This window comes from Diadema antillarum, unplaced genomic scaffold (assembly GCF_040938485.1).
Source record: "Diadema antillarum isolate AM-2024a unplaced genomic scaffold, OU_Dant_1.0 seq00001302_RagTag, whole genome shotgun sequence".
NCBI classification, from domain to species: domain Eukaryota; kingdom Metazoa; phylum Echinodermata; class Echinoidea; order Diadematoida; family Diadematidae; genus Diadema; species Diadema antillarum.
In genome coordinates, this window is record NW_027272080.1 from 300,532 (window position 1) to 372,620 (window position 72,089).

The 72,089-nt window shown below is 37.5% G+C and overlaps 3 protein-coding genes across 3 annotated transcripts; 1 reads left to right on the plus strand and 2 right to left on the minus strand.

Annotated features, from left to right (window-relative positions):
• The first annotated feature begins 599 nt into the window (after window positions 1-599).
• LOC139708113 (endosomal/lysosomal proton channel TMEM175-like) lies at window positions 600-31,840 on the plus strand. The gene is made up of 21 exons (XM_071620090.1): window positions 600-893; window positions 9,454-9,498; window positions 10,995-11,089; window positions 12,626-12,677; window positions 13,053-13,088; window positions 15,886-15,969; window positions 18,436-18,504; window positions 19,294-19,386; window positions 21,117-21,195; window positions 22,335-22,415; window positions 23,127-23,181; window positions 25,494-25,624; window positions 26,172-26,206; window positions 26,712-26,756; window positions 27,964-28,038; window positions 28,582-28,688; window positions 29,187-29,264; window positions 29,751-29,811; window positions 30,123-30,185; window positions 30,975-31,041; window positions 31,698-31,840. Exons 1-21 carry the CDS (start codon window positions 600-602, stop codon window positions 31,838-31,840), a joined length of 1,788 nt encoding a protein of 595 aa, XP_071476191.1.
• Window positions 31,841-36,621: 4,781 nt separating this feature from the next.
• LOC139708114 (RPE-retinal G protein-coupled receptor-like) lies at window positions 36,622-51,539 on the minus strand. The gene is made up of 6 exons (XM_071620091.1): window positions 51,491-51,539; window positions 47,613-47,779; window positions 40,924-41,037; window positions 38,566-38,745; window positions 37,573-37,838; window positions 36,622-36,837 (listed from the first exon to the last, which is right to left on the minus strand). Exons 2-6 carry the CDS (start codon window positions 47,686-47,688, stop codon window positions 36,622-36,624), a joined length of 852 nt encoding a protein of 283 aa, XP_071476192.1. The 5' UTR covers window positions 47,689-47,779; window positions 51,491-51,539.
• Window positions 51,540-62,362: 10,823 nt separating this feature from the next.
• Window positions 62,363-66,333, minus strand: LOC139708109 (uncharacterized). Its single transcript, XM_071620087.1, has 2 exons — window positions 66,229-66,333; window positions 62,363-63,795 (listed from the first exon to the last, which is right to left on the minus strand). The coding sequence occupies exons 1-2, from the start codon at window positions 66,289-66,291 to the stop codon at window positions 62,905-62,907; spliced, it is 954 nt and encodes a 317-aa protein (XP_071476188.1). The 5' UTR covers window positions 66,292-66,333; the 3' UTR covers window positions 62,363-62,904.
• Window positions 66,334-72,089: the final 5,756 nt, after the last annotated feature.

A 72,089-nucleotide genomic window follows, 5' to 3' on the forward strand; every position in this document is an offset into this window, starting at 1 on the left:
TATAAGTATTTAACGAAACATAATAGCTCATAATTACCTTACAAATTTGACGGAACATTTGCAAAACGGCAAGAGAAATTCATGTCAAACACTGTGGAAGCAGGCCTTGGATTTCAGATTTGGATCTATACATAATGATATCATTGCTAACGTGGTTTATCGATTATCGCGCCTTTTTATCTGAGTCTTCATTCTCAACATGGGAATCCTGCTACGTTGATATGCTTGCAAGCTAACTGGTTTCTGCAACCCTTTGTTGTTTAAGTTCAGTCTTACGTCCAAGGCTACAAACGTGGACTTACCAAAGTCGTGTCGGAATCAAATCATCTCATAAAGCCATAGACCAAGAGGGGTATGACTAACTTTATGCGAAACAGGGATTGGGATGTGCCATCACTCTTGGATTCTTAAAACGTTCTGCCCTTGGGCATTGCTTAAATGAGGTCACTCTGTCAAATGATTTATGAGTATGACAGTACTCTTTTGCTCTGATGCCTATACAGTTTTACTCTGACTTCTATTAAAAACACTTGTGTCTGTTGAACATCCCACTAAGGAGACGTTCTTAAACACGCAAACAAACAAATTATAAACAAAGCATGCAGAATAGCACGCGGCGTGATCGTGCTCCGAGCACGTGTAGCGACCAAGTCAACCTCGTGGTGAACAGAGACGATGGCGATGATGACGAGGGAGAGTGTGGAGACGATGTCCGCAAAGACTGCAGAGAAGATATCGAGAACGGGAATCCTATCACAGGTTTACGAGCATTGCACCCACTCAGTACTACAGGCACCTTGCACGAAATCCACCCCCACGACCACGGCTACGTCCCGGTGGAGAAGATCAGCAACTATACCGATGTCGTCTTCGCAATTTGTTTGACATGTCTGGTGAGATCTAGTGTTGTCTTGGCTTAGACTTTGATTTTGTAGCCATTGCACTGCATGGTATAAACAGTTGAACGAATACATTCTTAAATCATTTCAAGACATATAAAATACATGTAGGGCCTATTTGCATAGGCAACACACAGGGCATCATTCACTTAATTCCTGTTGCTTTTTTTTATTGGCTTTGCGATGAACATTTACAGCCTTTCTTTACAGACTGTGCAATCATGAGTATTTATGTTACAGCCCCTCGTTGATATCTAAATACATCTCGAATGTTCTAAGAGGGTTTGTGATGACCTGTTTTTTGTCTTTATGCATCATATCTAGCCATGGTGACATTTAATGTTGGCATACCCTTGTTATTTCACGAATGGTCCTGTAATAAATAGACGGTCGTGTACACATGGTTCTACCAATCTGTCTTCTCTCTCTCACGGGCCGCAAAACGGGGGTGGGGAGGAGGAGGAGGAGAACGAACATATATACACACACACACAACACACACACACACTTACTTTGGACCCTAAAATATAAGGAACATTGAAAAAATACAAGAAAAATTATATACTTCCCACAGTCCCAAGCTTCTTTCCATCAAAGGAGGGGGGGGGGTGCATTAATTCCTTAATTTCTCAGTTCTTTCTTATAAGTTCTTTATTTTGTTGAGTATAAACTAGTAAAGTAGATCGCATCATGTTATATGGATTTTCTTGGTAAATAAGCACATTTTAAAAATTCAACATTCATTTAATATCTATTTTAATCATCTCGAACAGGGAAGCAATGATACTAATGTATTTCTTGTTCATAGCGACATTGATGTCCTTGTACGAAAAGTTAACAGCGAGTTGAAGAAAATAACAAATTGGGTTAGAGCTTATAAGCTCTCGTTGAATGTTCAGAAAACGAAATATATGCTCTTTAGTAATACTGTTGGCACTTTAAGTACTGACATAGTTTTGGATGACACTCCTTTAGAAAGAGTTTCACATTTTGAATTCCTTGGGGTTATTGTAGATGACAAGCTTTCTTGGAAATCGCATATCGACGCTCTAATGAATATCATTTACCTCTTTTTCGTACGATTTTAGCTAAGAACACATTTGTTTATACTGGCCCGAGTTATTGGAATTCCATGCATCCCGATATTAAAAATGCCCCCTCAATATACTCTTTCAAGAGGATATTGAATGTTTCTTTATTGCAACCTTATTCTACTGAATAGAATTAACCACTGTTATAGCTTCTTTTCTAAGAATCTACGTATTCACGTATTGATTGCCAAGTATACTTTAGCTCTTGTATACTATACTCATATAATGCTACGATATGTCTCCGATTATATATGTCTATTACCCTGTTCTTTCTCGCGCCACATTTTTCTCACTCTCTCGACATACTTCTTACGAGATCGCTGTCTCTGTAGAACGTTTTTGTCTGTTCTGTTCTTTTCTATTATGTTAGCTTTGCCTCATGTTGTCTCGTCTCATAGTCAACTCTCCGTTATACTGTTACTCCTACTCCAGTCTCGTTTCATGCTTATTTGTGTGTATATTTGTCTGCTTTTGTTGATCTATCTTTCTAGTGGGCTTCCAGACTTTTACTTTGTTCTCAACTGATGTTTTTCCTCTGAGGGGCCCACATTCTACAAGCTTTGTCTTTTTAGTGGGTCCCTCCATTTTTCGAATTTTGCATACTGTATAATTACTTCTAATCACTTGAGTTATATGATAGTGTATGATTATTATAAGGTGGTACAATCATTGTACATTCTTTCATGTTACATACTTAACGCACCTTATTTTCTGTTACCAAAAAAAAGTGATGTTTATATCTTATTAGTCGAAAAATGAAATAAACATTGAATTGAATTGAAAAGATAAGAAAAAGGAGCCCTTGCAGCGCAAAGTGTGCAAATATCATTTTCTGTGCTCAGCTGATGGTCTACAGTATATTATTATTATTATTGTTATTGTTATTATTATTATCATTATCATTATTATTACTATTATTATTGCTGTTGATGTTGTTGTTATTATCACTATCACTATTATTATTATCAAGGATAATTCTTGACCGAATCACCATGAGCACCGTCCGCCATATTGTACACTAAGTACACACACACACGCACAAGCACACACTGAAAAACGTCCCGCCGCCCCTGTACCCTAGATTAAACATGGACTTTGACTTGTCCTTCACTTTCCATTTCCTTGATATATTGAATTGATCAATACCATGTGGAGGCTGTTCCAAACGTTAATAAGATCACTATTTCAACATTAACTTTTTCGTTGATTTTGCTTCCATGTCGCTTCTGTTTGTCCTGCACATAGCAGGCAAGACACACTTGCAAGATTAAAATTGTATGCATTCGCTATAGATAAAATCGGTGAAGGTCTTCACACGGCGGTAAGAATCACAGGGCACCTTTTTGTGTCAAAAACACATAACAATAATAGTCATTATTACTATCATTTTATTGTCGTCAGAATTATCACTCACTGTGATGGCTCTAATCATTATCTATTTCACATGTTTGAATACAACCGGTAAATGTTAACAATGATAATGCCATTCATAACTAAACTGTGATAATAAATGTGACTTTGACAATGATTAGTGATTAAATCTATGTCTATCTATCTATCTATCTATCTATCTATCTATATACATACATATACATACATACATAATGTATACATGTTTGTTTGTATCTGCTAATCATAATATAAACAGTAACAATAATGATAATGAGAATACTAACAATATTATGATAAGAATGACAATGTGAATTATACTATTATCACCATTACTATATCATACTGTGAATTTTTCTCATTTTCATCCAATTATCATCAGCTTTTACTGGTCATGTAAGTATACGACAAGGTTTTGCTCAGTAGCAATTGCCATCTTCCCACGAGCAAACAGGGTATAAGATCTGACTCTGGAGGAAATGGATTGTAATCAAGACAATTCCGGTCGTTATTGGCCCGCATATTATAAGTTTTAGGCAAGTTTAGATGGGTTGCCAATTTCTCCTTCTGATGCAGATTATATGCGAATTATTTTGATATCTTTGCAGTTTCTATCCTCAACTGAAACTACCGAATGTAAATATTTCCAGATGTGTTGGAATTTCCGACTTCGGGGCCCGACCAGATCTCTCGGTGCGATAATTTTGCGGGAATTGTTCCTCAATCGCCAAACCTAAATTAGCCACATTAACTTGAGGAATGAAAAAAAAAATCGAAAATGAAAAAGAGAAGAAGAAGAAGCAAGCAAATGCCCAAAAAAGTATATAGGAACACCAGCATTTTTGATACGATTTAATGGATTTGAAACTATACCAGTCTTGTGTATCGGTTAGTGTTCTGACCCAAGATGTGTCAGAGGGAAAAAAATAAGATTAAAGTAAAATTGAAACAGCCCTTTTCGTGTCCTTTCCGATTCTATTATATATCTCTCTCACACACAAACCCACACACACATGCAAACTAGCAAGAGGACAAAGTCGTTCTTATCAGAATAAGCCGGTTCACAGTTCCACGTAGAGTACGAGCAGGAGAAGGTCGTTTGTACAATCAGGCATGTCGGTTTTTTTTTCAATTCACGGAGATAAACATACGTGATGTAAGGATTATTCATGTTATTCTTATAAATGGTGCTCGCTATATCGCATCCACCTGACAGCAAGCCTGGTATTTGGCCTATAAATAGAAAAAGGTTGTTAATGCAAAACAATGAAGCGGGTACTTGCTGAATTGTGAATTGACAGGTCATTTTGGTCACCCCTATGGTCTATCCGCAAATTCATTCTTTCTTAGAACGTGACTTTCATAAATCGTGCAATTGCGTCGGGCAAGCTTATGAATTATGCCGCTTTGGAAACAAGTGAAGTGCCTACGGGTGGGATTTCACGGAGCACGCGAACGATTTGCGAAGGACGCGAATGACAAAATCCAACATTCGGAAAAGTTTTTCTCCGAATGTTTTCCGACAATGAAGCCGAAAACTATTCTTGCGCAATTTGTGCGAAGTTCCCACGACGTATGTGCGATTGTCGTGTGTATCATTGCTAAAGTACAGCATGTTACGTACACGAAGAACACGCGACGGAAATGCGAACAACGAAACATTTTCAATAATCATGGGAGAAAATGTAGCAAGGAGAGGTGGAAGCAAGAAAAAAATCAACTCAAAAAGCTTTCTTGAGTTGATTTTTTTTTCTTTCCTGTATTTCTCCTTTCTTTTCTCTCATTTCTCTATCGTGTGTTTGCCTACATTTTTTCCCCCCTAGGACGTATCTCCACTAGTAAAGCATTTGTTCCTTTTTTTTTTTTGCAGTTCCTCCAACACATAATCTCTATAGTTCAAATGAAATTTACATACTTAAAGGGAAGGTAAACCCAAAGAACAATGTGGCGTGAGTGAAAGCAGCAACATTAGTAGAACACATCAGTGAAAGTTTGAGGAAAATCGGACAATCGATGCAAAAGTTATGAATTTTTAAAGTTTTGGTGTTGGAACCGCTGGATGAGGAGACTACTAGAGGATATGACGTATGAGTGGACAACAATACAAAGAAAATATAAAGGAAATTCAACAAAAATTCACTTTTCTAGAATTATGAAAGAGCAATGGACCAACCGCTTTCAGAAATCAGGAAGAATAATTGCTACCCTTAACATATGTCAATATCAATTTGATGGAATTTGTAATTTTCATGAAAAATGGATTTTTGCAGAATTTTCTTTATATTTTCTTGGTATTGTTGTCCACTCATACGTCATAACCTCTAGTAGTCTCCTCATCCAGCAGTTCCAACATAAAAACTTTAAAAATTCATAACTTTTGCATCGATTGTCCGATTTTCCTCAAACTTTCACTGATGTGTTCTACTAATGCTGCTGCTTTCACTCAATCCACATTGCTCTTGGGGTTTACCTTCCCTTTAAGATTGATTTTAAGTGTATTCTGCGATTTTTTTTTTTTGTATATCAAATATTCTTTCTCTTTGCTAGTCTTTAATTTCTTTCGTTACTATAGTTGTTAATATTTAATTGTTTGATGTTTAGATGTATACTACGATTTTTATTTGTAGAAAACGTACAGGGCATACATCCCTCAAACGTGCGCTAAACGTTCGCGAGAATGTCTCAAAAGGTACGCGAACAGTTCGCGATTACGTCGTAAAATGATCGGAAAAACTTCGCAGATTTCGCGTAACATACGCGAGACATTCTCCGAAGTTTCGGAGTCTGTTTGGGGTTTCACGAACATTTTGCGAACATCGCGCGTGTCTTGCGAAGGTCTTGCGCATATGACGAAGCGTTAAAGACACTTTCGAGAACAATTCACGAGCAAATCCCGACTAAGTGTGCGGAAAAGGTTCGCAAAAAATTTCAAACTTTTTTGAAATTATCGCCGAAGTAAAAACGACATTCGCGAACAATTGACGACGCTTCCGAACCCTCACGTTTGTTTGGCGATCTTTTGCAGACTAAAATGCGAATGCTGGATTTTGCCATTCGCGTCATTCGCAAATCGTTCGCGTGCTCCGTGAAATCCCACCCTACCAAATGAGAAAAAAGAAAGGCAATTTGTATCAGTGTGCTCATGCGCTAACTGTAAATTAAACTTCTTTTTTTGAGTAAAAAAAAGGGAAAAATTGCATTGAAAAAAACTTGCAAAGAAAATAGGCAGAATAGATAATAGTCTAGATTCTAGTGGGGGGGGGGAAAGAACTTCACAAAGTAAAGAATAAGCTATGCGGGAAAAATCTACGTAGAATCATGCAGTCAAATATCAGTAAATCTGGATTGTATTTCATTCCTAAACTATTGGGTATATATTGATACCACGTCGTTATGTTTGATTTTTTTTATTTTGCTTTGTTTTGCTTTCTGCATGGTCTTCTTTTTTGTTTTATTATAATCTCACTGAAGAATTTCCTTTCGCCCATTCTTTATAGAACAAATTCGCGTACAAATTAAAAGTATACAAAAAAAAAAACAAATCAATGGTGTTTGATATATTTTTTTGAATTTTGTTTCCCTCTCTTTGACCTATTCCTTTGTGGATAACAATTATATCACTGCTATTTGAACACGCACTCTTTCTGATCTCCTCGCTATTGTTCTACACGAAGGTAATGAAAGGATGATAATACTCCCATCAGGGATCTAATTAGCGGTTTACTATCTGATTGGCAGACCGACATTTTATGCCAAAAACTCACGAATCTACATTGTTCTTGCAAAGACAATCATTGGCAATTGGCAGATGGACCATTCCATTGTCTATTTATGGAATGTGTTTCTGTGTGTTTCTGTGTGTGTGTTTGTGTGTGTGTGTTTTCCTTTCAATTATCACATCACCGTTTCATTCTTCTTTCCAGAAGTTAATTGCATACTTTCGATGACAGAGTATGTATATGGAAATTATAATGTATGAGTCAACATCAAAGCATCGAACCCTTGAATTATTACACAGATTTGTCTAAATATGCACTTTATAACAAACGATTCACGCTATTCTCAGATATCATTTCCAACATGTTCGTAAAGCGTTTTTAGATTGTTGTTTTTATCATTGTTGCTGGCGATCCTTTTTTTTTTCAACAAAAGTTCATGGCAAGTTCTGTCAATTACTGGCAGGATTCTCCAGAGTAAGGTGGAGAGAAATCAGAAACAGTCCGTCTTTCCGAGAGATATCTTAAGTAACAGGAAACAAACGTGACAGTTCTCCATGGTTCATTTCAACTGAATCATTTATGACGCGTTAGTACTTGATTCACTTCTCAATCTTTGTGCAATTTATTGTTCTCTTCTTTGAAACATAAAAAGCACTAAGCGGAACCTGTCAGCCTTGAACATTTCATATAGTCCAATTTTGTTCACACGCGACGCTCAACTAATAATATGAATCTTTATAATATCACATACAACATTATGTATGTATGTATGTATGTATGTATGTATGTATGTATGTGTATGTATGTATATAGATTAATATATATATATATATATATATATATATATATATATATACATATATCCATATGTACCCTTTATGAATATAGAGGCAGCAATGGCAGCATTTGTTGTCAGTATACATATATTATTTTTCGAACTTAGTCATCATCGGCAGTGTTGTGGTACGGTTGAATCAATAAGTCAATGAAGTGATATTTTGATAGTAAAGTGTCCTGTTCAGTCAAAGACGATCCTGTCTTTACTCTGTGTGTACTTTGAGTGACGATTGGCCCTGAAAACTCCAAGCTTTGTACGCACTATCTTGTAGGTCACTTAGGGCCTTGTTGTTGAACTGATCTCCGATACGTTTGCTCTGAGTTTGAGTTTCAGGGTTGCGACTATGGCTAAAGATATTTGCACAATTTTATTCTGTGCATTAGAAGAGATTACACTGAACAAAAAATAAGACATGGCTTAAGCTGTGGTTGACAATGGGAAGTTGATTACAGACAAATAGTATTTGTAATAAAGGACATATTATTTTTGTAATTTTGTGGAGAGGAGGGGGAATAAATCGGAGAGGAGTACAGAAGTTTGGATGTACGGTGAGGAGGAGAACTTTACCATTCCTGGGTTTGCCACAGTCGTGTAGGAAAGAAGGAGAGGTGAGCCTCTGTAGAGATTAGCGAGTCAGTACTCTTCCTTGAGGAGCGGGTGGCATTGAAGAGTGATCTAGGGGATTAATGTCGAATGAAGTTGCCTCTTTTCCTCTTCAAAGGATTTTGTCAAATCATTCAGCGGACGTAATTCTCACAAAATTAGCAGCGATTATGGTGTCGACAATTATTTTTCAAGAAGGGGCGGGCGGGAGGTTTTTTTCAGTATTTAATGATGGAGAAGGTATTGGATTATAACCGATCAATTTGAAAAATTACACAAATAATATAGTGTGCGTTTCGGCACCCGGATTACCGCTCTTAACATTCCGAAATGATGCAGAATAAGCTCAATTGATTCGGTGATAGGGGTACAGCGGAGAAAAGTGCTCTTTAATCATCAAAATATGAGTTATTACCGGTAATATTCGTCTCTTCTCATGTCATAAGCTCCTATTAATTTGCCCTTGAAAGAGAGAGTGCAGACTCACGAATCCAGGGTGCTGGAAATGATGTTCAAATTTGTCATGAGAATTCAAAAAGACACAATGCATTATTTTCTGTGACGGAAATGCGTTCCTTCTTATGATCGCAAAGGTTGGTTCAAATGATAATTCATATACCAGGTTAAATCTTTTATTTGCGAGAATTATGATTTAAATGGCTGGAGGGAGGGGGTAGTACGTTGAAATCAATATAGGTAACTTGCTTAACACCACTCACATAGTTTCCAGCCTGCTAAGAATATATCGATGAGCAGCTTTTAGCTGGTACTTTTGTGAATTCGAGGGCTTTTTCGATGGTTTTGTTTTGTTTTTTCAGTAAACTGTGTGTGTATTTGTCTGTGTCAATGTGCAATGTCTATGTGGCTATGGGTATCATTTTATTTTCATGTGACATTTCTCTTTTTGATTGCAGGTTTTCCCGTTGACGACGTCAACAAATGAATATGACATAGGACAGGTGAGATGGCTTGATTGTCTGCACGAAAACGATAACTTGTGTCATATCACAGTATGTTTGCATGTATATAATCATCTATATCTATATATCTATCTATATACATATATAATGTGTGTGTGTGTGTGTGTGTGTGTGTGTGTGTGTGTGTGGGTGGGTGTGTGTAGACTTTTCTTCAACGTTCTCGAAAGATTCATTTGTAAGAAGCCTGTGGCATTTAAAGCGTCAGCGTCAAGTCAAGAATTTGGGCTTATACTGGTTTGGGAAAGGAAAATCCCTTGAAATGTTAGTCAATATGGCTTTCATTTGAATACAGAACAAGACAAAAACCTTACACATGCCGGCTTCGCAGATCGTGACTTTGCATCTTGAGGTATGTTTCTATTATGATTTGTCATCCTGAAAACGACGCCGCGTCGGTATGAGCAAAGACTTCCGATGGCTCGTAATTGATTGTGAATTTTACCCTCTCTTTTGAAGCACCAAACAAGAGGTGCTAATCGATATGCAACTGAGACAATGAGGTAACAAGTCACGTGCGAGAGAACATTGTGAGCTATTTTTCCTAATCATCGTCTTAACGCACGTGAGTCCATATGAGAGCGCTAGGAAGTTGTGAGTCAAACGCAGAGCGATTGAGTAGCTTTAGCCTTAAGTCGCGGATAATTCTGTTCAGCGTATCTCTTGCGAGAAGAATGTGTCGATTACAGGCTCAACGCAAGCTATTTGTAGTACCTTTTGAGACTTGGTTGAAGTCTTATCTAATTAGCATAAACACAAGAATAACCGAAATTAAGTGGAAATTGCTCATCTGCTCATGCTGGAACACACGGTTATTCAAGGCTGAGTTCTCTACTGTTCCTGTCTAAGGGAGGATGCACAGGTGCATGACAATTCTAAATATTGTTTCTTCGAGAAAATCCTCATGAAAATTAGATAACGTTTATCTTCAGTAGGCTGCTTTCAAGCATATTTCGCCAAACATAATATGCCAAACGTAATATAATGTGATTCTTCCATATAGTTTCCTTGAACAGGGCTATTCATCAAATAGAATCTGGGTGGTACTCTAAAATCTTTAAGTTCGTATGAGTCGACTCTGTAATTCTTTAACTCCAATATTTCAGGTCAGTTCATAATCCGGTCAACGACCGAACTTATTACCCCTGGCTATCTTTGAGCCTTTCAGTTCTCAAAACAGACCTTTACCTTCCCTTGCGTAACTGTGCTGTATGATTAGAGGTTCGTGCAGCAATATTAGAAGCTTGATGACATAGAACAGATCAAACTCTGTTCATAATTTCGCTGCAGGGATGGACTGATGACACTGAGGATTTCCAGAGATCGGGGACTCCGGTATTCCTCAAACACATTACGTCACGTTATCACGGCTTTGAGCGTGTCCATGAAGGAGAGATGCTCTTGCGAACGTTGCTTATCTGGTAGAACCAAGACTAAAATAAATCCTGCAATTACCATTTTAATGTTTTCTTTTTCAGGACTTAAAAACCATTCTGGCTCAAGAATTTGGTAATATCCTCGTCTACGCGGTGTCTTACATCATGATGTTGTCCGTGTGGCAGCAACATTGCTGGTAAGTCACCTCGATATCAACAGTGATGTGTGCCAAACGTTCGCAACTCATGCAGTCCTTTCAAAAGATTTTGATCATTGGCCCATCATTATTATCAACAATTTCAAAGCATGAGCTGTCATTCTGCTTCAAAGTGAAATCATGTTGTTAGAGGTAACACTTGTGGCTGGAAGCCTCTTCCCAACATTGACTCTTGATATCAGAATAATCTTCGACAAATCCAAACTACAGGAGAGGCGATAAGATGAGAACGGCCCTAGGTAGATTGATTACAGCTGTAGTTGATTTAACTCGAAGGGTCATAGTCCTAAGGAAGGCCATAGTTTGTAAACAGCTACAAGAAATGAGATTCGTCGAATAATTTTTTGTTAATGATGATGTTTTGAGATAAATGTGTTTAAAACGTTTGCTCATATCATAACTGCATTATGCATTAAACATTTGATTTATTTAAGGACCAATTTAAAGGGATGGTATAGTTTTGATTGAGACGGGCATTCAGGTTTAACTTTTAAAAAGATAATGTTCAACTTCTTATATAAATTATAAATGAGCATGCAATTTTCTTAAGAAGAGTTTTTATTACATTTGTTTATTTGATGGATATTGGTTTGGAAAATGGCTGTGATATCACAAAAACAAGGTAAAACAAAATTGTCCTATCAAAAGGTGGGACGTACCTTTTATCAGGACCTCTTTGTTTTTGGATATTTCAGCCATTTCAAAGCCATTTGGTCAAAGAGACTTTGAATTCATCTTATAATTATATATATGCTATTTAATATTTCATATAAGAAGTTTGAAATTAGCTTGTAAAAAGTTAAAACCTGGATCCCCATCTCAACCAAAATCATACCATCGCTTTAAAGAATATGTATCCCAACACCAACACTGAATGCTCTCAGACTATTTTAGATTTACTGGAGACAAGCACAAATGAAGAGTGTCATTGCATATTCTAACGAGCAATTAACAACCCTAATCTCTCCTGAACTGAAAAATATTCGCAGCTGTTTGACTCCACTGATTTATACATAATAGCGGAGGAAGAACAGCCCCTTGCAATTTATAGTTCGTGTTGGATATCCTTACTGCATTTGATTAAGTAAAGGAAGTCACCGTGTTACCTTGTGAAAATAACATCGGATGTAGTGACCGTTAACAATCTCCTTAGAAAATGGGATGAAAATCAAGTTAACTTCTTCCAAGCGAGAATTGAAAATGGACTTTGTCACCTGTTTGACACTGCGGAATGAAGAAGATAAAAGAGAAGACAAAAGTTTGCAAGATCACCCTGTTATTTTTATTTTATTTTTTTTTTTTGGGGGGGGAGGGGCTACTCCCAATCAGAGTTAACCTTTGAGGGAAAATTTAGCAACAACAGATTATACCTTCTTTAATTATTTCATTTCTCCTTTAACGAACATAATTAAAAGTGACGGCAATTGCAAGACTAGCCAATGTGCAACGCTGTCTGTTGTCTGTATTTTCTCAGTTCAGTCTTATAATAACAATGACATTGCTTTCTTTGCACAGGGTGTTTGCTGGATTTGAACAAGTTGGAGATACGATCGTTATCCTCAATGTGGTAAGAAGACGAACGTTACGATTAAAACTCATCTTGTCTTTGTTGAATACAGCAAACTTTTTTAAGTTACACATTTCTTTTCTTTTTAGAGCTCTTTTATGTGATTGCTTATTACCCTAATGTGAATTTGGGGTGAATATCCAGGAATTTGCTTTTATATATACTCCTTAATAATGATTTGCAAAATCTATGATTGTTATATTTCCATGTTACCCTCTAGAATGTATTTGTGTCTATAAATCAAACTAATTCTTAGCTCAACACCGAATTCAGATAACAAATATCTTTTAAAAGAAGACCTATCGAGAAAGTACCACAATTAAGAAAATGATTACATGATAATACTCTTTAATGCAATTTCATGATTTTTTATAGGTTTTCCTGCTGTGCCTTACAACAGTGCCATATTTTGTAAGTATAAGACGTGATTAACAAAACAAACACCTTCCAGTCTTAACTTTTATCTTCATTATTTTTACAGATTTCAATTGTTGTCAAAACTTTGTCCTAGCAAATGCATATAATCTTCCACGTGAAGTTGCTATTGTTGCTATTATTTCCGTCTTCAGATATGAAATATACGCATTTTGCATGAAGATGCAGTACGAAGAGACGTGTACAAGGGATTCCCCATACAGCCATATTTGCAAAATATGACTGTTCTTCCACAGGGTCCCAATTAAGTCATGTGGTGTGTTGTCCTTTTGTTGCTGAACATTGGTAGCTCGATATATCTGTCACATTGACATTCGTACCACATCGTGTGAAACAAGATGAGCGATATGTTTATACAATATCGGCGTAAGATGACACTAGCATGACTATGAAATTGAATGCATATACGCAGCACTTGGGATATGGGTATACAGATAGGGACATGGTTTTTGTCGACGAAGGCTTAGGAAAACTGGAATGGGTGCAGGGGTAGATTAGATGCATTATTCAAAGCACACACACTCACTCATACGCACACACACACACACACACACACACACACACACACACGCACACACATACACTAAACAACAAAGAACAAAGAACAACAACAACGACAACACGGTTGTCCCTGATGGTGTTGGGACGTGCAGTGTGCGTAATGAAACCAATATTTCTCGAGTTGTCAGGATGGGGGATAGCGATTGTTTTCAGTTGCGAAGATTATGAAAGAGGTATAATAGGTCGTGCAGAGATTAACAGTATATGAAATGAATAAGGAGAAGAAAACAAAATGATAAGAAGACAAGAACGAAGCAAGAGGAAGAGAAGAAAAAAGAGAGGGAGCAGAGCATAAGAGTGTAACAGAATGCCATGGCAGGAGTTGGATTTTGTCGTCACGTTTTCCAACTCCAGTTCCATTGCTCCTGCCAAGGTTGTGTGGCAGGTTTAACTCAAGAAAACAAAACAGCCGTGAGTGTAGAGTCATATGACATCCATACAAACAGGCACGGTGAGCCTGTTCAGTGATAATAATATTTTTTTACAGCCGTCTCAACATTAATCACGCTGGTTCAATAATGATTCGATTACCTCTCACCGGAAAGTTTCAATGTTGGGATCTCCCGCCGTTAATTACCAGCGAAACTTAGCAGACTGTGCGTCTTCTCCGAGGGTAGCCTAAGCGAGTGTAATGAGGATGACTCATGTCACGTGACAAGAAGATAGAGAACGCTTATTGCGCCATTCAAGTGAAGAGTGTGTGAAAAGAAAGACCCAAACTGATGAAACGTGACTCAACAAACAGTGTCAGCTCTCGGTGATTGAAATAACCATCTGCATGTACACTCGTCCAACAAATGACTTTAACGTTCAAAATATAACTTAATTGACTTTGGCTGGCATAATATGATTTCTCAATTGCAATAAAAAAACTACGATACACACCACTGGGAATTAATAATGTACGCTCTCTCCTTTCAAACGGGAATGATATTGAAAGTGCATGTATAGACGACTAATCTTGCAAAGCTGGAAACAAACGTAAAGAAAGACACCGTCATTACTCCATAACACCTGCAGAATTATCATTACAACGTATGATTGTTACAATTGTACAAGATGAAAAAGGTAGGCTGGTAGGCTTACTGCATATAGTCACCTGGTGAGATATTCCTGCCAGTCAGACTTTGTGGGAAATTACACAGGTTTAAGCGTACATAAGATAAATCAGGACAGTAGGATATATTCTAAAATATCAATTTAACATACAACGTATTATTTAAATGTTTAAAAAAGGGTGTTCAGGGCATTACAAGAGAACAAACGGTATTCGTTCTAGGACGTATCATAGATGCTGAATCTTATTGTTTCACCTGTGCCAGTATCTTCATTGCTGTAATGACACATGTAGGCCTATCTGGTAACTCTACATACTTCTTGAAGTCTCATTTCCCGCAAACGAGAATGAGAGGATTGCGTAATTAACCTACATAATTTATGTCAATCCCCGTAAATTTTCTGTCTCATCTATTTCGGGGACGACGCGCAAAATCCGTGGGATGAGTTATCACGTTTTTTAGGTTAACCCTTATTCCGAGAAGGATGTACTCCATCTTCGGAGCAAAACCTGTCTTCAGGTGTTCTTTCAGTAATACCATCCAATGAGAAGCATTTCCTTTTACATTTTTTTTTCACAAGGTGTTTTTTCTGGTGGCTGTTTCACCTGACATGTGTGACTGTTACGGCCTGATTATGTACATCCTCCTTCTCACGGGATTTTAAACCTTGATCGTTAGGTCCAGAACCTCTGCTTTTCTGGTACCAGTAGTCCTTCGATCTCTTGTGCAGAAAGCAGGCCTTCTAATCCTTAACCAATTCTCTGCTAACACATCATGGAGATGAATGACTCGTAAGATATAAAATTAAAAAAAACTACAACAACCTTAAAAAAACCTAAACGAAAACATGTCAGAATTTCCTCAAGATATGATTATTCATTTTGATGGTTGCTCATGTTTGTTAGCAATGTTTTCATATGTATGTGAGAGCTTGTTCGCTTTCTTCGTTTTTACTGTTTATTCTCATCTATCATCAGTGGCTTCTGCTTTGTGATTATCATGCGAATATCATCACCATTATCTTACAAACAAGTCACAAATAAAACATTTATCTTTATTGAAGCAGAATATCACATTGTATAATGTTCAAATATCTACTTCTGTAGTAATGTGGTTTTAGCATCAATCCTATTTTCTTTTGATTCTCATGCCAGGCATCGTTTATTGCGACCCATCGCAACACTCCTCTTTCCATCCAGCTTCTGGCTTTCACACTCATGGTCATGGGACTGGTCATGGTAAGGCCTTACCTCAAACCACTTCCTTGTGATGTTTCTATCTATTCATGTTGAAGTTGAAGTTGAAGTTGAAGTTTATTATCTATCTCTATTCACAAGTTTACATGGCATAATACATAACAAAAGACACATGCATGAATACATGATAAAAGGTACCAGAAAACAGCATGAATGCTAATCAAATCCGATACCGGTCTGATACAAAGGTTCTAAAAACGTAATAAGTACAGTACAATGAATAGTTCTACAAATTGTAGTTTGAAAATACATGAAACATGAACATATATACAAGTATTTACATCACAAAAGATTTGAGTTGAAAACTTGACATGATAGTTCATCTCCTACTATAAGTGTAAATTTATACATATGAGGGTCATGAGCACTGAAAAGTGGACCTGTGCGCTATACAAGTAGCCACTATCATTATTGTTATCATTATTATTATTATTATTATTATTATTATTATTATTATTATTATTATTATCATTATTATTATCATCATCATCATTATTAATATTATAGGTTTTCCCACCCAATTTCATCAGATTTGCATTCGAATTGATGACAAGGCGTTCAGATTCAAGGGATTTTTGTCACTGCTCTACTCTCACGGTTCATTTTCATTCTTTGAGTATTCAATTTCATTTCATATCATTCCTTTTAGATTTTATTTCATTCAATTTAGAGAGAAATTCTTTCTATTTAACGGCTCAAATTTGGCATTCAATCTCGCACCAGCTGGATAGACGTTGAAATTCGCACCAAATACCAGTTTCAATTTCATTTATAGGCACACAACTTCGACCTTTTAACGTTCAAATTCAATTAGCATAACCAAGTTCTGTAATTCTATGCAGTTCTTACGTTGATGAATGGCAAATTCATCAACGTTCAGTGTTATCATTTCAATTTCAACATTTTCTTTTTTACGTTTTTCTTTTATTCGGGTAGTTTCACTTTATTTCCCCATCAAAATGGATATCACATTATTTTACAAAATGGTTAAATCCAACTTTGCTTAGCATAATGAGAGATCACATGAGAACATGATATGTCAAGTGTGATTATAGTCGTATTACAGATTTCGTTTTCAGTCACGTTTTAGATTTGAAATGTGTGTGAGATACATTTCATTAGGATATTCTTTCTGTTACATAATTATTCGTATTTTCGAATTTCAGTCTCTTCAGCCGTCGATCTGTTGACGCGCCAAGCACCTTGGCGTGTACGTCTGAGAGTGGTTGTACGGTACCATTATTCAAAGAGAGAGCAGCAACGAAAAACACTGCCCAGATGCAGTAAATGTTTGCCTAATCGTTAATTTGAATTCCTTAATGTACATCGCAGCTGTGCTGGTGCGAATTTGAATGCGTTTCACGTGCAATTTTAATTTGAAATCAGGAATTCGAATGCTGATGAAATTAAATTGAATGAACTACTTAGCTTTTTGAATGTTGATCTCGGTGATCATTCAAATTCGCTCGAAAATGAATGCTCGCATCATTAAATCGAATGCAAATCTGATGAAATTGGGCGGGAAAACCTATATCATTATTGTTATTATTATTAACATTATTATCAACATAATGTAACTATAATATGTAAGGAAATATATATATATATATATATATATATATATATATATATATATATATTTGTATATATGAATATGTTACTGTATGATATTCAAACCTTCTTTTAAAAAGCTGGGTAACCTCATTCAGTTTAAAAATAAATTATTGCTCTTCCAGAGTACCCTGCATGTTTATAAAACTTATGAGATTGTTGCAGCATGAAATACATATAGGAGCAAGAAATACAATTCTTAAATGTCAATACGTACAACATGATAGTGATTCAAATAAAGATACAAAACAAAAACATTGAATTCAAATTCATGAAATTCTTCCATCGAGATTCTTTTATCACGGCTACTACTAGAACACTGATCAACTCAGTGCTTTATTTACGTCGATGTAGGGCAATTTGTCAATCAGTTGCAAACACACACACACACACACACACACACACACACTGAATACTTGATAGTGAAAGAACAAGTTTTACATATTTAATGCCTATAGCATGAACAAGATAAACATGAACAAGGACACTGGAAACTATTCTAAAGCAGATATCTTCAGATCTAATGACCAGAAAGTCTTTTTTCTTCTTTAAAGTATAATATCTTGTTTTGTTCTTCTTAGTGTCAGAAGACAGAAAAAGGTAGGATTTGAAAAAAAAAGAGCCTTGATGAGAAAATTGGTATTCTTTTTTTTTACGAATCCTTGTCATGAATTTTACAATTTTACAAAATTGAATAAAAAGGTGTCTGATATAAAGCCTACCGCTATAAATGCTGTTACATGTTACTCGAGATATATATTCATATTTTAAAGAATTTGGCCTTGATTCGGACTTATTAGATTTGATATGTCTATATTTGTTGTCGGTTCCTTGCAGTGCGTGATAGTGGGATGTGCGTACCGAAAGAGGAAAATGCTCATCCGTGAATTTCGGCAGAGGAGATACGTAAGTTTCCATGGATACCAAATTACGTCTGGGGACGAGCGAATTCGTACACATCTGCAAGATGGAAAAATATTCGTTTCCCTCTCATTTACGTACAAGTTATGAGCCCGCGGGATTAGTTTTTGCTAACTTATGAGTATCATGCACACGGTAAAATTGTTGACGTTCTTGTTTAGTTTGGTCAGCCATACTAAAACACCTATGTTCGAAAAAATTATTGAACTAGATAATTTAATTTTCAAAACCACCTTTGAACAAAACTCGAATTCCATGATTGTCATTACCATTTAGTGATAGGGCATAGTATTTGAATTCGGATTTTAAGTGACGTTTTGTGACAAAGATGTGATCAATCTCCAGTGGTATATAAAATATTAATTTTCAAAGAGTGCCTCGGTTTTCAGGCTCTTAATCCATATTGGAGGAATAATAAGCGAATGCATTTTACATAACCTCTTTATGGAAAGACAAATATATGACCATCCAACATTCTCAATATCGTTTTATTTTTTACTTCGATACAATTTATTTCATCATCAACAAAAAAAGTATGATGCATAAAAGTATGCACTTGTTGGCTCATGCTAGCAATCAAAAAGATATCGTTCAAAAATAGTACATAAAAGTATGCATTTGTCGGTTCATATTATATCAAGCAACTTTAAAAAAATATCTTTCTAAAGGATTCCCTAGCATTATCTAGTAATAAGATTTTATTCGTATATTAATCAGTAATGCCATCCTGAATTTGGCAACGTCACTATACCAATGACCATATCCACATTACAGAAACCGTCACTTGTGGAGTATCTGGTGGCCTTCGGACTACACGCATTCTCGTCTGCACTGGCAGTGGCGCTGTCGAGAAAGAGCGTTTTGGCGGTAAGACCACGTGACCACTGGTCAGTTGGCATTGCTCAAAGGTCAATAGTCAGACCAAATATTTATCATATTTCCATGACGATCATATCAAGTATTTTTTCCTCCCACCCCCGGTTTTTCTCTGTATTCTCATACAGATCCTTTGTTTTTTGATAACAAGATTCTGAAAATTAAGGATTTGTTTTTATTACAATTAGGGCAGTTTATGTATACTTATAATAATAATTGCCTCCCGTTTGTATTTAACTCCATGTTTATGCGCAACCGGACATACCATAGATACCCAACTAGACAATCAAATGAATTTCATTTACCTCTGTTAAGAACCTTGTTAGCTCAACAGACTTTTATTTATGTAGGTCCAAGATTCTGGAACTCCCTTCCTATGGATGTAAAAAGTGCACCTTCATTGAATTCTTTTAAAACGAGATTGAAAATGCTTCTTTTTAAGTCTTATAATGTAACTGAATGTTTTTAATTTTGTAATATATTTTGTGAGCGCGATATCATCTTCTCTTCTTTGACTGAAAGGCTGCGTTCTCTTGAGGTATCACTTATTTTTACTACCTGGTAGTATGCTATACGTGCTCTCGTTCATTCGTCCTCACAGTTGAATCTCTTCCGCTGGAAAGCTGCTCGACAATTTGTCACTTTCGAAAACACCTGGCTAATTGTCTCTGTGGGCTTTCGCCCTTGGTGTATGCATCAACAAATTTTTGGTTTCTCTCTCTCTTCTCTCTCTCTTCCTCTTTTACCTGTTTGTTGTTTCTTTTTTTTTCACACTTTTGCTTTCTTTTTTTCTCTATTCCCCGCTTCCCCAGTTTCCCGCACTCTTTGTAGTTGTAAGTTTTCACCCCATTTTCCCCCTTTCCCTCAGAGGTATCCACATGTTACAAGCTTAGTCTTTTGAGTGGGTACCTGCACTTTTTTTCTCCTCAGTGTGTATATATAAAGTGTATGTATCTTTATTTTACTGATCATGTAGACAAGAATATGTTGTTAATCCTGTCTGGTTATATATATCTACAACGAATCGCATGTCAAGTTCATGATATTGTTTCTTATACATTCTGTTGAAGAAAGAAAGTGAAAATAAAGTTTGAAGTTTGAAAGTTTGAAGTTTGAAGTTTTTGCCGTTGCGTAAGAACGATGTAGGCCTACCTGCTTTGATTACATGTTTGTATATCACAGGTCAGATTGGCCCCAATTTGACTGAAGCCAATAATTATATTCATACATGCGGATGTACGTGTACATATAAAACTGGGGAAAATATCATCGTATGAACCTTATATCAGTAAAGGTCGTCTTATATCTTTGAATTTATCTACATACTGCAAAAAATGTCTAAATATACGGTTATCAAGGGTGCTCATACAAAAGTGTATAATATGCAAGTTACTTTTTGCATTTTTTTTTTTCATCACGTGGACATTCATCATTTGGCTGTTATGATCAAAATGTTTATCTGCTTTGGATGTTCATGGAACGCAGAGAGTAATAGCAACATAGAGCTGAACAGAAAATCGCTGGATGATATGAATTATTTTCCCTTTTCTCAAAGGATTTCACTCACGGAAGATAACAATTTTGACTCATTTGGTGCAGGGGTTGAAGTGTGTGATTTATCGTGAATGATTGCATTGTGTGTTTTTATGCCATAGGACAAAGTCAAAGTTTTTCGAAAATGATTAATCATGTCCGCTTTCATCTTTTTCTTCCCACCACAGTCTTACATCTTCCTGTTTTTCGTCGTCTTCGCGGGAACATGTGCGGCTTTCTGCATGGCGCTGTACAAATACATGTTCGGTATGTTTCCATAGCAACCATTAATGATCTTATTGCAAGTCCGTCGTATTTTATAGATGAGTTTTTAATCACCATCTTCAGATCTTTGCATTCTTTGTTGGTGAATGTATGAATTTCCTTTCAAAACAAGTTGATCTCACCAGATTCTACTGACCTCCATTGTTAGAAAAGGAGGTTGTCTCCATTGGTGTTGTCATTTCCATTCTCTGACACGTCAGCGCGAAATGGAAAGGAGCTGTCAAATTTATTTAGTGACACTTCTTGTTATATGTCAATGACGTATCCCTCTGTATTGTGTTTCATCTTTAGAATGTCAACATCTGCAGCTTACGGCCGATGTTTTCTCAGTCTTAAGAAGTACATGTATTGTTTAGTAATTTCGCGTGTCTAGACGGGAAAATAACCAGATGTGGACAGGGTCAGAGTCATCCAAGCCAAGTTTCCGTCACTCTTTAAAAAACCAGAAAAAAATACTGCCACGAGGGACGTACTATAGACCGCATTACAAGGAGCTACGGGGTTTTCAAAGAGTATTTGTGAGTTTTCAGGGCATAGAAAATACAGAGCAATTAAGGAAGTTCTGACGTTTTCTTTACATATAAATGTGCACAAAATCAATATCAACATTATAAAAGTACATAATCTGTGATTATCATGATGTTCATTAATCAAACCTGCCAAAAAAAGTCATTGCTTTCGTACTTTTTGTTCTTTTATTTATTTGTTTTTTGTGTGTAACAACAGTTAAAAGTTTTCAGCTGACATTTGTGTATGTATGTGGGTGAGTGTTTGTGTGTGTGTTCACGCAACGATAATACGCATAAGACATTCATAACTCAAATATGAACAACTGAAGAGTTTGTTTGCAAAAACCGATAAGTCCATATTTGCCAAATGGAGATATTTGCGATTAAAGGTCAAGGAAAATGAAGAGAATAATAAGAAAATTGTTGCTTCTTTTGACCATAACTTCAAAAATATACCTTTATGTGTAGTGACCAATATATCATCTAAAAGGTATTATTTTGTACATTTTGACAGAGGTCGTACTTCAAAATGTTAAAAAATGGACTTATCGGTTTTTGCAAACAAACCCTTCAACTGTGCTGAGTGAGTTTTCATTTCTTCCGCCATGTCAGTGTCCAAGCCGCACAGGATGTTGTGGAGGCAGTTCATCGACCGTCTTTCGGCCAGACCTCTCCCGAAGCACAGGCTGACAGGTAGGTAGTCCATTCCCTCCAGATTTGTACCAGGTCATTGCCCTCTGAGTCCTGAGCTCACTTTATGACTGATATTTCTCACGATTGAAGTCGAGTGAACTGTTCATTCCCGAAACATAGCCGCAATAGAGCTCCGCATTTTACACCTGGATGGCAATCAGATTTTCTTAATCTATTGTACTACGATTACATCTAATGAATTTATCTATGTGTGAATATGATTATTATATTCATCTATGTATTTATTCATATGTCAATATGCATATAAGCTTTACAACATTCTTTCTGCATTCATGTAATTGTCTTCATACTTCTAAGATGGGTGACTGTTTTCTTTCCATATTTTTGCGTTGTCTTTTAATGGTTTATTCACAAAAGTTCCCCCACAACCACCAAGCTTGCCCTATACCTCAGCAACAACTAATGAATGCTTAGAGAAATACCGCCAAATAAATTTACTTGGAGGAGGCAGGTGAATAAAACGGCTCGTTACTAGGCTGAAGGAAAAAGGGAAAAAAATCATGAATGTATTGTCATATGCTACAGTAACGGTCTAACGCGAAAAGACACCAGGGGAAGTCACATATCGTGTGTTCATTGTTTTTTCTTTTTGCAGAATGTTTTGAATACAAGTTGTTCATATTAACTTAATGAAAGATGGATGTCAGAGATTATTATGTTTGTCTGTGTTTCTGTCTTTCTCTCACGTAGCTCTCACAGACGGAGTGTTTGCAGTCGTGGGTATGCTCATCATAGTGAATCTCATGTAAGTGAATCAGCGTTTGCCTTCCGTATTCATTTAAACCGGGCGATTGAGATCAGTGTCACACGGAACATCTGTGAGGCACAAACTCTCTGATTCCTATAAACTTTCCTCTACTGCCCCTGAAAAAAAAGAATAAATATTGAGTGTTCAGTATGTGTTCAGTTGAAACGGACCTTTCAAGAAAACTTCATCTGTTCCGGTTTGTATTATATCTCAACAATAACAATAGACCTTCGTGATGAAAAAATATGATATGAAAACAAACTCTTGATTGGACGTACATGTAAACATATATTTTTACGCCAACAGTATCCGTATACAGGAGATATGAAACTTTCACGCCATGGGGAACAAAAACGACACACACGCGTGCGCACACTCACACTCACAAAATTTCTTTGCTCTATCACTCACAAGTTTAGGGCTTTATGATCGGAACCTGTCTATAAATCCATTTTGGGCATTTATTACAGCTATCATGTTACTCATATTTCCCTTTCTGCACTTAATTCTGGTCATATGAAGTCAGGGCTGTAGAGGTGATCGATGATTCATAACGATATACAAGAGCTCGTTCAGCAGAAGTCAGACAGAGATGAATGAAAACGAACTGCTGACGCCCTCATCGTGTGATTGTAGAAAGCGAGAAATCGGGTAGGGTACGAGGGAGAAGTATTTTTCCCTTCTAATGAATGATGTACTTTGTAATACAGGCCTAGTTCCAGCGATTATGACTCAACGCTTAAACTGTCCTTGAAAATTCATCCTCTTCTCTCTTTGTGTTTCAAAGTAGATAACGAATTTTTAATTCGCCTGTGCTGAACAAATTCAGTTGGTCCATAAAATCCTCACGCCCTAACGGTACAGTGATTAATTACGTAAGCAACATCGTCACAGAAATATTAAGGAAGCGTTCTCAATCCATTATGAATCAATCAACGGTTGGGGCTATTCTGCAATGCTGGGGAATATTAGATACATACAGAGTTATCTAGTCGCGGTATATAAAAAGAAAGATGGACCGTTAAATAGGCAGACCTCATAGACAAAGAGATAGAGATTGAGAGTGAAATAGTATAAAGGTGCTCATGTTATACAAAAATCAAATTTAAAGTCTTTCATAATATTCTTTAACAATCTTCGAAAAAACCACTTTAAAGATGAAGCTTGCTATTACATCGAAACTTGAAAAGGGTCGTAAATTGGATATCATGCTCACATAACAGGCGGTGGACTCCACCGCCTGCACATAGTAAGCAGTAGAGAGCGTCGTAGTTTTTGCCGCTCTCAAAACCGAGCATGCACGGGGGAAGGAGGGAGGTTGGAGTTGTCTCATTTGTAATCAATACCGCAGCAATGGTCTATCTGTGAGGCAGATCAGTAGAGAACGTGTTCGTGACGGAGATCATACCTGGATACCATGCTCTCTTCTCTTCAGATCTTCGTTCCTAGGGCTCACCGCAGTTCAGTGACACTGATCTGTATCTAATTTTGAGCCAGAATCGACGACCTTCGCTGGTAGATCGCGATGAATTTCCAACTTTCCTGTCGATATCCGACGAGAAACGAGTGTGTTGCTATATGTCGTTTTGTTCTTGTTGATGTTGTTCTGTTTTAAGAGAGAGAGTGGGTAAAAAAGAGCGAGAGAGATAGGTATAGAGATAGGAAAGGACAGGGAAAGGGAAAGCTAACATGGAAGAGTAAAGCAGAATTCAGTAGCATTTAGAAAGGTTGTGACGCTAATAATCATGTGATGTTTCATCTGCTCATTCTGTTGAAGTACTGTGCACGATCTATAGAGTAAGTGGGTCAGGTGGAAAATGTTAATGTTATCCAAATATGCTATCTCTTAGTGATCACAGATAGCAATTTTGTGTTAAAGCTTATATAAAGAAGCCAATTCAAAAGCTTTTTATAACTTTTAAGCAATAAACACCCTGCAGAATCTAACAATCCTATAAAGATTATTGGGTGAAAGTCAAGTTGGTGTTTGCACTGGCCTGTTTCAAAAGGAGAATTTAGGTACATGGGAAAAGAAAATTCTCAGCGTTTTGTCTATCCCCTCAATATGCTGCCTTGTATGTACCCCTCTCAAAATATGTTTTATCTGCTATGTTTCCTATCTATCTACTAGTATAATGTACTCGTATGTTTTCCTCCGTCAATATTCTCTCCTGTAAATATGTCCCCTGATATATTTCTCCTTGCAGGGCGTATCCCTTTATACTCACCATTATGTTTCCCCTATATGTTCCTCGGACATGATGTTTCAATATGTTTTTCCTCTGAATATGTTCTCCCTTCATGTATAGAGGGGAGATGGCACCTCACCACAAACTGGACGCAGCCAAAAGCACGAGATCACTGGACTCTCGCCTGAAGGTCATTCTCTACGAAGAGCGGGAAATACTCTTGGCACATGGCGCCGCTTTTGTCACAACAGGTGCGTCAGACGACATCCGGTGACCTGGTGACGCTTTCTAAAATCCCACGACGTTCCAGCATGTCATTTCTTCATAGATGTGTACAAGTGCACTGGACTTTTGAATAAACAGTTTGATTTTGAATAATATTGATTTTGACTTGAATGAACATTTTGATTTTGAGTTGGAATGATTTTGATGTGAATGAACGTTTTTTAGATACAGTGCTTGGACACTCGGGAGAAGCTGCAAAGTTTTATAATCATATTACCGCGATATTCATACCCAGAGTAGTAATATCATTAAAATAGTGATCTAATACAATGTTTATTGCAGGCCAGAAAAGCATTCATTATGATTAGTTTGGGGAAGGTCTTCCGATATGTAAGCAGTTGTGAACTTGAAAGTCATAAGATTTTGTTTAATTTATTTTATAGGATTTATTTGTCGCATTTTCAGTATTTGTTGTGACAAGATGCCAGTAGTGTTCCGACTTTTTTCTTCTCTAATCATCTTACAAGATGTGAGTCAGCAAAACGTTTCTTCTCCCTCATCTCTCATCTGCAGGAATGATGTGGTACATACAGACGATGCTCACCAATGTAAGTTAATCGTCTTTAAACTGAATGTTGTCATAGACATAGAATGTTCTTTACAAAGTAAAGTGGTCATAATGACAGATATGGTGGTGAATGTAAGCTGTGAATTATTCTCATTCAGCTGAACATAAATACTTTGTTTCATTTTGTATAATCCATTTTATAACACTACCTATCTTTTTTTCAGGTTAGCAGAAATCCGAAGGTCCCTCATATATGTAAGATCATTCAAAAGACAATGCTTTTGCTATAGTATAATGGATTTCTATTTGATAGAATAACAGTAACAGAAGATAGCGACAATTGATATTTAAAAGTCCATGGAGTATTGTTTGGCGCCCATAGGTTGTCACTTATCTCTTGATTAAAAAAAACACGCACACGTTTCATATCAGATGAACAACAACAAGGTTTATATAGAGTATGTCCCTGTGAAATTATTTTCATGTCATCAAAGTGCTTCCGAATTTTTTGACATCTCTTAATCTCTGTCTTATCCATCTTACAGAATGTGTCGATGCTGAATAGATACATGCGCATTGCAGTACAATCGGTGAGCACTAAATTCTGGACGAGTCATTTCTATCTTCGTTCATATACTCTTCTTTTGCTCTCTCTCTCTCTCTCTCTCTCTCTTTCTGTCTATCTCTCTCTCATCTGGGCATAGCTGGGATTTGTAAATGATAACGAAGATGATAATGATGATGAAGACTACGACGGCGATGATGACGAAAATGATTATGATAATACAATAATAACAACAATACGAGAAACAAGGAGAAAGAGAGATGACCATGGCGATAATAATGAAGAAGAAGAAGAATTGGAAGATGTAGATAAGGAAAAGAAGAAGCGAAATGTGTGGAATGAATCTCTTTCGTAAGCAATACGATGGTTTTATCGAATACCAAACTCGTTAGATCGAAACTGGTGCAAACGAGCGAATGTCATGCAGTAGTTGTTGTCAAGGCAACAACAATGTAACTGTTAGTTCGAGGACGTAAACATTTCGAGATAACAAATCTTGCTGTCTTTTGCTTCCAGACACATATAATGCCAATGCATACCTTGTAAAGTCTTTTTACAATAACGATGTGTACACAAAATTGCTCCATTGAGGTGCATAAGAAAATGATCAATTCCAAAGACATGAAAGAATTTATTTAAGTACCTTATCACCCTAAATTGGGACGAAGCATATGCATCCACTAAATTATCCGCGCAAGGGTAATGCAGACAACCTTTACAGATATTCCGTCTACAAACTTCGAAAATAATTAGCACCTTTTGTTCTTTATTAAATTTGTTGTTAACGAGTGCCCGTTAAAGAAAGAAAAAGCTTGGAAAAGATTATAATTGTCATGGTAATTCCACACGCCCCTCCAATGATGAGTGCGGGAGAATGGTGATATTGGAAATAATCCTCATTATTTTTGGAATTGCGTTCACAAACTCCAAGTCACATGGTCGCTATGCGGATACTGGGCAGATGACAGCAGCACCGAAATTGTGCGGATTACTCTGGTACCGCCCCGATTTTACGACCAAGTAATGAGGATATTATCCGCATAATCGAGTTTATGAAATGGGTATTAATCGTATTTTTCTCTCTTAAAAAATAGCATGTATTCCCAAAAGGCTGATTTGCAAATAGCAGACCATCATTATAATTATCATATCTCATTATTTATCCTGTTTGCACGTTTCGAAGTAGAATCGAACTGGCAGGTGGTTTGATTGTAACTTGCTCTAACCAACAGATGCTGATATCTGTGGGACTGACCCCGTACAGCTTCAGACTTTTGATCAGATATTCTAAAACAGCGAGAGAAGCAGTGAGTGCTGTTTTGTTTTGTTCTGTTGCTGCTGCTGTTGTTGTTGTTGTTGCTGCTGCTGCTGCCGTTGTTTATGTTGTTAGTATTTTTACCAACGAAAATAGCCTTCGTTCCAAATGGGCAGTTGATTTATCAGTTTGAATAAAAAGGGAATTATTGTGACTTCTGAAGTGAAAAGAAAGGATAATAATATAGAAAGTGTTAAGTAGTTGTTTCATTTATATGCTAATTATAAGTCCCAACAGCTTGTACATATCATAGCCTCATTAAGATGAGAACACAACAAGATTAGTATAAGTCGCTTAAGGCAGAGGGAAAATTTTCTATGAAAATCATATCGGCTCTCTTTATTTGCTTTTTCGAAGATATTGCGCTTGTAGTTGAAAAAAAAATATCCCACTATCGACGATACCACATGGTGTGCATTGTATAATTTCATAAATATTAATTTGTTGGTGCAAAAGCAGGGACACATGCAATCTATGACGTCTGCAGACTTGAGATAGATATCTGACATTCCAACACTTTCCTTCCCCTTTAAAGAAATCGCTGAGTGCCAACGAAGACACGACCATCATGTTCCACTGCGGTCTACTCATTGTGACGTCAGGCACCCAGTTTATCTATTGGATTATGGCGCATTGGAGCAAGTGAGATCATTATTATTCTTTGACTTTGGCGTCATTTCTGCAACGATAAACTTCCTGATTTCCCGTCTAATAGTTTCCACTTGAAGATTTTAGAAACTCGAGTAAAATCGACGAAAATGTGGTGGCTGAATTTTTCACATTAACTGCATTCGTGTAACTTACGGAAACATAGTCTTCTTATAGAACCTTAATATGCTCCTGAACAAAGACTTATTCTTTCTTGTTTAAAAGAGGAAGATGGAGGAAATGTGTCAGCAGTTAGAACATAGTTGTTGATAGTGTTTTACTCATTCAATTCAGATGCGGTTTTTGCATTTTTTTCCTTCGTCAGCGATTGTCTCTCTTAATTTGCGTTTTACACTGTTTGATTTCAAAGATTCTGTCCCTGACGATGATCAACGTGTTGAAGAATGTCTTTACCATGATTGTAATCAGTGTGCATGACGGCATTGGTTGCTAGATAAAACGAATATCATGTCCCTTATTTATCCGTACCAGGCATAAACTCCTTGTGCATCAGAACATGGGTCATCATATCAAGTCACTGACCATACTTCTGGTTTACCCCATCCTCAAGTGAGTATCTGCCATCGTTGTCGAACAAAAAGATTCGTAATTTTCAACTTTAAGTTTCAATAAGTGAGCCATTTTCAATCCGGAGGAAGCTGATGAACGCATAATGTCTTTGGTAGAGATGTATATACCTATGTATACCATATATCGTGTAGCCAATCTTATACGCCCATCACACTGTAAACAATGGATTATGATGTATGTTGTGCATGGTGAACAAAACAGGAGAGAAATATCTCTTATAGGCCTATTAGTGAGAAATTGCACAGCATAATTGCAACTTGATTATCATCATGTATCGGATCTTATCCTCCTGCTGAAGGAAAATTATTAGTGCTGATGGATCGGCCTTGATTTGCTCCTGTAGTATTGGCCTACATATCAATATACACATCATGAAGGCAACAAGTTTAGACAAAATAGTGTAAAAGAGTGACTTGACTAATATCTGGTTACTTACATTTTCTAATCAACTCCATGCCTCAACAGTCTCACGCTCTTCTTGCTCGTTCTGAAACCTGGGGCAGTGACGTCAATGACAGTATGGCGAGTAAGTACACCCTCTGTCAAGATACCAGTCATGCGCATGCGTGCAAATGACACTATTCCCGCATTTATTTTCTGTGACGTAACGCTGGTTATATGGTTTTATATATGTGTAGATAACGAGTTAGTGATAATGTGGGTGCAGTAATTCTTACTTTACAGGCACCTGTATTGCCTTAGCAGATAACTGCGAACTCTACTAAGACTACTACATGAGGGATTTAATGCAAATTAACGTGGCACTATAGAATTACACAAAAAAGAGAAAAAACTTTCAGATAACACTTTATGTTTTTCCTCGCTTTCCTTTGTTAGGTACAGACCGGTTCCATACTCCTGTTTTTTACGATCAAAATGGTGTTCGAGATCTACACATACGTAAGTGCCTCGTTTATACTCGTCACCATCGAGTTTTCTACATCCTTTACAAAATGTTAGTCAACTCGTTTTGCTCATTTCACGTTTTAATCAGTAGCAAAATGTGTTCAACAAATAGCACCCGGCATTTTCAGCAATGTCCGCAAGAGTTATGAGGATACTTTACATTTCGCATTGTACATGTTGTATGAAAAGTACTACTCTCAGTTTTCCAACAGGCTAATAGCCTCGTCCAAGGTGTACAATACAGTTTTTTTTAATCATACTGATCACCCGTCAACTGCTCTTTGGTTCTCGTTGTTCAAACCAAGACCAAGTCAATTCACTGGAATTTCTATAGTATTGATTCCCTTTCCATCATAAAGAAGCTTACATTTTTATCATTCTGAGAAAAGGTCTGAACTACCTACTGCTACAATATAACAGCTTATGAGAGGAATTTCATTTTCAGGGTTGAAGAAGGGACACACTCTAAAAGGAAAGACACTCTTTGCTCTTTGGTTTTCGATGAGATTTATTTAGTTTCTTATGAGGCATCTGTGTGTTGAAAACTTGGTACTTGTCATTTAAACCTTGCTGACAGAAGTGAATATCAATATAATGTTCTGTATAAGTATTTGTTTTGTTTTTATCAGCCTCCTAGAGTGATAATTTCATGCCTGTGACAATTTTTACTTTGCAAATTATCTAAATGCAATGAAAACAAAAGGTTTAGATATCCTGTAAAATTGGAGATATGAACCTCGACCCAAACTGACAGATGCTCTTTTTTCCCCTCTTCCATTTTAGATTTCTCGGCGATCTCCGCCCCTCAAGTGTGAGCCACAGTCAATGCGGGATGAAGCCCTCGCAAAAAGTAAGGCCAATTATGATACTATATGCATGCACAATATTGATGATAATCTGGTCTGATTTATCCACGGTAGCCTCTGTCATGCGTGTCCTGCATTGTTATAACCCTGGCACTTTGGGGTATGATTTTTTTTTTTTTTAACGCCCAGGTCGGGAGGGAGAAGGTAGGAAAAAACAACAACAATATTCTGGTCTGATTTTGAAGGCACTTTGTAGCATTCGAATTCCTGCTCTGCCTATTGAGGAGGATAGAGCCGTTGTCATGACAACACTGCTCCCATGGAAACACAAAATGCAGATTTGTAGTTTACTCGTTTTGTTTTTAACTCTTTACAATTTTCGGTCAGTTTCACACACCTACCCTTTCTCTTATTTCACTGCTGCAACGTTCAGAAGCTTTTGACAGATTTTAAAGTGAAGACGTGTTCTATTTCAGTTTAGATGTTCATAATAATACTATATTGTTCACGTGTTTGTGTGTGCGTGGATACGCATCTGTTCTCAATTATATCAAGCAAGGTCTAGAGGAAATGAGTGAAGCAGGTGTTATTCCCATGAGGAGCTCTTTTGTTTAATCAGAGCCCCTTCTTGATGGTCTTATCTGTCATATCTGCATTTGGGATATAATTTATTGTGTCACCGTTTTATATCTAGCTGCAGCTAACCACCAAAAGACGTGCACCTGCGACCGAGTGGCCATGAGCAAGGTGAAGGAGAGCATCCGTGACGTCACGCGGACGGCGGGGATCGCCGTCGTGTTCGAAGACAACAGGAACGCTAGTCCTCTCGGAGGACGGATGTGACAAATCAGCCACACAGTCATGTAACACGTTCCTCGATGCAATGACAACGCAAATATTATTAACAGAGAGATTTCGGATGTCAGCCTAAAAGACTGGAGAGGGCAAATCAATATTGCCAATAACCTTTTGACATCGCTGGCATGGGTGATTAGGAAATTACACGAAGCTAACTTCCCTGGCTAACTTTGTTCTGGTCGCTGAAGGATTTATGAGTGATTTACGAATGATGACTCAAAGAACATTTACTATCGGCGAAGGATAATTGCCTCGTTGACGAAAGGGATGAACTGACGCAAGGAATAGAAACCTTGGTGACAATCCTCAGTCTTATGTCACGGAGATGGAACGATCTTTCGGGAACATCATGCATTTTGACTCATTCTTCGTGTAGCCAGGCTGTGTTCGCCGGTGTCATTGGTCTGCCTCGAACTACGATTCCATAGCATGCGAGATACTGTATTTTGTGACTCTTTCTCAACTATGCATGAAAGCGATAACGCCCCCTACGGTCCGACTTTGTTAAATCTATGAATGTTTAATGGAGGGGGCGCATGAACATTGAGAGTGGTTCGCTGATTTTGTTTTTCACCTGATGCTACCCATGTATCGTTTTACATTACGTGAAGAGATATTTCCCGCCCTTGGTCATCATGTTGACTCATGTTTTGTTATCGCACAGATACGGTTGCTTTACCAGGGGACAGGGTTACAATTTTTTTTTTTTTTTTAAGGGGGGGGGGGGGAATGGAGGGATATCTTATAGGTCTTATCGCACAAAATCATATTTCAATGACCGATTTGAGATTTTCAGTGAAGTGAATTAAGCGTTATACTTCAGGCAACAAACATGGAGAACGCTGAAGTAAAGATTACCTGCTGACGATTGCGTTGTTTTTGTCCATGTACGGATACTGCTTGTGGACATGCCTCATGGCGGCACGTGTATGTTATCTCACGGAAATGTCGTGACAACTATCATGACTTGGCCGTGCTATAAAGCGGTTTATTATATTAGTTGCACAGAAGGGGGAGAGACAGACCAGAAGATGAAGGACATTAGAAGAGAAAAGTGTCTCCTCGGAAGAATAGTTATGATCATTTTGATCATATGGGTGTGTAGAAACAGTCTGAGCAGGAATGTCGAAATACAATGAATACTTGATGTGCCAAGAAATATGAGTGAATAAAAAATGCGTATTTCTGATAATCACACTTTCACACACAAACACACACACACACACGTATGCACAATCTCAAACACATACGCACGCACAATCTCATACGCATGCGGATACACACACAGACACAAACGAATTCAAAGTGACACAATTAATGCCCAAAAGTGGAGAATTTGCAGATCAGGTCCATCGTCCAGTAGGAGATGGGACTTTTACGCGTAAGATTAACGCATGGTGGTGAAAAACTTAGAGGGAAAATATATTCACTTATCATCAGTTGCATTGTCTTTCTTGCCGTAACCATGACAACGCATTGCATTCATAAGTCAGTTTTTCATGGTCACACGTGCTTCCAGTATAACAATAACTACAACAGAAAACTCAAACTTTTTGTAGCATATAAGAGTTTACACGGCAGTATGAATGATTATGAGTTTATTTGCATCTATGACACTCAAGCTGAAATTTATCATAACACAATGAATTATCCTCTCCTCGTATAAGCATGTTTTAGAAGATTTTTAACACGGGCTTAGTAATGGATTTAAGAAATCAATAGAAAAAATGTTTTCCCACGGTGTCCAACTTTTACCATGATTCATATTTCATATCGATATTTATTGTATAACAAGCATGCGCAACCAAAGAAGAAGACTTTGTTGATGTCATCTGTATGATGGTAGTTTGAACTTATCCTAATACGTTTCATTTTTCGTGGGTATTGCCATGATATGAATTTCAGAGTCTAGACTATAGCAAGACTCTTACTTGAGACACGGCTGTATATAATAATGTACATAATACTTGCTGCGTATGTACATAATCCTTACCAAACAAGCTTGATGTAAATATTTTAGTCCTATATGAGGTTTAATTGATGCATTTAAGGTTCGGAAATAAATACTTAGAGCATACCTGATATACATGTATATTGTGTTTGACATTATTTTTGCCTATAGTATGCAACTGCTGATTGTCTTTACAAATATCGTATATTTTCTTGTGGGATTATTTCTACATTTATACCCAGAAAAAGAAGAGATTCATTTGGAATAAAAAAATAGCAATCAGAACATTATAGCTCACAAAAAAAAGAAAAAAACCTCTGGCGCCATCAGGCAAATGCAGGGAACATTCAAACAGCTGTGAATATTGGTGGATTTAATAACATGACATCCAAAGGGTATGTTAGTCCAACTGTTTCAGTCACATTATTGTATCGTTGTACTCCTCAGTCATATCGTAATTGACAAAGCAGAACTTCATTAAATTCTTATTCTCAAGAACAAACTTTTTTTTTCGCCATATCGTAACTCAAGTAACTCTAATCATATTCACTAATTATGTACATTTTCCGATAGAATGAATTTCAATGTAGTCACGTAAGAGAAACATATTTCTTGACATTCAGTATTCGCCCAAACGAAAGGAGTAACGTAATTACATGAACAAGAGGGTTATTTAGAAAGGACGGAGGAACAACATGTTGGACATGGTATACGCCCATTTAAGAGCCCCAAATTCCTCACTGTTTGTTATTCTTCAACGACATATCTACCATAATAATAGCCATAATGATAATGATTCTACTTCCATGCAACAATTCTCATGTAAATCTTTCTCTTCCCTTCATCAAGTTATTGACTTCATCGCAGTTATTTGCTGTCACAATTCTACCCTTTCTTGCTTATTCTTAGCTTCCTTCAGAATTGTTTGTGATATTATCTTTAAATTGGCTGCGTTTTTTTTTCTCAACTCCTTTGCCCGATGTTTAACCTCACTGCTCATTTAACAAAACTCCAAACTTTAAAAAGAATGTTAGACATCCAAAGTTTCACGTAGATGTTCCATGTATAGACTCATAGCTCTGTGATTATCGACATACATTTTCTTTACGGCACAGACAAATCGAGGATGTTTGTCACAGTCTGAGGGTTATCTTGAGAAGAAGTTGTGTAATCACAATCAATTTAATAAAACCGAGTGTTACTCAACTAACATGCTATCCCAAGGCACAAAGTGTAAGATATAGACGGGAATGGAAAATGACGACAGAGCTTTTTGAAATTCCACATCGCCAACACAACACAGCGATAGGCTTGATTCATGAGCACGCTTTTTTTATACACACAATTCATACGAAAGATTTACATTAGTACAAAGACAATTTTGTTGTTTATGAAGCTGTATAAAAATGTGTAAATTCACAATCATTTTATGACACACTCTGAGTATCAACGCGATGTAAAGGCATTACAAAGAAAAACTGATCTGACACCATACAATCAATTCACGTCTGTGTTATATTCCTGTGTGTCGTCTAAACAATGTCTAAACATACCTTATAGTACAATCAATACCGAAAGGTGCGAACTGAGTATCATCATTGCGCGTGGAAAAAAAAATGCATTTTTAGCTTTGCCATCAGACTGCTGTAATGCTAAAATCATAAAGAATATCATGCCATGTATACCATTTCCTTCACATCCATGAAACGTGCAGTGGAGTTGTGATTAGGTACTATCGATATTATGACACAAAACAAAATCATCATAATGACAATAACAGACAAAAAACAACAACAAGATGATGCTTATAGTAATGATGTTTTTTAACCCTGTAAGGAGTGTCTAATATATACTTTTTTTTTGTGGACATCTCAGCTTCCAAGAGATATATAAGCTGTAACGTCACACACACACACAAATACACAAAAACACAAACACATATATGAACAAATACAAAATACACGCGCAATATATTGAATTCTTACACAGGTGTGGCAGACTGTACACTATACAGGGCCTAGCCTTTGCATACATAGCTAACAGTACTGAACCACAGCTAAACTCTCTAAACTCTACAATTTCAGTAAAACGGATTGCTGGAATGCACACATTCACTTAAAAATGCCTTCGTATTTTATTAGTAACTAATTTTTTTTTTTTTTTTTTTTTAGATATAAGATGGAATGTGCTAATAGATGCCATCCAATATAGGCCTATCATTTAGCTTGGCCAGTTTAGATATTCAGACTCATTTTAATGGTACAGATCTTGATGCATCACACTGCGATCTATATGCTGCTTTCAGATGCCGGCATAAATATAAAATGGCGCTGATCAATTATCAACCTGCCTAAGAGCATGCTGTATATCTGAGTCTTCGCTTCAAAACTTCATCTTGAAGAAAGCACATACAAGTTGGTAGAGATTATCGAATTGCCAGGGCATGACATTTTAACAGAAAAACAATAATGGCTACTTAGCAACATTATTCTACATTTTGCTATTACTAGATGAAAAGATTGTGATAAAGCTACATTTTTCGTAGCAAACGTATGAAGGAAAATCATTAGGTCTTTTTTCTTAAAACAAAACAAAAAAAAACATGAAAACACAATGGTGAGGACGAAATACCACTAACTACCTAATGATGGCACAGGATGTTGCTTTACCACTACGTCTTGTAGAAAGTTTTTGCAAAAGGCATTTTCGTTTAATTACTATGCGATGAAACATTGAAACCCTTCCATGTCTCCGTCACGAAGTAAAATTACGCGAAGAAGGAACATCATCTTCTACGCGTTGCCATGACACCAAGCTAGTGCTTCTTCTGCTCTTTGACATCTGCAGCCTCAAAGGAGGAGTCTTTTCCGAAAACGAGCGGGTTGACAGTGGGGCAAAGCTTGGCCAGAAGTGGGGCCAGGGCGTAGATTCGGACCGGCACGGTGTCCGGTCCTCCAATGGCCGAACCCAGGGCAACGAAGCCGTAGCATCCCCAGTACAGGCACAGAACAAGCATGGCTTTCCAGCAGGCCTGGAAATGATAATAAAGGTACTGATAGTAATTGTAGTAGATGATAATGATAACAATAATAATTGTAATCAAAATAACTGCACCCAGTTAACTTCTCTTTTTACAAAACAGGAATTGCAATTTAAAATGGCATTACCCCAATTTATAATTGATTTTGTCCATGTATCTTCACGGTAGCTGAAAATTATACAAAGAATATTTTCTTGGCCGAAATTTCCTAATTCACAATTCTCTAAAATAGATATCTTTTTTTTTAAAGTCGTAATGTATGTTGCAGTTGATTGATGACGGCATGTATTGCAGACATCAATGCAGTATAGATCTGTGCATTCGCCAAAACAAACAGACAGAAATACCAGTACAGCGAATCATGAGCATTAACTGCAAAACAATTATTACGGATCACAGGCATTGCCTGCCTTCTGTTAAAGAGTGTGATCCAAGAAATTCATGATTTAAATGATAATCACCGGGAAAAAAGAAGGATTTTACATTGTTTTCATTCAAAAGTCACTGGGGAAATGTGAGACGATTACAAGTCAGTATCGCTTTGCCTAATTGACATAATCATTCATGTGGTTATAAGATTTTGATCGCTATTACTTTTCCGAGAACCTTGTTACTGTGATTTTTGTCCGATTCGAATTCTAATGAAACTTGCGCTTCATTAGAATTGGATTTCCCTTTAAACATGAACACCATTTAAAGGGGCAAAATGTCAAGTGATTGACGTACCGTGACAGCTCCAGCGGACACGCCCTCGCCTTCAAGCCCCCGTGTGAGGAGGAAGAGGAGAGGGATGACGAGACCGATGCCGGAGAAGCCGACGAGGTAGAGGAAGTAGCTGGGCTCTCTGTCGCTGAAGTCAAGCAGACAGCCGGTACCAAAGGGCTCCACGCAGTAGCGACCCCATCCGATGGCGGGAAGAGGTGTGACCGACCAGAAAAAGGCGCCAGCCCAGATGGCGGCCAAAATCAGGGAGTAGCGATTGCGGATATCCTCTGCGGGTTTTTGTTATGATACCATGCATATTTTGTTTATTTAAAACAAACCAACCAAAGAACAAAAGAACTTGGGTTCAAGTAGTAGCGATTGTGGATATCCTCTGCGGATTTTTGTTACGATACCATGCATTTTTTTTAAAAATTGAAAACAAACCAATCAAAAATCAATCAATCAATAACAAACCAAACAAAATGTTTTTGTTGTTGGTGTTGCTGCTGTATATAGTGGGAGACTTGTGAAATGGTAACATCATTACATTATCTAATTTGCATACTACTGACTGTGATGAAATTACAATTTCATGTGACATTTCCATTCTGTCGGTTTATGTCTATTCATTTTGATCAACTTGTGTTTCGCAAACTGTAAACTGGTTCCACATCCGCCTTAGTTTTTGTTGCTATGGACATTTTTTTTTTTGTCATGTGGTGTCGCCATATACAAAAAACAAACAAACAAACAAACAAACAAAACAAAAATCTCGAACAGACAGTCTAGCGTCAAATGCGAGAATCTGAATAGTTATTCGATGTTTACTTTGGTAAGAAATGAGACAGTGTATACAAAATGAATGACACTGATGTGGGGTAAACTCTTCAAGTTTCCTCCTTGGTATACCTTCTGCAGAAGGAATATTTTGACCTTTTATATACAGTGCTACAAGAGTGTAATATCGAGCTACTCTTTTGTGGAGACGTAGAGGGGGGAAATGTTACTCCAAACCTTTCTTGGTGTCAGCTTTTGATGTCTGGTGGCGGTAGATGACCAGTGCAACGAGGCTCCAGATGCTAATCAGTCCGAAAAAGTTGGCCACGAAGGCATAGGCCTGGCAGCCGGTGGAACCGTACGGCCAGCCCTCGGAGAAACTGGCAATGGCCACTACCGGACACATAAGGCCAATGGCTGCAGAGAGGGAGCAGTTTATACAATAATATTCAGTTTATCTATCTATAGTAATTCAACATGTCGTTAAATATTGTTGTTTTGTTTTAAAGAAAGAAGAGAGAGAGAGAGAAAATGGGGCCCTATACAATAGATAATTTACCCCAGACAATACTGACGTAAGTCAAACATGATAAATCTTAAAAGCATCAAACAAGAATATTAGATATATCATAATGATTCGTTCAGTATCATTGAAGCAGAAAATACGAATATGTATAGGAGGATAAGCGGCTTACTTGCATGCATAGTGTGTAGGCATTCGAGAGTACTGTATGACACATACACACACATTTAGTTATTCATAAGCAATACTATACCTTAACGAATGATATAGTATATTACTATCTCACATTGCACTTGTCTTTTTTTTGGGGGGGGGGTGATGGGAATATACACATAAGGAATGATATATTTCACAACTACAAAATTAATACATTATACACGATTAGAAATAAAATGTTAGATATGATTAAATTTCAATTTATTTGTCCATCACAAATTCAACAATCAACCCATTTGGGACCCAACAGAGCCATCACTGTCACTGTCATGACCAACTTTAACATTAACAGGAAATTTAGGATCTGGAGAAGGATATAACTGATCTGCGCAATTCTTGCCAGTGTATAGGTGCTCAGTGGTCACTTTACTTGGGCCGTTTAAATGATGAATCCCAATATATTGGTAGATTTTTTTTTCCAAGAACTCCTATTTGATTTGTTTCAAATCTAATCACGGGATTGCATATCACTCGACACAATGATCACAAAAATATTAAGAATTAAAGTTCATCCCCAAACTGTGATTCCTCTCGAAAGATGACAAACATGATTATACCTGTCTCAAACCATGTTTATCGAATCCTGCTTATTTATGTTCGTCATGTTCTAGTTCGCACGTAATTGACTATTTCAATGCGTGCCCGAAGTTCTTAAACAACTTTGGAATTTGTTTGTTGGTTTGTTTGTTTGGTAGATACTTAATTTTCTGCAAATCAATGTATACATAAATTGAATAATCATGAACATGGGAAACATACAAAGTATATTAATTTTGAAACAGAGTCGTTTGACTTGCATAAACAACGATATAAAAGGAAATTAATGATATTACAGTATGCATGTCTATGCAGCTGGGATTACAATAACAATATTATATTTAAGAAGCGATAATGCAGAGAGCCGCCATTGTAAGCATTGCTTGAAAAGATGGCCGGCCCGAGGAAAAGGTAGGTATGTAAATTGGTAACAATACAAATTCTGCTGCGAAGATAGCAGGGGAAAATAAACTCTGATGCGTGATGGTGGTGAATGTGCGTGCGAGTGCTTTTGTAATTTCATTACAAAATCAATGAAAATCGTTAACTTTTATGACAAATTAAAAAAAAATCTAAAACTACCACAAAAGAGCCACAAGCAGTGTACCAGAACCACAAACTAAGATTATAGTCTTCCTTGTTCTTGATTAACAAATAACAGTATTTCCTGTCTTCAGATTGTCAGATACAATGAAGAAAATTGAAATATGCTTTCTTTTGTGTCCTAGATTAAGAGGAAGCGGCAAAATCCCCATCCTGGCTAATCGTGCGTGGCGTGTCGGGATATAATATCTTAAATATTGTCTACATCTCAAGGCTATTTTCTAGAAATTGTCTAGAAATTCCATCATGTATATTGTGGGAGGTACCATTCACATTCAAACAAACAGTTTTGCTCTGTTGTATAGAAACGAAGACACAGCAATGACAGAACAATAATTGTAATCAATATGGGACACATGGTATTGTGGTGGGCCGGGGGATAATGTACAATCATTTTCCGTCCCAAAGCGTTCGATATCGTTTGGGTTTTTGCCTTATCCCTTTGTACCATTATTTCCCCGAACAGCATGGGATTCCAAGCTCCGCTCCAAACACACGCTCCTTAAACATTAAACCAAAACAAATGAAACCAGGGGCCATTCCATCAAGTGCTTTGTCAGCGATTTCCACTGACAAATTTGCTCCAAACCGATCAGATGCAAGGATTTCAATAGCTTAAAAACACTTGTTAGTGACTAACAAGTTTCATGAATGCTGCCAAAGGGCAGTGCAACCAAAACCCTTGTATCCCAGTCTCAGTAGTCTCAGGGACTCACCCAGATCGCCTATTGCTAGACTGACCCTGAGGGCGTGCTGCGAAGGGTCTCTTCCCCCTTTGGAGTTGAGCAAGGAGATTAGGAGAAAACCGGAAGCAGCGATTCCAAGGAGACCTGCAGCGAACGTCGAGAAAAACAAAAACAACAACAACTTGACGATCATGTGCAAAACGACAGTGTTGATAATGGCAATCATGAGCTACTAATCCTGACAAAGATATCAATGATAATGATGATGATATATACGATGACAGTGGCAGCGATTACAGTAACGATTATAATAGTGTCAACAAAGTGGAAAGAGCAACCAATAATGCTATTTTCGATAGTTTTTTTTTTAACGTTACGAATTTGTTATGGCATCGGATAAGATATATTAGCATTAGACCAAAGAAGCTACAAAGTGTAAGTGCAGGTAATCATCGCTGGAAAATTACGTATATTCACATCAATTTGCGTCATTCCATGTCATTCGAGAAAGAAAGAAACAGACAAATCAAACGAGCAATACTCTTAATCTCATCTTGATCGCTCCTGTCCCATCAACTGACTACAAGATAACAGATACATCTTTCAATATACAGGTCAAGCCTTTATAATTCCCAACATAGCTTGATGTAGACCAATGGGATCTACGTTGGAATATGATAAGATGTAATAAGGGTATGTAATACTCAAGGAAGATTTTGATTATACATATTATAATGCATTCGTTCATGTAGAAAAATAACTCACACATACATACACACACATACACACACACACACACACACACACACACACACACACACACACACACACACACACACACATTCACATACACATACACACACAGAATTAAGTTGCCACAGTTAAAGTGATAGCCGTTCAAGGTGACGTAAGAGATCAGCGAGAGTTTCATTAAAATCGAACAAATAATATTATGAAAGATACGAAATTTTAAATGTTGGCATAATTGCTCCCAGAACTTTGCTATCGGTAAGAGACACATGGTAAGCTAGTGGTCTCATAAGTGTCACATTCGCTTGCCCCCCCCCCCACCAAAAAACAAACAAACAAACAAACAAACAAACAATAATACAAAGAGCATTAAATTTCTTTGTTTGACAAGAATTAGAGGAAAAGAAGAAAAAGCATATCCCTATATTTGCATTGTTTTTCTCGTTCTCCAATTCTTTATCATTACCAAGCACAGACTGAGGAACGTCTTGACTGAGAACGTTGCTTTAAATGAGCATCCTATGGATGACAACAAGTTAAAATTACCAAACAAGAATCAGACTGTTGTTATATCACTGTTTCAATGTCAATAAATCATCTAACACGGTGCATTTCAAAGATCTGGAATCAGACAATGGGGATACGTGACAGGGACGGTGTTTGCTTACATAGAAATCGCTATGGCGACGCCCAGAAATATACTAAGATGTGCTTATCGCTTTTTCATGAAATTCATAAGCAGCAAAATATTTCGTTTATCTTGTACCGTGTGCTAAACCACAAAGTATGTAGTCGTCACGTGAGTCATGAACAATAAGTTGGAAGGGGTGATACTTTATTTTGTCCACACACAAAAAAAAAGAGAAAAGAAAAGAGACTGTAACATGCGTACATAAAGTCATACATATCATTTGGTGTTTGCGTGGCAGTGACTGTGTGCAACCTGTTTTATTTGGTTACATTCTAGGTGTTCGTGTTCACCTTGTAGAACTGAACTGAATAGATTCGACATCCCGTGGCTACAAAATAATTGCATTTGCTTGACGATCAAAGAGTCTGTGAAAATACAAAAAAAATCTGAGGAAAAAAAATACCCCATATCAACAATGACGTTATAGTTCAAATTCTATTTCAGAGACCATAAAATCCGTCGACAAAGGCACTGAAGTGATTGGGGGGTTGAAGAGAAATCATTATTTTCTTTCATCTTTTTTCTCCTTTTTGCTTGTGTAGGTAGAACCAATATTGTACTGTTTCCGTGAGTTTTGGTTGTTGAAAGACTGGTAATCAGATTTCGCACAGCGTGGCGTCAACAACTCACAGTCTAAAGCTCCATCATATAACTGCAGGCAGCCTTTATTTTCAAATCACAATCTCGACGTGCTTTGAATCATACACAATGAGGTAAGAATAGGGTGCGGTGGGGTATGAAAGAAAAACGTGTTTTATTGTCGTGACAGACTGCATCCGTGCACAAGCGAGCCAGACATAATAGTCGAGACACATGCAGTTCACGTGGTGTTCTTCTATGGTGGTGGACTGGCCCCTGTAAAGTCCATGTACAGTAAATGGAGACCAAGCACAGATACCACAGTACAAAGCAGAGTTGACGCCCACAGATTATACACAGAGAATTAGTGATACATGTAATGTTTTCTACCGAAATGGACAACCAGTGGCATAAAAAGCATAAAGTACCAAGGGCTAACAGGAATAAAGACATTCATTCCCAGACCGCTCCCGCATCCCCTATCATGCTTCTGCATGATTATATAATCTATCAAGCCACGAAGAGTGACTTTGATTTAGAATTTAGGCGATGATATCTATGAGCAAGCACGAAGAATGATTGAAGAAGATGAATTAGGTTACCGACCTCATCCATATCAATAGACCAAAAACACGGCTTCTGACATTTGTCTGAGGAGTTATACTGTAAAACGATTAACGAAGTCATTGAAACATCACGGGTGCAGTACTTGCAGTTCATAGTGTATCCAAAAATGTATACTATAATCTGCGATATTATTATTATTATCTTCCTTATACTTGTGAAATGACGGAGCTTCCCAATCTTGAAGGTAGATAAGGACAAAATTTCTCTTCCGCAAATGGGAGGGGATGTTTTTGTCGAGAAAACATGTATCAAATGCCGTATATTAAATCCCGTATACTTAAAATGTTCTGTAAACTTGTCTTTTATTATGTATTGTGGTATAATCTAAGTATTCAATTTCTGCAAAATATCTATATGTTTCTGTTGGGAATGGAAAAAACATAAATAAATGAAATGAAAAAATGAAGAAAAAAAATGCATTTTGGCGAACCATGAGATACAGAAGGTATAATAGAGACACGCTATTTCAAATAACGGATCCTTAAAGTATACAGCTGGATCAATGAATTATAATCTAGCTTCCTGCTGCTTTGCCAACAGTCCAGTCATTTTTCATGCCTTGTTATTTCTTCACATTTAATATATTTGTTGTGGTTTGTTTAATTGCTTGTTTGTTTGTCTGTTTTTTAATCGACGGATTTTCCTGTTCATCGAATCTGTTCGGGAACATGCTTTCTCATAGATCTCTTTGGAGTCATATACCACACGAATATCTCAAGAATTATGTGAACACATAACTGCACACACACACACACACACACACACACGCACACACACACACACACACACATACACACACACACATACACACACACACACACATTGCGACAATATACATCTCATTGTGCCGTGTGCAGCGCTTGAATGAACAATTGACGGATAAATCGCATGATCTCAAACAGGTGATGCAAGTATGACAGAAATATCGACTTATGACTAGGCATTTGTTTGCTTTATTACGCATTCATTTTCATCTCTACAATAATCATTCATCTGCAATATATGACAGAGCTTCTCCACTATCTGTGTCGAAATGTGAAATGCCTTCAGATTTTAGGACGCGTCAGAACATCTTTGATTGCGATAAGAACGCTCATCAATCATCAATTTCAGGGGGCGTATACTAATTTTACCGCCTCTGTCACTATTTCCTCCCCCTTGACCTACGGATCAAAAGACAAAGTCTCGTAATTTCGAGTCTAGCAGTGAACCTCATCTCATCTTATCAACCTGCGCTCATGCCGATGATTTTAGTCTGCCTTACCCCAGGAGAAGAACAGAGAAGAGCGGGAAAAAATAAAGAGAGGAAAAAAAATCCTTCATTCGCTGTGACTATATTATGCTCACACTCCTACGTTCCATATTCATGTAATTTTTCATTATCGTCGGCTTATGCATTTCGAAAGGCGAACAGACGATTGCAATCTCCGTTTTATAGTACGCCGCAGACAGTCCCAGGTCAACGCCCAGGCCAGTTTCCCAGGCCAGCCATTCACACAGGATGATGAGCAAAGGACGAAATGAGAAAAAGAGCGAGGGCGCTTCAGACGGCTTGTGAGGAATTTGCAAGACGCCATTTCTCGAAAATTATGATGTAATGATTATATAATCAATATGGTTACTTTTTTTCATTATCTTGCTGACTTGTTGTTGTGTTTTAAAGAAAGATGAGAGAGAAAAAAATCGGGGCCCTGTACAACAACAAATTTGCCCCAAGACTTGCTGACTTCTTTTAAACGTCAAAAAAAGAGAGAAACTGTTCCAAGTCGAGGATATTTCTAAACATTGGATGAGGAATCGCGAGCTCCACAAACGCACATCTATGTAGGCCCTATTCAACCAGTCAATATTTTTTTTAGAGATATTCTTTGTTTGAATTTCGTTCGATATCAGCATCGTATTCACATTGAAACGAATTAACTTAATACACATATTTATTATTCATTTACTTATGCTGCTTGATCACATTTTTTACATGCAGAGAAAGATTCATACAAACAAAAAGACTTGCATAAAATTCTGTGTAAGTAAAAGTATATATATATATATATATATATATATATATATATATATATATATATTGAAAGAAATTAGACTTGAGGCGGACGTTGCTCTCGATCTTGTTCTCCCTTTTAATCGAGTTTTCGGCCTGTCATCTTCATCAGGGTCTGGGGCGTGTATGATTTGATGTGATGGAGAAGGAACAATCTCTCGCACTATGTATACATATATATATATATATATATATATATATATATATATATATATATATATATATGTATATTTATATATATATATATATATGTATATATATATGCATATATATATATATATATATACATTGTATGTATATATATATATGTAAACATATATATATAAACATATAACATAATATATATCACATAGTCACACAAAGGAATTTAGATCTGAAATCCCCACCAGCACCATAGAGTGACTCCGTGCCATTAGCACCGAAGATATGTGCTTCCCCCGATTTTCCACCAGGTGCAGCAAAGCGAGTCCAAGAACCCCTACACCTACCCCCTCCCCTAGACACACACATACATACATATACATACATACACGCAAAAAAGGAAAAAAAAGTTCCTTGAGACCTTATTTCTAGACAGACCTGCTTGCTTTTGGAAGATACACATTTCTACAGCTGTGTCTAATTTTCCTCTCATCTTTTTTGTTAGGCCAATCAAGCCATGCAGAAATCTATCCGCTATTTTAAGGAATTCTGTTGAAGAAGGAAACTCTATCTCGACGGCATAGATGTGAACATGCTTATTGCAACCATCGACACGTGCGAACAAAAATAGGTTAGTCCTTAATTGCACCTGAGATTTGCGGGTAGCTACGGTTATGTCACGCTTCCTTGAATGATCTCATGGCAATAAACCACGTCTCGTCGTAAACATTTCGAAAAAAAATAAGTCAGCATGGCGGCAGAAGACATCAGTGTTCGCTTATGCACAAGAAAACAATAAAATACTTCTACATTTCTCTACATTACTCTGCATACACAAGTCAAAAATGTACATCAGCTTTCCCTCCTCGACAACAGCCCTTATCTTTTTATTCACGTGTATCACAGTATCATACAATATTTTAATCGTGATTAGAAACAAAATATTCAAGGCACCAGACATACCCCCAAACAACTTCTAGAAAAAAAAATGTTGTTGTTGAACGAGAGATGAATTATATAAAGCTGTCATATAAATCATGATAATTAAGAACTGCCAAAGATGTTTAAGATATCATACATATCACAAACAACTTTTTGGAAATTTGGTAGTGGAACGAGAGATGAGTTATAACTATATAAATCTCTTATGCAAATCATGATCTTTATCATGTTTATAGAAACTTCCAAAAATATACATTAAGACACCAGACCTAATCACAAACAACTTCTTGAAAATGTTGTGGTGGAACGAGAGATGAATTAGATGTATATAAAGCTCTTCAATATAATCATGATCATTTAAAAAAATGCCAAAAATGATTAAGACACCAGACACGTCACAAACAACTCCTTGAAAATGTGGTGGCACGAGAGATGAACTGTATCAAGCTCTTATATAAATCATGACCTTTAAAAACTACTAAAAGTATTCAATATACCAGACATATCACAAAGAACCTCTTGAGAATGTTGCGTTGGAACGAGAGGTGTGTATTATAAAACTATTATCTTTAGAAACTGCCTGAAATATTCAAGACACCAGACATCTTATTATCACACACAATGTCTTGAAAAATGTTGTGGTGGAAAGAGAGATATATTGTACAAAGCTTATAGATACATCATGATCTTTACAACCTGCCAAAAATATTCAAGACACCAGACACATTACAAACAACTTCTTGAACATGTTGTGATGGAACGAAAGATGAATGCTGTGAACACTCATCACTTCCCCGTTTTCTTTTGAAACAATTTCCTGACATGCTATTTCACGTGTATCACAAAGGGACACAATCATGTCTCGATTTCTAGCACATTCATTGGAAAGAAGGAGATGACGTACCATGAATAGTTTGTTTGATATCTATTACGTACCTTCAATAGACAGAATCACTCCTGTCGCCTTGTGCTCGAAAGAGGAGAGCCCCTCTGACGCCCGAGACTCAGCCATCTTGGAGGTGTAGATGTCCGAATGTATTGAAGTGCGTTCAAGAGATGGCGGCCAGCTAAGTATTGTGTGCTCACGGACTTTCGCCAAGCAGCTGCCAAAAGCGAAGACAGAAAAAACACGTATTACCGCTTCGTGTGCATGAGGGGTAGTTTGAAACGACATATTGTACATGATTTAGTGTGTGTGTGTGTGTGTGTGTGTGTGTGTGTGTGTGTGTGTTAACGTGCGTATGCATGTGCTGGTGTATCGTTGTTGCTGTTTTTCTTTCGTGAGTTTTCCTGATTGCTCGCGCCACGGGTGGGCGTTGCCGCGACAACAGATGAAGATGTGAAAGTGTAGGCCTACATCCATTGTCCTAAGCCGATCACCTCCGAACATCAGACTTTTTAAGATGTGATGAGAGACAAACTTCTGAGAGTCTCTCCAGATGTTATTATTCCAACTGGACACTTCACTTTATGTATTCGAATTTATGCCTTCAAAATTTCCGCTATGGATCCAAGAACGAGCAACCCTATTTTTATATGTATGTTATATTTCATAAGCAGTTTGCATGGATCAGTTACTTTTTTTTATGTCGTTTCTACATTTTTCACAAATGATATATAAACCACTCAAAGAGATCAGAATTATATGTATATCGGTATACTATGTAATATATGTATATATAAAAGAATAATATACATATATACATCGAAAAATAGACGTATAGGCCTACATATAAGCCCTACATGTTTATTTTGTGAACTGGTTAATTGACACTGAGTTGTTCAATAAACTTAAGAGCCTTAATAAATTTTCACAGAACGGCGAATGTTTGCGAACAATATATAGCGAATTTTATCGAATTTTAGATTTCGATAGTGTTCGCAAACAGTTGCAATTGGTAAAGAGTTGCAATGAAATTCGCAAACACTTTTCATTGTCGGACAGATACTTTAAGGGGATAGCTCACTGAGCATCGAATGCTTGCGAACGTAGTGAATTTGGGATTTCGCCAGGGTTCGTGAAAGGTTGCAAAAAGTTCTTTAAAGGTTGCAAGAAAATTCGCAAACAGTTTTCATTGTCGCAAGGATTTTTTTTTTTTGCCGCAAATACATTTTGAACATTTTCAAAATTTCTTTGCGAATCTATTTTTCCGCAAACAGTTAGAAGCGTTTGCTAAACAGTCGTAAGTCTTTGCAAACGGTTGTAAGACGGTGTCGCTGAAGTTCTTTCCACTCCGCCAACGCTATATACCGACCATATGGTTACTAAAGTACTGTATAAAATCTACCCATTGAGAAAAAATTGCCATTTGCCATGAATGAAGCCATCCCGAAGAAACAAAGTACTAAAAGAAAGAGCGAACCCCCAGTTATGGCAAAGGCGAACCCTGATTTTCGCCAACATTCGTCAGAAAAGTTGGCGAATCCAAAATTCGCAACGTTCGTTATCATTCGCCGCTCAATGAGATACTGTACTCCCTTGAACAATAATAAAAATGAATTGTTTGCGAATTTAATTGCAAATGCGTATACGAACTTGATTGCAACTGTATGTGAACCCTGACGATACCTAAAATTTGCTACAATGTCATGTATTCTTCGCAAACTGTCCCCGCTCAGTGAGACACCCCTGAAAAGACATTAGCCGTCATAGAAAGTCATCTTCTCTCCAACGGTTGAGTCAACCGACCTACACGATCTGATATGAGCAGAACATGGTTTTACAATATAAGGGGGGGGGAGAGAATCTGGGGCAACTTTCCGCTATCCCTGGAGATCTGGGGAATTCCTTCTAGGTATGTTTTCCAGATTATTTATAGTTGTTCTTTATTTATAGCCAAAGAGTGTCTTTCTCTAGCAAAAGTGTATGTGTTCCGCTTGTCTACCGATACGGTAAACTAAAAATGCTTGCCTTTTTTAAAACAGGTCACACGATAATTATGTCTTGTAAACTACTGTAAAAGTTATGAATACAAAGGGTCGCGAAATATGAGCTACTGACTAAAATGAGCTATGACCCGAATACAAGAACAAACTTTACCAGTCTTCTGAGATATGAGAGAAATAAAAGTATTTGGTGGACTTAATGCAGTTTCACAAAGGAAACAAATCATGGAAAGAGAATAAAACAGTAGTCAGAAATTTAATGGGCATTATTATATTCACATTCCAAGACGTCCATTATAACGACTTAGCAATAAGATTCAGTTCTTCTTTTTCCTATAGCTCAGATCCGCTGGTCTGTATCTATACTTCATTTGCCAATGTGTGCATGTACAGATATATGATACATCTATGTGTATCTAAAATATTAGATATTTATATACATTAGAATCCTAAAGTACAGTTTCAAGCTCACTCTCATAACACATCTGCTTGAAAGGAATTAAAATTAACATTCTCTGCAATACTTCGCTCGGTTTATTTGTCAATACTTCAAACAAACATAATTATTACCTCTGAGACACGAGCATTATAGTTCATGACATACAGGAGTAAAGTTGTCATGACTCCTTTATAGGCCTTTACTTTCAGCGAGCTGTCTGGGTAAAATTTCATCATAGAAGAAGATCTAAAACTGTCGTGAGAAAGACTGGCAAAATGTCTATGGTGATTGAGCAGAGGCTATAAACCTGTCGTGAAAGATTACAGTCTTATAAGACGTACATTGTGTCATGTTTTCAGTTTGAAAAAAAAAACCCAAACAAACAAACAACCAAGCTGCACTTTTCGCTAATTCAATGTAAACTTTAGTGTAATTATTTTTCCATCCATTCTAATATCAATCATACAGTTCAGTAGGGAATGTTCAACAGTGTAAACACACGTACACACAAACACACCACGATATGAAGCAGTGTCTTCACGCACTTCATGCAAATGTTGTAAAAATGGCAGACAAGGCTTTGTTAGCTAGACATGAATTTGATATGATGCCAGACGTATGTGGCCTGCAAATGGAAAGTCGATCCTTTTACGAGAAACTCATGACTGCTAGTACATTGCAAGGAAGTTTCAATGTGTTACAACATAAAACTATTAACTCTCCAGACGTTACGTCTGTTACTAAAACTAAATGCCTTCCAAAAACAAAAACATGAGGATGTTATAGTATCATAGCCTCTTTGGCCAAACATAATTAAACACGTAACCACGGGAATATTTGGAAGGAGGAAAATACCAGTTACAGGGTTCTGTGTAACCATGCATCACGGCGGCACGAACATAGCAAGCTGCGAATCAAAAGGAAATCGTCTGTTGAGGACGAATGTACGGCATTGAATTACGGGATAGAAAAACACGTTTGTTTTGTGCGCGTGTGTGTGTATATATGAGAGTGTGTTTTAATTTCACACTCAGATGGGAAATCCACAATGAGCTTACATACCAGCGGGTTCATTAACTTAAACCATGGAGCTACTAACTAGTAGCTCCATGCTTAAACCTTGGAGTGTTGTAGCACCATGCTTAAATGTTTAAATGGCGAACGGGAGGTTCAGAGATAATGCAAACCTTATACTATCTCCCGAGATCACAGCTCGGGGAAACCATTACGATGTGACCTTTGTTAGCATCGGGTTAGCATCCCCAAACGTCATGCTGACGTGAGGAAGCCGTATTTCCACTGGTCGCATGCATGAGATCGAGGGCTGCAGCTCCTTACACCGCATAGAAGTTAATCGCCTAGATACATCTCGCCTGCAGTAGCACATTGGATATACCACCACAATCAAAACAAATAAGGCTGTATAAAGAACATAAGTGGGATGCTCTGGTGACTGAAACATGAATTTGCACAAATATTAAAGACTTACCATGCGAAAAACTCGGTTTTTCTGCAACAAATACGTGTCGGCCTCAAGAACCTAGGCAGTACTTAGTCTGGTGCAAGCATTCAGACAGGCGATAAAAGAGAGATTAGCGGAATACAAATGCAACGACTTCACGTAGTGCCAGCGGTTTTAAGCGATTTGTGTCTCGCAACGGAAAATACACGACATTTGCTCCTGCGACAATTGCTCCGGTCTTATTTCCTCCCAGGACTTAGGGTTATATAGGGTTAGGGTTGTGATGGGGTTTTAGGTTTAGTTTGATGTGAGGATTAGGATTAGGGTTAGGGTTATGCTTGTGGGTAGAAATTAATTTTTGGCCTTGCGTGTGGATATTCCAAGGGAGCAAAATTATTGTCGCCGGAGCAAATGTCATAGTAACCGGAAAATAATTGACCAGTCATGGGATGACCGCAGTGCACTGGCGGAACAAGGGATCTTACAAGATCACGATACCTAGTTCACAGATGGGGGGGGGGGGGGTGAAATGGATAAATTTAGGCGCACTCTCGTACGAAATTATCAGCCTCACATCTTTCTCATTGGGGTTACAGTTCTGGTGGATTCTTCCAGGTGGCCCTGCTATTGTTAAAACAGGTTCAAATTCAAACTTTATACCAGCTATATAGTGTCACACTGGGAGCACCTATACGGGTGCAACTTTGCACCTTTCAGACAAATATATTAGCACCTATAAAGGTGCAACTTACTTGTCTGAAAGGTGCAAAGTTGCACCCGTAAAGGTGCTCAAAATGTGACAAAAGGTGCAAAGTTGAACCTATTTTTCTTAGAGTGTGAACGCAGTTAGGTACCAAGTTATAATACTGCTTCAAGACTTACATTGCGGGTAAGATATCTTGTCCATGGATATTGGCCTAAGCTCCAACCAGGATTTCAACCCAAGATGATAATGATATTGAGAGTCTAGTCATCCATTTAGTATTTGGTCTGCCATCAGCGCAAGATGGGAGGAGTTGTAAGAGAAAGATTTCACTCTCAATGTGTCAAACAACAACGCAATATTTTGATTCTAAAGGAGAGATAATTTTGTTTCCATTCCCCCTTCTTTCATTCTATTCATTAGTGGAGGATGAATCATAGAAGCAGGAACAGATATCTGGCATCTGGCAAAAAAATAAAATAAAAAGATAAAAATGGAAATAAAATATGAAATATAAAATATAAGAAGCCTCTATAGCTGGCTGCTAGTTTTGGGTAATCATCGGTAATCTATGAACAACATCAGAGAAGATATCTGCTCTCCTTGTCACATATAGCAGTGATTTCTAACTTGTAGTAAGCTCTTTGTGATCTCTCTCTCCCTTTTTCTCTCTTTTACTTGCCTTGTTGTTTGTTTGTTTGTTGTTGTTTTTGTTGCATGAATGAGGCTTCTTACGTGTTGCCGTGGATATACGGCAACGTGAGCATTTAACGAGTATCGCCGTTATTCATCGGTTGAGGATGGGACTACGAGAGCATAAATGTGCGTTTAGTTTCCGTGTTAGAACTTGAAATAGCTCTGATTAGGCGATTAATGGTATTTGCCGATGAAACATTTTGATGTCAACGCAAAATTTATGCACAGACAAAGGTCTCTTATAGCCTGGTACGTAAATAAGGTGATTTCTGTCAGCTACAAATCTTTAATGTTATTGTTTGCCTTCTTTATTCGTACAATATGGAATGATTGGTTTTCCATTAGAAGGGTTCAACATCATTGGCAAATTTTGACAGATGCTGAGGAGAGCTAAAATAAACTGCTACGAGCAGATGTAAAGCAAGATTATTGGTATTTACAGGCATCATTGACAACAGGGAACCACGGGATAGTAGAAAATAGACTGTGATGGCAGGATGGACCGGGAAGTGAGGCGTCGGAGGAGGAGGGGAAACTGAGCCCTCCCAGCTGAACATTTTGAGACATCGCGACGTTATGAAAGATCAAAGATTCGATTCAGGAGTTTGAATGGGGTCGTCACGTGACACCAAGAGAAGACAAGAAGGAAAAGGAAAAAGAAGACACATAGAAAAAGAGAAAAGGAAAGGGAAACAGAGAAAAAGAACTAAGGCCTATGACTTGTTAAAATCTATAATAAAAAAAAAACGCTAAGCGTTCGAATAGATAAGAAAATATCATGTCCGACAAAGCTGTAATTAAAGGACAAGTTCACCTTCATAAACATGTGGGTTTTGTGAATGCAGCAATATTAGTAGAATGGATCAGTGCGAGTTTGAGGAAAATCAGACAATCCGTTCAAAAGTTATGAATTTTTGAAGTTTTTGTTCAGTCACGACTGGATGAGAAGACTACTATAGCTTGTGATGTCACATGAGTACAACGACATAAAGAAAGTATACAGAAAATTTGACATATTCTTACTTTTCTCGCGTAACAAAAAAAAAACTCGACTCCTCTCTTTCAGAAGGCATGGGGAATACTATTACCCTTAACTTACGTCAGTAACAAGTCAAAGAAATGTGCACTTTATTAACAAATTAAAGTTTTGTGAAATTCTCTTTTTACTTTCCTTATATCGTTGTACGCATGTGACATCATACGCTGTGGTAGTCTTCTCATCCAGCAGTGACTGCGCAGATGCTTAAAAAATTCATAACTTTTGAACGGATTGTCAGATTTTCCCCAAACTTGCACTGATGTGTTCTACTAATATTGTTGCCTTCACTCAATCCACATGTATATGAAGGTGGACTTGTCCTTTAAGATTGTGCTGGTTAATGGCCAGAAATATCTGCAAGATCTGCACAATGATTTTTTTTTTTCATGACAGGTTAAAGTTCATGAAAGTAAACAGAACATCCACGAATATGGCAGTGTTAACACAACCAAAATTGAAAATCAAAGAGGTATCAATATGTTTGATCATACTTCATGATCAATAAATGATATAAAATACTAATATACCAATGATAATAATTGTAATCTTTGTCTCTATCTCACACTGCTTGCTTGACATACCGACTTTGAATACATTCCCAAAAATTATAACTCAAGAAACGCAAGATTGCTGTCATAATCCGCTTATGCATATAACTACAAGATTTATCAAGTTGAGTGGAAACTAGCCACCCTTGCAATCCATGAAAATCTGGACGAGGCTATATGATATGTTAATTTTAGTACATTCTCCAATCTGTACACAAGCTAATTCGGCGGGTCAAATTATAATTTTTGGTGGGCGTATCCCTACTTTTTGTATCACTAAAAATTCTGATTCCCGCTGGCAAGGTATTCTGCCGATCGTCCGATAAGATAGTGATGTACAAACAAGTGATTGAAAAGATTTTCTTTCCAAAAATGCCCTATTGCATGCAGAAGGTGGCCGCATATGACTCATTTCTGCCGCCACATCCCAGGTCTCCATCTCATCCCCGATCCAAGGTTGCACCTCCTCATTTTCCAGCCTCTCCACAGACCACGGCATTGCCGTTCTCCCAGTCGTTTAAGGTAAGGGACATCGTTTAAGGGCGTATCTCACTGAGCTGCGAATGTTTGCGAGCGTAGCGAATTCTGTGGAATTTCAGGGTTCATTAACAGTTGCAATCAAATTCGTTAACAATTGCAATCAAATTCGCAAACAGTTTCCATTGTCGTAAACAATTTTTCTTGTCGCAAAAAAAAAATTTGAACTTATGTAATATAACAATGTAAACTGTTTGCGAATTTGATTGCAATTCTTTACGAATTTTATCACAACTGTTAACGAACCCTGGCGAAACATAAAATTCCCTAGAATTCGCTACGTTCGCAAACATTCGCCGCTCAGTGAGATACCCCCTTTCAGAAAGGATAATAGCCCTTTATTTTGCAGGGCGTTCATAGTCTTCGGGTTGTGCAAGAAAGGGCGATATCCTAAACTATTTTGCAGAACATAGTCGTCAGGTCTGTAAGAAAGGGTGCTAGCCCTTATTTGCAATGGTAGGCATAATTATAGTCTTAATTCGCTTCTGTAGGAAAGGGTCCATTATATAGCTGTCTATATGCAGAACACAGTCGTTGGGTCCGGAATGATGGTTTACATGGCAGTTTTCTTTTTTAATCTGTTTAGTTACAAAGTGCGAATTCCTGTGGTTAGCATTCTTGTTCGTCATTCCTGATCTCCTAGTTATACATCATCATCATCTTTATGGGACGTCGATAAAATAATAATTATCATGTTCGCAATCATTCTTACAGTTTCACATATCCAACCTTTATACTTTGTTTTCCGAAATCGTCGAACGTTTGACCCTTTTTGCGCAAGGGATTCATGTCGCGTTCCGCATGCAGTGCGCTAAAAAGACTTCGTGGTTCATGATAAGCATGCGTGGGCGAATTATGTGGAGGAGGTAAACAATTAGATCATGATCGTTCAAACAAAACCGAAGTTACAATTGACAGAAAATGTTAAACTAGAGCCAGACAACCTGACGCCTGGTATCAAAATGTGATTCCCAACACTAACAACAGCTCAACAAAATTTACAAAATTTACGCAATATCGTACGACTGAAAAAAAAAATAAGCTGGATTTCATGTGTATAATCATAATAATAAATGTATTTACTTCAGTGCTCAGATAATGATAATCTTCTTGAAAATGGTGAAGTAGTCATTAATGATTTTAAAGTTTTGTTCAAAATATTACTACATCAGGGGCGTTTGCATGAATTCAAAGTGATTAGACTTTAGTGTAAAATTAGTGTAATAGATGAGGGGTTACTGCGTTCCGCTTTGTATTCTGTGAACCTGCTTTTATAGTTGTTCGTGTCTTTTGTATTTATTCATTCCTATCTACAAAATGTCTTATTACGCCATTTCTGTTTCGTTGTGAATGATTTGATTGATTTGTTCCTTATTTCGTTGTATTTTGCGTTGTTGTAACATTGTGTTCACAGCCTCTCTGAAAAAAAGAGCAGTCTTATTTGGCTGACCGAGGACATTTGTTCCACTGATTAAATAACATAAAGAAAACAAGCAAAAGAAAACAAAGAACAAAATATATGAATCATTCGCAAACCATGGTGCAGTGCTGATTTAATCACTTAATCATTATGATTTTCATTCTTTTGAATATCATTATACTAAAAGTATAGCTATAAGGCCTTTTGTTTTGCCTATCATCGCTATATGTATTCTGCATTTATTGAAGATCTTATAATGTTTTTGTCTTTATCATTATACATGTATATACCATGTGTGTGAGTGTGGGTGTGTGCACACGTTTTATAAGACATAGCGGATAATTGCTTAAATTTCATGGACTTACTACACATATGGACTATGAACGGAGGTCTTTTTTTGATCCAATGTTCACCACCGCCACCTGATTATGTGCATCTTAATGAGTACATTCAGACGTTTGTATGGATAATGACGATTGTGTAATCGTGCATCGTCACTGACAAAAGAACCGTTTTCCTCATTTCCGTCCTATTTGGCCGAGGTGCCTTTTCAGACTCAACTGCCTTTGAACAACTTGTTGAATAAACACCAATAATGGGGAGCAGCAAACTTCAGACAAGGACAAATTTTGGGTCACAAAATTGGTAATTACTGAAGCGGACACTTGCGGCCACGCATGTAACGTCCCTGAATGGTAAGACAAGCATGTCATCTACTGTTACAGTCCGTGTTTACTCTAAAACAATGTGCGACAAATGGGGAAAATAGATTACAAAGCATATTTACCCTGTCTAATTATTTGCTTTTTCTTGTAAAGTACTTGTATTTCGCAAATGAAATTGCTTTAGCGATGATTTCGCAATATACACTACAACTGCACATGCATTTTCTTGATTTCAGAGAGTTATCATCTTCTGCGCATGTAATTTTTAGATTTCTCAAAGCACCGTCTTGTTTTTATCAAGGCTGAGTGTCGGTGGACAACACTGGATCAAAGCAGGAAAGCATGGTCAAAATGTTTTTGTGACGCTTTTGATAGAAACAGGTGCACGAAATAATTGAAGAGCGACGAATGTCCATGTGTACTTGGTCCATGCTTATTTTCAGCATCTTTTGCACTTGAAAGTATGTTAATGATTATGAAACTGCATTTCAGGGGAAACATTCCGAACACGAGGAGTAAGAAGAGATAATGGTCTCACAATTGATCATGTGCTCCTTTTGGCAGCTCCTCTCAGAGGTACGGATGGTGATGATGTCGACTGGATGTGGTGGTCATTCTCACGCCAAGGCGTCCAAAGATGGTGACAGGAATGACCGGATCTCTCCAGCCATTCCTCTCCACAACGAGTTCTCGGCTTCTCACGTCTGCGCGCACTGCCATCAGAAACTATGTGAAAAGTGTTTCAACCGGCCAATCAGCAACTCTGATGCAGAAGCACGCGCGGAGTGGTTTTGTGACAAACACGATGAAATTATCAAGTATCTCTGCACTGATCACGGTCTACTCGCCTGTCTGTCGTGCGCACTAGTTTCCCATAGACCTTGCGGAATTTTGCACATCAAGGAAGGGATGGTCGAACTTAGGGAACAACTAAATACAATGCTGCAATGTGGAAAACAGCGGCTTGAAGAGTGGCGCAGCCATGAGAATAAACTTGAAGTTTGCCACAAACTCATCGATGATAATTGCGCAACCATCGTCCGTTCAATACATTCTGCAGTTGATGCAGAAATAAGACAAGCAAGCAGGATAGAAAAGATAGACGCAGCACGAATTGAGCACGAGGCCGAAGCCGAAGTACGAAGCATCTGTGAGAGGACGGAGGCGCAGCTTCTACAGAACCACGAGACAGCAAACAGAATTCGAGCGATCTTCGAAGGAGAACGTGCGGAGCTCCTTGGTGAACTGCAACGAGTTAATGACGACATTCACGCCAAACTTGATGAACTCCTGGCTACTGCTAAGACTGTGTCTCCCTCTATTGAAAGGGAACTTGCAAAGTTAAAATCTGTGACTCTGACTGATATGGATGTTGTGAACAATGCACTGGACGACTTAAGATCTCTAAAAGAACTTCTAGAAGAAAGTTTGCAAAGTAATATTGTGGACGATATTACGGAAATGATTGAACACCTTCAGTTCTCAAGAAGAGACAGTGCAGTGTGGATGGATGGTCGAATTGTTGGCTTTGGTGAGACATGGGAAGTGGGTGATAAAATCAATATATCTGGACGGGTCAAAACCCCTCTTTTCGTAGGATGTCTCAGTGATGTTGAACTCGCGGTTACTGATCTAACCACGGGAGATCTTTACCTCTTCAACTTAAAGAGTAAACAGGCGGAGAAAGTGCTCCGCGGGGATGGTGCATCAGGTGTCATATCATGTGTATCTCTCGACAGGAATAAAATCGTCTGCGGAATGTATCACAATGATGTAAGTGACCACCTCCAAGTGCGACTCTACAGCAGAAGCTGGGAACTCATCAACACAGTGGACATTCCGAAGGTGTCGAGAACGAGCAAAGCAACCGACGTGTTGGTAGACATCGGCAGGGACGGGGCCGTCGTAGCAGCCCAGTATGGCTACACTGGGATCCATATCATCGATCCGACGAGAGGCAAGATTATCAGGACAATACGGGGTTGCCATGACGATGCATGGCTCGTAATGCGTGGTGTACACTCATCGGGAAATATCGTGGCAGAATTGGGCAGCATTCCCGCCAAACTGTCTTTCGTCGGCGAAGACGGAGCTCGGGAGATACTCTCGTTGCAGCCAGAGATCTGCAACTGCGCTGTTGACCCACTTACTGAAGATATCTTCGTTCTGCAGTGCGACGAGAAGTACGACCCTTTGGTCATCAATCGCTTGTCCAAGGACGGTGTCTTGATTGGTAGAAATATTGCAGAAATAACCTATTTTGATATTCACGACATCTACGACGACGAAGAAAAGGACGGCAGCTCTGTTACGAAAGAATGCGACGGTGAAAACCAGTTGTATGGTGAAGAGAACACAAAAGATTTTGGCAAAGACTCGTCCACACAACAAGGAGGGGATGAGGAAGCAGACGACAGGAGATGGAAAGACAACCTTGAGCAAAAAGGAGGCAGTGATATAGGTTGTGTTTCCCGCCCAAATCCTAGTTGTAAACTTGATGAAGCTACTGAAGGGGACAAGGAAGGCACTGTGACGGCAGGATGCAGGCAATACCTCTCTCCAATGAAGATGACCTCATCGGGAAAGTTGCTCGTGCAATGTTCAAGCTCAGAAATTCTAGTTCTCCAAAGAAAAACACTGTCCATCGACTAGTTTGACAAGGCACGTTATCAACTCACGTCAAATATGCGATGCTTGCGAATGTAAAGTTGACGCTTTTCACGATTAAGTAACGGAGTCAGCTTTCATGAACACCGATTCGAGCCGAGCCCCGTTGCGTTCTTCTTGCTCTGCGGGTGGAGGCCTGTCATCAATGAAGCAATTGAGCCTTGGTAGAGAACTTGGGTACTTTTAGTAACGCCGGGTTCGTAAGCAGTGCAGTGACATGTAATTATGTCGGCATAATGTTTATGTTTACATAACATAATTATATCATGTTTACATAAGCAGACACAAACCCTTAGTAATTGTTTTGATTTCATGGTCGTTGCATAAATATGGGTGCATATATGTATTATGAATGTGAATTTTTAGGTTATTGCTTTAAAGGAGATGACGAGAAAATGACTCTCTACTATAGGGCCTATAGATTGTGAAATCAATTTCCTGTTCTCTTTCAGTAATTTTTGTATACACTCAACAATGTACATAATTACGCTGTTATATGCTGAGACATGCGTTACATAATATGTAACTTTAATGTACATGCGTATTATGTAAGTTATTCGTATGTGCATATAAATCATGCACACACAAATGATCATATTCTTTAATGTCTGTGTATCTATTTTTTCTTTCATTTGAGTTAAAGAACTGAGAACTTGATAAATCTGCCTCGTTGAATATCAAACTTGACCATAATCAAATCGTATATGGAGTATAACGGCGTGCACTTGTGAAATTGTGTTGGCTATTGAGTTTTTTCTTACGAAAATAAAAATTTAGTCATCAAATTCTTGGCTGAGAAAATGATACCTTCTGTGACGAGAATCAATATCTTTATTAATTCATTGATTTATATTTGAAGAGCTTCCAACCAAAGGGCGCTAAATCCATTGAAAAGTGATGGATTTAGCTCCTTTTGGAAGCAAGCTCTTCATTTATTGATTCACATCTGCCGACTAAAGATAAATGATGGAGGAACCTACATCTAACGCAATCGTTGTAACTGACACAGAAGTCTACATAACGGAACACATAGACACAAACACATACACCAACACACACACACACACACACACACACACACGTATATATATATATATATATATATATATATATATGCATGTATATATATATATGATATTGACCAGGGGCAGACGTATACTCTTGCGTGTATGTTCTGCTTCAGAAACAGATTTTTAATCTAACATCACATCGCATCCTGGTCGCTGATGAAGAATGCGATGACTAACCTGTTTGGTGTCTTGTTCTAAAACATGCGCTTTCCTCGCCAGGATAAAGCGTTTTAATGCCATTTTAGGTTTTAATCTCATATGTATATATATATATATATATATATATATATATACATAAAGAGTTTGATCGCAAAACGAGTTAACTCCATTCTAATCAATTTGAGCGGTTAAAGCAAATAAAAGCAAAGAAAAGAAAAGAAAGACTGGATATCTTAATCATAACTCCAAGAATATTCCTTGTGCCGAAATGAGATATCACTCGAAATGTTTGATTTTGCTTGATCTCTGATGATGGACAAACTTTAAAATGTTTACAACTGAACTGACTCCTAGACCGTTTTCCTATCAAGCTCCTCATAAATTATGTAAAACAAAAAGATACATATATATTGTATATATATATATATATATATATATACATTATATATATGTGTGTGTGTTAGGTAAATGTATATGTATACAATATTATATATATATATATATATATATGTAATCATATGTGTCAACTTTGTCCATTTAACCAAAAAAAAATGAAATATAGAATATTTGACTCCGGACTTATATCAAGATGATAACCACTGGAAAACACAATTAATCATTTTCAGGCAAAGCAACCCGTGAGTACTGTAAGTACAGTTTTAATGATTTGAAAGAGCTTTCCAACAGAATCTTAATACATAGTAACCATGGTCAAGAAGTGACTTTTACACTGTCCTTTTGCAACGAGATATAGTCCCGTGTTCTCACACACAAATTTTGCCTGATTTAGGCCTAGAGTTTGTTGATTTTTTTACTGTCAACTCCTGCCATCTTGTGAATCAAAATCGTTGCAAACAGGTAACGCATTTAAACCCAGCTTCGCTGTTTTGTCAAACAAAATCTTCGATTTCAAGACGATATGCTTACATTAATTTGTGTCTCCTTATAAATCTCCAAGAGCTGGAATAGTTTGCATTTGAATGATTATTGTGCAACATTTTACTATGCATGATTCTTGATCAAATTGAAAAAAAAAATGTAGCCAGTGGCAAACCTAGAGTTATCATTTTTCACTCTTACTCGCACATTACATGATACAACCACATTTTCCCACCGATGATTGAAAAAAAAAAAATCAGTTTTCTTATCCCGCACTCTTGCCATGATCCTCTACTGTGATTTAAAATGGATGAATCACATTTAAAGAAATATTAAATTGTTCACCTTCACCAACAACCTCAGCGTAAAGGTATCATTTCACTTATAACAAACAGAACACCAATAATAATGATTGAAATGAGTGGTACAGATCCCTCTGCCTATGTGTATAAAAGAAAACAGTTGAGAAAAAATTATGACAGACTATTTATATCCCAATAACCGTAAGATATTTCAAACAAATCTGAACGACACGATATTTACGTGCACAATTGTGTTAATTTGTATGTCCCAAATTGGACTCTTCTCATAGCTCTGGCGAATTTATAGTGTTCCTGTGGCCACGAACGTGCAAGGTGTTAAGGACAAACTCGGTGCGTATGATTTTTAACATTTCAGTCGCGGTGTTACAGTATTTAAAGAAAACATTCTGAAAAATATAGCTTTAACGATGCTCAAACATGACGAAAATAACCGCATTCTTATGTCCCATGTGCACAGGGATAGGGCTATGGCTGATGTAAGGGACCCAAATGTCTCGAAAGAAGATTAACGATTTCATAAAGTTAAAAATATCATCACATTAACATGGATCTGCCGATATTTTCAGGGTTCGGTACTTAAAAAGTGATACCCCTGTAATTTTCTTTTGTTTCTGCCTGGCTATCCCTATGACTACAAGGACAGAAAGAAATTATCGTTTATGCCCATTCGTAATAAATGATATTCGTGGTGTTTTACTCCGTGTTTTAGTAGATCCAGATGCAACGTCTTCTTTTTTAGCCCCCCCTGGTTTCCAGTTGAAGGAGAAGCTCCGCCAGCTCTTGTTCGGCTCGTCTGACATTCGCATCTTGTTCTCCCTCTTCTTCCTCTTCTGTGTCATCATCGTCATCATCGTCGTCGTCGTCGTCGTCATTAGTGTCTTCCACGTTTTCTTGCCGGTTGTTTACTGCCACTTCTGCCGCATCTTGTTCTCCAGCTTCTTCCTCTTCTGTGTCATCATCGTCATCATCGTCGTCATCATCGTCGTCGTCGTCATTAGTGTCTTCCACGTTTTCTTGCCCGTTGTTTAATGCATCTTGTGGGTCGTTTGCTTCTTCAGCCTGTACTGAAGGAGTGTTATCTTCCTGCTGTGCCTGCTCATCATTGTCTCCACCTTCTTCGCCTCCTTCGCCAGGAGAAAACGCTTCCTCGGCTTCTGCCAGGGCCTCTTCGAGGGCTTGAGCCATGCCCTGGTCGGTGTTCTGATCGGCCTCTGCGGCACCCTCGGCCTGCACATACTGGGAGAATGACCCCTCGTATCCAGGCAACTGGCCCATCAAGTGCAACAAGACTGCTGCTGCGTAGAGATCGTCGACACCAGCTGATGGCAGGCAAATGTAGTTGATCATGTTAACCACCAAATCCCGCTTGGTCTGTGGACTGTCCACGGGAGGGTAAAGATCCATCGCATAGGAGCAAAGGTGCAGCAAAGTCAGTTGATTGAGAGCTGGTTGTGGAGGCTCTGGCTTGGCTGTGCTTGGCTTTGGCGGTGGCTGCGTGGTAGCGGGCCTCGCAGGTGTTGGTGCAGCCTTCGTGGTGGTAGCTGCTGAGTTCTCCTCTGCCAAGGCTGTAAGTACTCGCAGGGCAAATGACAGTCTCTCGAGATCGACGTCTCTTTCGTTCTCGATCTGTTTCACGAGTTGAGGGGGAAGGGAGGTGAGAAGGAGAGAAATACAGAAAAGGTGATATTACTAACTTGTTTGCAGGTTTGTTTAATTCATGGTGTACACTGCATGATTGCGAACATGGCAATGGAATCTCGAAATGTATACGAACTTCTATTACAAAAACAGCGTAGAGCTAAGTAGCCCCATATATATATATATATATATATATATATATACATGTCTTAAATTATACCTATGAGGTGGCAGTCCTCTCCATTCTTACAATGATCTTAACATTTGCGGAGTAACAATCAATGTCAACGATGAAGAACATTTTCGGGGTCGGGGATGAAGATGCCACAGAGGAACACTTAGAAGAGGTGGAAATGTCAGAGTTTAATATGGCGGAGTACAGACTTCAGAGAGAATATATTTCTGGATAACAATACCAATATCAATAGATACGGGCAATGCCAGATATGTGGCAATCAGAATCGTCACAAAATCTCAACCCTTCACTCATACACAGAATTATATTAAAAAAGTTTGGGTTACTGACAGTGTATGATATTAACAAATTTGCTGTCTGCATTTTTATGTACTCGTATCTTCATAATATCTTGCCTAAATTTCTCGACAACTGTTTCACTCTCATTCAGGTTAGAAATACATGTAATATTACTGGCAATTCTATAATTTGTATATTCCAAATTGTAGATATAATCACTACAGACGAACTATTATGTTATGCTGGTCCATTTTTATGGAATGCTTTGTCAATGACTTAAAGTGTACCAACTGTCTGAATTTATTCAAGAAAAAATATAAAACATATATTAAGTCATCAAGTATTTACACGTTATGCTAACTTGCTTTGTTGTTTTGCCTCTCGTCAGTTTTGTACTTTGTAGTGTCTTTTGTTTAAGTTTTTGTGAAGTGTGTTTTGTCTTGCCCATGTATAATCGGATATATTTCTTGGGGATTAACCTCGAATTGCTGGTACAAGCCTATGTTGATTCCTCCCCTTCTCTTGATATAAAGCCTGTTTTGTATATTTTTCATTTGCCTTTGGGGTGTTTGCTGCGATGTACAATGTAATTGTCTTTTTTATCAGATTTGTGGAAATAAATTGAATTGAATTGAATTGAATTGAATTGAGTTGAATAAAGAGTCACGGAAATATATACGCAGTTCAAATGTCGTATTCAAATGTCACTGACAATCATGCTATAGATTTCCATTCTACCTTCAAATGGTTTTCAAAACAGTGAGTGAGGAAACCCTTCATAATGGACAAATACTGGAATATTTAACCTCTTTTTAAGTTTACTGAAATATATATATATATATATATATATATATATATATATATATATTAGTAGAGGCATAACATTCCGGCGTGAAGCTTTAATTTTTATTTATTCTCTTAGCATAATATGAAAATTCTTATGCCTACGAATAAACTGTTGACTCATATTGGTAGTGTTTTCTCCACATGGATTTTTCTTAACTTTTGTCAATATCTTAACTTTACTCACTGCAATCGTTTATATATTTTGCACGAGCAGTGCTAAATTTCATACCAGACATGCCAGAGAAGGGAAAGCTCGGTCAGAAATTCGAACAGTTCTTAAATGACTGCACTTACATTCATATTTCGTATACTAACCTTAACATTGGTAAGACAGTCATACTCCATCCCCCCCCCCAAAAAAAAAAATGGTTTAAAAACACATACATATTGTTTCCCCTTCAAGTGCTACACAGAGTTTGAAACAACCCATTGGGTGCCAAGTTGCAGACGAGATCCGCACTGATTACCAATTCGCCAAAAAATTATATTTATTGGTCAAGTTCCAAGTTAGAACTACCACCAGGCACAACTCAAATCTCAAAAACATAGTGTTACTCATAGTTCTCAAGATATCCTTCTACAAATCACATGATGTAAAGCCAAAATAACATTAGGAGACCAAGAGATAGTATTCGCCTATTGTATTGTATTTATTTTCCGTTATTAAAAAGATATACAAACAAAGATATATTACATCAAATAGACATTCAACGGAGGGATGACCCTACTCAGCACTGTTATCGCAACAGCGCTGTTTTACAGAGGGGTCCCTATGCAGCCCCCAAACTGTGTAATGTCTTAAGCCCTGACTGAAGCATCGTTTAGATTTCAGTAAATGTTTACTACATTGACATTTGAAGCTATTCAGAAGCTCTTGAAGTGCAGAAGAATATCCACAATGTACCTAGGTTTTGCACTTTATGTATAATGTTTTTCATCATTCATATACAAATAAATTGTATTCGCGCCTTAAGCACTCCACAGAGTGGATTTGGCGCAATATAAGTCATATACATATACATTATAGCAAGCGTAGATATGATATAACTTGTAATGTAATGCATATATGATATCATAAATGACGAGGAGTGAAAACTTACTGGGGCACTTTCCGAGACAGCAACAAGCGTCAAGCAGACAGCGGCGACAAGAAAAAGCTTCATTTTGCCTTCGTCCTGTCTTCTTGCTTCCTCAGGAAAAGAATAAAAGCCTGCAAACGCAGAAAGTAACGTGAACTTGAATTACACGGCGTCGACTGAGAATCGAGACCGTTCGAGAGCTCCTTCAAACTCCAAAATGGAGCTTGTTTGTCAAAGCGTTGTTGAACCTCTCGTGACGTTCAATAATCATCACCACCAAACTTCATAGAAATTCATCCCGAGACAGCCCACTCATGGCCTTCACGGCTAGGTGACTCCCATTGATGAAATTTAAGGAAAAAATATGTATCTCTCCGTAGGCTAACAAAACAATGAATAGCTCTGGTATGGTCCTTTTCGCTCGGGTACATATTTGTTGAAGAGGCCGACTTTTTTTCCCCCCTTCAACATGAATTCCTATGGGTCAAATCACTGTGGTTTTTGTTCCTTTTCAATTATCCACGCTATACAGACATTGGTACAATGCTCTGCTCTAGGGTGGGTGAACTAGATGCGGGTGTATAGTCATATAATATATTCAGTTTAGAATTATTACAATATCAAGGCATGAAATGTGATTCCAGATGAATTGCAGCATTTCGCGTCTCATCAGTGCTATAAAGGAAATGAAGCAAATAAGTCAATGAATAATAGGCAGCCTGATTACGATTTCGTGTGAAAATGGAGTTAATTACTCGCAAAACTTGGAGAATTGTATTTGATTTCGAGCCGGTAGAATAAATCGCAGTAAGCATATCATGTCGTGTCAATTGTTCATAACCAATTAGGGCCTACTGACCCGATACACGCCGTGGCTTGGGGAGAAATGATTGTTCGTGTGAAATGGCACGTCCCATTGTACGGGTGAATATTACGTTTCGGATGATAACGATAAGGGAATTTTTAACACCCTTTTTTGACCCGAGTGTCTGCCTCTCTCTGACCTCATATGCATGGACGCCATTCCTAATGTACAATTTCTGCTATGATACGTCCGCTACAGCCAAAATCTCTATTTTGATCTTACATGAACGACAATATATACACTGTACCGTGGGATCCGGTGGGAGAAAGAATCGGTCCCTACACTCTCGGTATACATACATATACATGTATATATATATATATATATATATATATATATATATATATATATATATGTATATATATATTCCAACGCCTTAAAAGGTAACCAGTGTGTTTTAACCTATGTTGGTCTATGTAATTCCAATGATTTCATTGCAATCATTACCGCTATGGGTATTATTGCCTATACTATACTGCTACTATACTGTTCCATTATTTTCACTGCAAGTGTATGTGATAATATTGCCTTTCCGTTGCTTTCTATATTTGTTTGATTTCTTTGATTTTCTTTTGCCTTGTTTTTGCCTTGTTTTTGCCTCATTCTGTTTTGAATGTATGCAAATTGGTGTGAATGTCATGTTGCTGTCTATATTCCGTTTTATTTTTATTTTGCCTTATTCTGTTCAAATGCATGCAAATTGATTGCTTTTCTGCTTCTATGTTTATGTGTCATCAAGCCCTTGAAAAAGACTGGTTACACAGTAGAAAGCTTAAGAGAATAAAAGGCCATAGTGAACATTACTGCAACGTCTGCGAGTCATTCCTCCGTCACACATATAATATATATACAAAAGATGACGAAGTAGAGTGGTAATGCATTTTGACAGTCCAACAGTGCTATCTATTCAGACCAAATTTCCTCAGGGTAGACAATGACAATTCTGAAAGTAAACAAAGTGACTCTATTCTCTATATGATAATACATAAGTGAAAATGTTCGTCGAAAATTTGGTGTGAATTGATATATATATATATATATATATATATATATATATATATATATTTGTATATATTTGTATATATATATATATATATATATTTGTATATATATATATATATATATATATATATATATATATATTGCAACCAGTTGACCATTTAGTCTAATTGGTACATTAGCCTCATTACCAGCTGTTCTACTTCCAGGTGGGCTATGCCTAGTTCGTTTATATATATGCATATATATATATATATATATATATATATATATGGATATATATGTATATATATATGTAATTTTATATGTATATATTATGTTCAATTTCCGTGATTTGTGAAGAAGTCTTCGTCTTGAGAGGAGGAGGAGGGTAATGGTTCAAGTGATCTTTAACTTGGTCTACTCCCACTTTCTCTAATATCCATTTAGTCTCAACCCACATGGTCTAATCCCGTTTCGTCTGCAACCAGTTGACCATTAAATTTTAGTCCAATTGCTACATTAGCCTCATTACCAGCTAGTCTACTTCCAGGTGGACTATGCCCATTTCGTCTAATACCCACAGTTTATTAGACAAAATGGGAAAAATCCAATTAAAACAAAATGTGATTAGACCATCTGGTCATTAGACGAAACATAATTAGTCAGATTGGGCTTTAAACCAAGTGAGGATTACACTAAACGGGCATTCGACGAAATTGATAGTATAGACCAAAATGAGTTTAGTTGGAGTGGTGTTAGACGAACTGGGAAGTAGACCATCTGATATTTGACCAAATGGCAATGAACCATATAGTTCCCTGCTAGTTATTTTTAATGACCTTGTCTGTGAATATCAAAGACGCGTCTTTCAAAACTCTTCTCTTTGTTCCAGCTGACACCAAAAGATCTTTGCTGACACTGATAAAAGCAGTGTAGCTATGCAGGGAGCAGCAAAAGTTACATTACAGTCGGACCAAACGCAACAAAATAATTTTACACAATATATTGGTGATAATCTTACAACTAATAGTAATTATATTATTACTATTTGCTAAACGCAGAAATTCAACTCCATAATAATTTGGCCTTGAAATCAAATAGAAAACATGAAATAAAAGGACTAAAATCTTGCAGCATTTTTAGACTTCTTCAAATGCAATATTAAGCAAAGATTTTTGAGGAAATTTGGGATTCCAAAAGATTAATTTTCTGAGCAGTCATGCATTTATTCTCCAGATACCATTACATATCTCAGGGATATGGAGACCGGGTATTTTCCTCTATCGCTACTCGCCTATGGAATTAATTCCTCCCATCTTTTCTCCGTGAAATTAACAAACTGGATCATTTCAAAGCCTCACTCAAGACTCACATTAATTTCACCAGGCATTCAATTGCTAACTCTCTTGGGGGAGTCTGCGCCTTTGAATGTTTCCACAACAGATACATTGCGCTACACAAATGCTGTGGATCATCATAATCATCATTGTGATTGTAACACTGATAACACCGGCTAATTCTTTATTTAAAAAAAAAACAGACATCTGCATAATTCATTCGATTTTCGATCTTCAAAAACTTCTACTGTATCTGTTTGTTATACTCCATTCTTCAGGACTGGTCATCTTTAAACCGCGTTGAAGCCAACAGAAGAAAGTTTGCATGAAAATGATTCAATGAATTTAGCTAACTCTAATTCCAAAAGAGAATGGTCGAGGATGGAAATGGAGGGTGGAAAATACAATGGTAGGGAGTATAATACTAGCCATCTTATACTGAGCCAGAATGTCTGGTGTGGCGGCAATGCGTTGGAGAAGAGAATGCAGAGAATAGTGTTCGTGTGGGCGGAATCATCACAGTTATAGGCTGACAAAATCGCACAGACAGAGGTGGAACTGAAACACCAATGCCAAACAAAGTAATAGTCACATAGGTCTACTTTTTACCCAGATTGAAGACTAACGATTGTGATCATGATGATACCACGGACAGGCATTTCCAAGATAATGACAGTATAGAAATAGCAATTGGTATTTGCGATGACATACAATGCTATGGATGATGATAACAGGATTATGATATAGTTCCAATTATAGTGGAAGGTGCATGTCAACATGAAGACGTGCTTCACGTGGCCACTTAGGAAGCACGTAGGCCCCTTAACTCTCTTCCTGCCACGTTATAACCGGCTCACAGGTTTGTGTGTGAAGTTGTGCACATTTGACTCTGTGGCACAGAGAGGGTAAAGCAAACAACCACGTGCTTTTTATATGTGCTCTCAGAAGGACTATACAGTGGGGATAAAGTTCCTGGATTAACCCTTTGTGTGCTGGGAGTTTTGAATGCGGATTTGCACAGAAAACCTCCATAGCATTGTTAACACTGCCCAAAGTCTCTGACACAGGAAGGGTTAAGCACTATAGCGGTGTGTCATACGGATTCAAACCAGGGCCATTCATGACTGACACCGAGTCCGTGCGTGGTCCTAGCTATACCAAGCAACTACAAAATTACTAATACTGTATTGATGCTGATGCCTTTGACCATGACCAGAATAACGACATAAGCAATCTTAGCTAAGATAAAAGAATCTTGACGAAGATAATCATCACAGTGATAGGCCGTACGATTACTGCGATACATGGCTATTATAGTGAAAAACTTCAATAACGTTTTAGAGTCTTAGTTATATTACACTGCAGAAAATCTACTAAAGAATCAAAATGCGATTTCAACAAAGAAATGTTTTTATTGTCGTCCTTCAACTTTGCTGATCCTTCCAATTGGTGCAAAGACAGGGAAAAGAAAAACAGACCCAGCACACTATGAAGGGGTGTTTTAACCATAGCGGGGGAAAAGTAATACGGATACGAATTCAATGAAAGAATGCTGCGGAGATGATTCGAGTCGTATATACTTACTCTCTGAGGATTACATGAGTACGCCCTCTAGTGGTCTTTGCCAAAAATAGATAATTACTGCAAAATTATTGTAAGAGCGATCGTACTGATTTAGCCTGTAGTCTAAATTGACGATGAAGTACTTGTCATAGTCATTCTGGCGTATATATTGTATTTAAAGTGTATTCATTTTGTGAGCTAATATCACACATTTTCCGATAGACTTATTTATAATCACATACTTGTATAAAAGATTAATGTTTTAGTCTAATTGTGTGTGTACATTTTGTGAGCATATAACTGACGAAGCCCAGTAAAGGAAATCCTTGAAATACAAACAGACTAAAACCTACACTATCCATTAATAATCATCAAATATCATGAACATTTTATATTACCTTGCACGCAGAACAACTATGAATGAAAGCATATTGATTAGTTCATAGCTCACACCATCTTTGATTGTGTTAACAAGCTTCTCTCTGAATATATACTCCTTTTGCCTATGTTGACAATCAATCATGGTGCTCATGACAAGTAGTGCTTTGTAGTGCACATTCACACACACTATCATTGACCCTCGATCCTCTATAACTTGTAACTGAACTAGAGAATACACGTTGATAATAATCATAAGTCTTAAATGAAACTCATTATATACAATAAGGTAAACCAGACACATCTCATTGCTTTCACATAGTATCACACTATGAAAGTTCGCGAAGAGATGAGTGTAACAGCGAAGAATGAGATGGAATAGAATAATATGATATAATAGAATCAAACAGATGTAATATCATCACAAGAGACACTTTTGTGTGTACACTTTACGCCCAACACCACAGACACAAAGCTGTATTATAAACATCAAGACATTTTTTTTCCAATGGTATAAGCTCGAATAAATGCTCAGTTTATAATAATGTCGGACTGTATAAACCAAACCGTATTAAGTTGTGAAACTCTGATAAAACATTGTATAATTATCCTAAACCTTTTGCTTACCAGAAACACATTCCTTCTCGAGAAATGAAGAGACTTACCCTTAGAGAAAGTAGTACACGTCACAGGACACATAAACTCCTCCTGCCAGGGTAACAAGTACTCTCTACACAAGATACCAGACTGGTTTGCAA

What these genes read in the sequence shown, in the direction of transcription:
- LOC139708114 (XM_071620091.1), bottom strand. Translation starts at nt 47,688, where the DNA reads ATGGCTGAGTCTCGGGCGTCAGAGGGGCTCTCCTCTTTCGAGCACAAG. An exon ending in TCTAGCAATAGGCGATCTGG is followed by an intron (nt 38,746 to 40,923) that starts GTGAGTCCCTGA and finishes CCCTCTCTGCAG; the next exon opens with CCATTGGCCTTATGTGTCCG. An exon ending in TGTCCGCTGGAGCTGTCACG is followed by an intron (nt 36,838 to 37,572) that starts GTACGTCAATCA and finishes TATCATTTCCAG; the next exon opens with GCCTGCTGGAAAGCCATGCT.
- LOC139708113 (XM_071620090.1), top strand. Translation starts at nt 600, where the DNA reads ATGCAGAATAGCACGCGGCGTGATCGTGCTCCGAGCACGTGTAGCGAC. An exon ending in CCCGAAGCACAGGCTGACAG is followed by an intron (nt 22,416 to 23,126) that starts GTAGGTAGTCCA and finishes TCTCTCACGTAG; the next exon opens with CTCTCACAGACGGAGTGTTT. An exon ending in TACAGACGATGCTCACCAAT is followed by an intron (nt 26,207 to 26,711) that starts GTAAGTTAATCG and finishes TCCATCTTACAG; the next exon opens with AATGTGTCGATGCTGAATAG.
- LOC139708109 (XM_071620087.1), bottom strand. Translation starts at nt 66,291, where the DNA reads ATGAAGCTTTTTCTTGTCGCCGCTGTCTGCTTGACGCTTGTTGCTGTC. An exon ending in CTGTCTCGGAAAGTGCCCCA is followed by an intron (nt 63,796 to 66,228) that starts GTAAGTTTTCAC and finishes CTCGTGAAACAG; the next exon opens with ATCGAGAACGAAAGAGACGT.